Source organism: Symphodus melops (assembly GCF_947650265.1).
Source record: "Symphodus melops genome assembly, chromosome: 5".
Taxonomy (NCBI): Eukaryota; Metazoa; Chordata; class Actinopteri; order Labriformes; family Labridae; genus Symphodus; species Symphodus melops.
The window spans coordinates 29,512,996-29,575,128 of NC_136695.1; the positions used below are offsets into that span (position 1 = coordinate 29,512,996).

A 62,133-nucleotide genomic window follows, 5' to 3' on the forward strand; every position below is an offset into this window, starting at 1 on the left:
ACCGACTCTGCCTCATTTGTCGTCTGGATTTATTCTGTGCCCGACTCGATGGGGCGGCGGCAGTTTTTCACAATCAAAGGAAAATGTAGAGAAGACTGACTGACAATTTGGAGCGCTGTCCGTCAGACTGAGAGCTTAACGCTTTGCTCTGGTCACACGGGGTCATAGATTATACTTTAACGTCACTCTTGTCAGGATGATAAAAACACATTTTGTGTTTAATTATTTATGAAATAAAGAGAAACTGTTTTTATCAGACTTTTCAGACGTTATATGAATGTTGTCATCAGAGCGCTTAGATAAAAGGACGCATGGTCCTTTTGTGCCTCCGTGTCTGCTGACCACGCCCCCTCTCTCACCCTCCTGGGGGAGGGGCTACTGCCCTTTGTGATGTCATGAAGGGAGAATCTCCAAACGGCCTGTTTGAGCACAGGCTGTGTGGAGAATATGTGACCAAAAAAAATAATAATCACAGCTGCTTTGAAACATCTGAAACAGCCGTCTGCTGCAGCTGCAGACTGTAAATGTGCCGCTGTCGAGTGGCAGAATGGGGTGGTTATTCTCTAAGGGTTTATCACAACAAAGAAATGAGACATGCATGTTTGATGGATTCCTTATAGAAAAAGATGAACTCACTGTTGAAGGATGAAGAAGCTCACTCAGGATGCAGAACTCTCCCTCGATGCTCTGGGGAGAGCCGACCGTGCTGCATGTGCAGAGCGTGATCACACATTCATGAAGGTGGCATGTTTTCAGCCACATGACTCACATGATGCATGTCTGTTGATTCATCCAGCGTGAAACGAATGGGTGCATGGACAAGAGAGAAATCAATGAGGTGAGGCTTTCAGATCAATCCTGTGGTCGCCACACACACACACACACACACACACACACACACACACACACACACACTCGCACAAGCTCAACCCGACCCCAAACTCATTAAGGGTGACACAGACTGAACATGTTTCCGCCCGCACACAGAAATCTGCATTTCTCAAAGCCGTCAGCTCGTCAATCTCACGGCGACAGTAATGATCCCGAGACGCGGCCATTTTGAGACGTGCAATTTAAAGAAAAACTGAGTTAGAGTAGAAGAAGAAGAGTCTCAGTGTGAGGGTGTGTGTGTGTGTGTGTGTGTGTGTGTGGGGCGGGGGGGGGGGGGGGGGGGGGGGGGGTTGCTGCTGCTCCAGGACTAACTGAGTAGCAGCGAGAGCCGTGAGCTGGTCGGCATCAAAGCTGCGGTGATGGTGAGCAGCAGCAGGTGGGCGGCCTGGAGAGGTGAAGTCAATCTTCTTTGTACTTCCAGAAGACGTCACTTTGAAAGCGTCAGCGGACGAGGAAGTCAACATCTGGATCTGGATGCACCATCACCTGAGGAGATCAGTTTTTACACCTGCAGAAGCTCGGCTGCTCTGGAGTCACAGAGAGACACATGGAAGCTGCAGCACACAGTCGTCCTTTTGTATCCCTCAGCCTCTATAACAGCACCATACCAACAGTGTGTCATTATATTCATTAGTCACTGTGCTGCAGAGGCTGCACTCTTCTGATCTTTCAAAAACACAGAACAGCAAAAACTCCACAGACTTTATGATTAAATAAAGTTTAGTGGTGTCTGTGGCTCATTTGGTAAAGTCGCCTCTAAACCGGAGGGTTGGGGGTTCGATCCCCAGTTCCTGCAGCCACATTGAGATGTGTCCTTGGGCACTTAACCCCTTGACGCCTGAATTTGTTTGCAAGTATTATTATTATTATATATATATATATATATATATATATATATATATATATATATATATATATGTATTTTTTTTTTTTTTACGTGTTTCTGCTTTCAGATAGATGCTAAATTAAATTAAGTTGTTTATTTGAGAACAGCACATAAACAGATATTAGATAAAAATAGCACATCAAACAGAGGTTCTGTCCCTGACTGGTCCTATGACAAACTAAAACTTGCAAAAGGATCCTCAGTATGTACTGAAAGTGCATCAGACGGCAGTGGAGGAATTTGTATTTTGGCTGCGTTTGGAGCAGAAGGGGTTTGATGCAAATTTGCGACAATAGGCGTCAAGTTAACCTCGATCGTGCTAACAGGACGTGCTGTGTAGCGACAGGTAGGCTAGCTGCAACGCTAAACAGGAAGTCAGCGGTTTCCAAAAAGCTCCAGGAGAGTTACAGCTTCCGGAAAACACCAGCCGATGAATGTGCTGCTTTGTAAGTGTCCATTTCAGTGTTGACATACAAAGTGTTGTTTAAACGAGCAAAACAAATGTTTGTGATCGACTCCAGTGAGGCAAACAACGTTAACACCTTTACTTAGCACCCCGTGTGACCAGCACAGGTCGCCACTCTGTGAATCTATAAACGTTGGTAAAGCAGTAAAATGAAAGTGTCCCCCGACAGGATAACAGGAAGCAGCTGATCTGTGGGTTAATCTCCAACACTTCTGCAACAAGCACCAAACACTAAGTTTGTCACAGACATCCAATTATCTTTTTTTTGTCACTTACTTCTCGGCGTCTCTCCGCTCTCCCAAGTCCACACAGTCAAAGTTTGGATTCCTCTCTCAGGGATGCAGATGACATATTTCCGTCTGACATGCGAGTCACATAAACAATTAACTTCTGACCTGCGGAGTAATCAGCTCGACTGCCACAACTCAGGAGAGGCAGAAAAACTGAAAGAGACAATTTTCGTTCTCCTGCGAGGGAGTCGGCAGAAAGCGGCCCTCTAATCTTCTCTCAGTGATTAGAAAAAGACTCGAGTGGAAAGTGATGAGTTTATGAGAGTTGCTGTAACCTCAATATCGTCAAAAAAAAGTAGGAGTGTAATCACGGTGCCAAAAGATATCAGACTTAATTTAAGGTTGTGACAGTAATTTTTCATGAGATGAAACACAACAGCGACAGGATTTAGACGTCAGTGAGGGGGGGGGGGCAGTGAGACCCCATGCTGTCACATGGGGGTCCTCTTAGGGGGGTTTCCGACTGTCATTGAAAAATTTGCACATCATGGGTCGCTGCTTTAGTTTCAATTTTGTCAGCCCTCTGGGGCCCCCTACTGGTCTGGGGCCCCGAGCAGTCCCTCACTCTGACATCTCTCCATGAGTGCATGATCCTGTTTGTGCATGTGCACGGTTCATATATCAGCCTGTGTGTTTTGCATGATTTACAGATTATAATTTCCTTTCAGGGATCAATAAAGTTTTTCTTTGTTTGCAACATGTACTTACTCATCCGTGTCTTTGTTGTTTCTCATCAGGAAGCTTTGACATGTTACTACACGAAATGGGGATGTTTGAGCTCGCTATGCTGAGCCGGATGTCACAGAATTATTTTATTTTTTTTGCTGAATGAGGATGAATTTATCAGTTCACTTTCTTCAGGTTTAAAATGTTCCTTCTGAAAAAAAAAGAATCTCCCCTCAGGACGGAGCTTTTCTCAGAGCAGCGATAAATGAAAATCCAAAGACACACAATCAGCGTCTCATCGATTCAGAGTCAACAATCCATTCAAAGTGACTTTGGAAGTGGAACAACCTTCAGCGTGCTGTTTGTTTAGCTCAAAGTCAAACTTCATTGCTTTATATATTTCTGAAGTGGGCTGAAGTTCGCACAAAGATTGATTTAAACTTTGTTTTAAACGGGTCAAACTGATTCTAAATGCAGCGTCCGTCGCTCCGGCTAAGCATGATGGACTCGTCTTTCCCCTTTGACTCCTTTTAAAAGGATTTGAGAAATGTGCTCCCTGGCCCCTAAAAGGAGCAATTTCACCTCCTCTTGGCTCCGTGTCTCCCGTCAGTTCAGTTCTTGTTACGCTCAGCTTTCCAAGACGGAGAAAAAGCAAGCTATCAGAGGCCAACATCTGCCTCCTCGTACCCATAAACCCTGGAGTTTTGGGTCGTTTTCAGTATTTGTTCAGGATTATCCGCTCGCTCTTTTGACTGCCTCTACACGCCACACAGCCGTCATGCTGTTTAGCAGATACTGTACTTAAAGTGGGACTCTCTGTGCGGCTCCACCGTGTCGCCACCGAGCTAAAGGGAATACTCGAATGTGCACATTATGAGATGAGTAAAGTGTCAGAATGGAGGATCGTATGATGCTAGTCTGCTGGTTCTCTTGAGCTCCACATGTACAGAGGCAAACGCCTGGGTTTGAATCCGGCCTCGTCCCTTTGCTGCTCGATGCATCTTTCTTCTTGTTGATCGACGATGAGGCAGCATTAATGTCTCCTGAATGATTATCACTCCTTCACCCATCAGGAGAGGAAACCTGAGAGCACACAGTTTAGTTCTCTTAATATGGTGCTTGTGAATGATTGATTTACCTGCAGGACGTTAAACACGGTTCACCAAGGACAGTCCTCATCTCTGTTTTCAAACGGGCCGAGGTGGCGTGGCAGATTCGTGCAGACTGAGCTGTTTGTTGATGAGCGAGGGAGCGCCCAGGACCGGTTTGACCAGGAGGGGATTTCCAGCTGGCCTTATCAGGACAGTGATGCAGCCCTGCAGACTGAGAGGAGGGGTAAAGTGGGGCAAGATGTCCCAGCGAGGACAGGTGCGAGGGGTGAACAGGTTTCGGCAGGCTGCGAGGGTGTGAGCTCGCGTGTGAAATCAGAGTCCTCGTGAAACGGACAGGCACAGGTGGGTCCTTGTCTCTGGGTGGAAGTGTCGAGTCAAGACCTCTGCTTTGCCAGATTGTACTGGATTAAACCGGTAATACCGACACAGACCGACCACTGCGGCACGGGGGCCTGGGGGGGGGGGGGGGGGTCAAGCATTGGACCATGCGTGCCAGGCATACCAACCATACTCTATAACCGCACATACTGACCTCAGCTCTTCTCCTGCCACTGAATAAACAAGCAGTTCACACATTAGATCACAACACACCTCCAAGTAGGATTTCCTGATGCAGGTGTGATCACATGTTCATGTTCTCAGTGGGTTTACAAAAAGTTGCTTGTTTAAAATATGGAGGACAGACTGGCGGCTGCATTGTTGTAGCGTGTTACCTGAAAGTCTGATCACAGAGGAAGGTCAGTATCATTTTATTCACATGCTGACAAAGAGGCGTTAAACCTAACGACGGCGTGGGCAAACTCTGCAGCACTGAGATGTAGGTCAGCTGAAGCTCGCCGCTGAAGTCCAGCATGACTTGCTGTGTGAAATAACAAGCAGGGCGCTTTGATCACTCCTGCTGCAGCCAGGAGCTTTTCGACTGTTTAACCAGCGTGCTGCGGTCGGCTCCATTCGATCAGTTAGGAAGGGTTTCATGAGGAGGTCTGAACCCTGTGATGTCCCTGGCACAGCAGACGTCACATAACTACTGTAATTTCTTCTCTGGTTCGCCTCGGCATAAAAGACTCTTTCATGGAAATACTCATGAAAAGGCGGATCAGATTGAGAAATGTAATAGTTTGCACTGAAGCCATTTTCGGGGAAAAAGAGTTGGTTATTTTGCTCGGCAGGGGGGCCGGGGAGAGACGAGGCAGTGGACTTGTCACTGTGTGTGCTGTGTGTTTCTCCACCACTGTTTATGGGCCGTTTAAATGCCTTCAAATGTGCTGCGGTTTGCGGCCTTCAAGTCCTCCCCAAAGCCCACGGGCGAGCCGCCAGCGAGGCTTACAGTGATAATAAACAGCACATGCACACTGAGGAGAGTTATGGAGCTTTTTACAGGAGAGAGAGAGTCTTACTGAATCTTCTCCCAACTTGTAAAATAACTCCATCGTTACATCGTAGCTCGGTCTGACTGAATGGCTCTTAGTGCTTTCATTTGCACCCACATGTAAACACCATTTTCTAACAATGTTTCAAGTCTTACAAATCTTTGTTTAGCCTCCAATTACTGAGTCGAATAAGCAAAATTAAAAGGCATCAGAAGGATGGTCCTTTAATTTCCCGTCCGTGTGTTTGCACGTGGTTGAAAAGAGGCCAGATATTGTTACTGTCTTTAAGAATGTGAAGGATCTCAGCATCACGCTAGGATGACGTATCAGAAGGTTTTTGTTCAGGTCTTAAAGACAAACACACACAAAATAATTAATGACCAAATAACGAGGGATCATAAAAATCAATTTGTCTGAAAAATCTCAATAACATCTGGTTAAAGGTCGAGGTGACCACCACGCCCCGGCAGGCTGTGCGGATGGAGCTAACGGTGCATTCATGTGCCCCTCGGATGGTCGTAAATTTCTGAGCTGAGAATTCGTTCTTTCAACTTCAGTGCGTTCACGTGACTTCAGTGAAAGTGGGAACTAAAACAAACTGAAGATGTGTAAACGTTACATTTGAGCAAAAAGTTTAAGGTGCAATATGTGAACTAATAAAAAGTATTTTACTAAAAGTATTTAGTATTAACTAAATGTAGTTTTTTCGCATTCAATCATTGAACTGTATCCGCTCCTAAACTCCTCTGCTGCGCTCTCATTGGCTGGAGGAAACACGCTAGCTCCGCCCAGAAACGTCCCGAGTCAACCAGAACCAATCAGAACAGTGAAGTCCAGTCAGAGTCTCTGCAGACACAGTCACACATGTACGGAGGCCCAGAAGGGACAAGTCTGGACTGACTCTGTCTTTAAGTTCATTGCTGTCTGACCACAGTTTGTCCCAACATGGTGACTTTTTAAAGCTCTGATGGTCTGAGCCTCATAACTTAAATGCATTCGGGCTCATTATAAAAAATCATTTTGGTCACGTTAAAACGTTTTTTTGTTTTTTTTTACTGGATGGATTTGAAGGCAGAGCACTCACAGAGCTCGGCCACGACTTTCCGTTGGCTTCAGCTTCTCTAATTGAAAGAAGGAAACCTGCTGAATGGACAGTCTGCACATCAAACACTGGAAACTGTCCTGATGAGACACATTTCTGCATCCTGATGGCACCGAGCGATGATGCAAAAACTGGACAGTTTGCAGTAAGACAGCTGGTTCAGGGCAGAGGGAGTTTAAAGAAGAACTTTTTCTTAAAAGGGGGACTGAAATAATCTCTGTGTTTTTACTTTAACAAATCCTTTTGACCTCAAACTGAAACTTTATCGACTTACAAAAAAAACATGCTGATCACTCAGCCTGGTTCCTCCATTGTTGTTTCTGAAACCGTCAAACACAAATCAATGAGCATTGTTTCTGAACAAGGTGACATTTTCCTTTCATTAGCATGAACACACTCTGAGATGGACTTTGAGTTAACGCCACATCGGAGCGCTAACGGATGAATAAGCTAATTACTGTGCACACTTGACTCTCCTGGAATCCATTAACAGTGCTGCAATCAGCACATTACACGGGTGCTCATTGTTACGTCTAAGTGAACTCTTTTCTGCATTAACAGAAAGAGTTTACTCACCAAATGGCGTCGAGACAAAGTTAGCAGCTAGAAGCTAAACAGAGTGCAGCACGTGTCTGCCAACAGCTGTTCCTGATTGGTTGAAACGAAACACAACAAGGCGCTCGCGGCAGGAAGTTAGTGTCAGGCCGTAGTCAGACGAAATGGAAATCATGTCTGATTATCGGGTAATTTAAACTTGTCAGGTGATCAGACTGAATGCTGGTGTTGCTCTTTGTCTGCTCCGTGTGTAAATAAATCATTGATGCTAATACGGTCACCACGGCAACCCAGAGAGTTGATCACACAGTACGTCACGCTGTGTTTTCAGCTTATTCTGCTTCCTGGAAGGACGCTATTGGAATGTTTTTTTGGAAAGCTTTATTCGTAGAATGCACGCCATCTTTTAACGCTAACCCAGCGTCTGTGTGAAGCAACGCTGAACTCTCCAGTCTGTAAATTATCCACCGTAAAAACAGCTCATCTGTCAGTTTGGATGTATTCTTTCTCTCTTTGGATGCCCATAGCGCCAAAAACAAGTTTTGTCACTTCAATGATATATTAAAATAAAACAACCATATATAGGAATTTGGTTTGGTGCCCTTTGGCGCCCACCAAAGGTCTCAGAGTGAAACTGCACTTTTGTACGACACACAGAGTGTTGTTCCATCCACCCGCCCTTCGACAACGTGCACTTGTTTCCAATCAGACAGTGGACAAGCCGAGATGTTACGAGAAGGTTCAGCACGTTGCTATGTTAGCATGTGGAGTATTTGTATTTAACTGTTACCATGACGACTACAGGCCGTTGCTAAACATCTACACAGGAGGGAGTCATTTATTCCATGCTAGTTGAGATAGGTTTGTGAATTTCAAAAGATAACTTGAAGATTGAAGAGGAAACAATTTTTTGGGGATTTATTGATTTATTCGTATCAAACCTGAGACATGACTCGGGTTAGACGACTTCCTGCAGCCGGTGAAGCTGCTCAACACGAGATAAAGATGAGACAGATGACATTCAGCCGAATGTTAAGTCTCAATCTGTTCTGAATAATCTCTACATGGATGACCACTCTGCTTCTCGCTCCCTCACTCTCTCTCCGAGCCTCAGCCGTTGTATCAAACAGGACAGAGACGGATAACTGGCTGCTCTTTATAACTGAAGGCTGCTGTGTGAACTCGTACTGTAACAGACGCTAGAATCACCACTGCCAGGTCGGCAATAAAGGGACCGACCCCGACCGTCATCTCCGGCGTTTAATTCACTTTAAATACCTCGTACAACCTCCCTTAAAAAACAGAACTGTCCCTTTAAGTGGAGATGATGATAATCATTATAACATGAGCACGCCCTCATGGTACCTGTCTCCCAGCGGAGCCTTTAACACCCTCCTCCTCTCAGACATGGCTGCACATTTCACTCACATCACTTCAAAGCCTCCAAAAGTTAATTAGAAAAAAAAAGGTTTCTGAAAAATGTCCTTCACGATCCATCCACACCGGGAAAGATGCAGCTGCTGACTTTTAACGGAAAACTTCCTTTAACTGTCAACTTCAGCAAGATGAGATGAAAGCAAGCGACGCCGGTCTGTTTAACTAACTTCAATTAGTGCCCGCTTTAATGAGGAGCGCGCTCAGATCTTTGCAATTGAGTCTTGGGGGCCGAGCAGAAATGCAGCCTTTGCATTTGATCTGAAGGAGGAGACACCGAGGTAGACTTCACTCCCTCAGCTAAAAGTCCAAATTATAAAAACACAAAAACTGCCCTCTAATCCTGAAGACGAGTTGGCTGATAATGACGGAGCTCGCACTCAGAGAGAGCCAAAGATTTAAACCTGAGCGGGCAATCTTTACATCTAACGTTACACAAACATTCACACGCGTGTGCGTTGCGTGTCAGCTCCGCTCTGGTGCGGCTTCACGCTCCCTCGTCCATCGTCACCATGTATGTGCTATCAAACTGTGTAAAACCAGGGATCACGCCAGGATTCTTTCCTCCTGCTAAAAAGTGGGAGTTTAACTATGTTGGGGTGCATTATGCCATGTAGCATGCCTTTGAAAAATTCTATGCAAATTTGAATTTGAATGAGGAAGAAAAAGCTCTCAGGGAAAGTTGTCAGTGACATGATTCCAGCGTTGGGGATAATTTCTGTGACAGCTGTGGATAGGTAAATACAGTGAGACTTCCTCCCTGGCCTTCTGCAGCGTGTACCTGCTCAGACATAATGAAGTGTGAAGGCAGCTGTCAGCGTGCTGCTGTCAGGCTGCAGACATGGGGAATAGATGTGATGTTATAGGTACATACCGTGATTTTACTGTGGATGCTTTTTTTTCTTCCTGAAGGCCGGAGGGGTGTGAGGAAGGTGTGGGAGGCAACGCTGACAACACAGAAACCCATTTAATCTTGAAAAAAAATCCAGAGTCACCGGTCAGACAGATTAAGGAGGCAGGAGGAGAGTGTGTACTGTAATTGGAAAATGTTTTTTTTTTTTTGCCCTCTCTGTCGGTCTCTCTGATGTTTTCCTGCACTGTGTTTCTTTTTCCTGCACAGACGAAGTCAGAGCCAATAAACTGGATAACTGATCAAGATATTTCTCTGTGAGGAGCTCGACCACATTAATCTGCACAGACTCAGGTAGCGCTTACGTAAAGGACGCTAATGTAGCTTCAGACGAGACGAGGCTCTGTTTGAAGTGTCGAGGTGTCAGCTGATATTTATTACAAAAACCGTCTTTAACCGACATGTAACTAGACACATTTAACTTGAGTTTAAATCAGTCACTTAATTGGAAATGTCAATCAGCTCAGCTACACGCCTTATTGTGAATAACTCTGATCCTTCATCCAATCAAAACTGCTGAGTCATCAAAACATTCCCCCCCGTACAGTGTGTGTGGATGGAGACATGAGCTAATCACACCTATTTGTTTTTTTGAAGCAGGCTGTAAACATGTTCATGTCTGCTGTAAAAACAGGCTGTTTGAATGGGTGTGTATGTGACTTCCTGTGCTGCTGCAGCCAGCCTCTAGTGGACACTCCAGGAACTGCAGGAGGTTACCCTTCAGCACTAGCTTCATCACTTTGGCCCTTCCTACTTTTCCAGGTTCTTTTTAATAAGATGCACGAAGCGGTGCAGGTGGCGATATGTTGTTGAGTGCTGGTTTGGAGTGAAAAGACAAATCACCAGTGCAGGCTCTGGGTCCGAGCTTTACAACGTCACCGAAGGCTGAATGCTAAACGGCCATATTGGCAGCAGGATTTCAAACTTGTCATGGAGACTCAGACGCTCGGAGAACAAAGCGCCACAGCTTTTGGACTTTGCTGAAAACAGAGTGTGATCATGTGAGAGGGACATTTAATCTTTGCATTTTAGATTTCGTGGTCGTTCAGTCCGGGACGACTGTTCAGAAAATAAAAGCCAATAGAATGCTTTAAAGCAAATTAGATGTCCATCAGCTGAGGGGGGGGTTTGCATGAGATCAGCTGATGTGAGTCCATAGACTGCTCGAGCTGAACTCTTACTATCTTCAGACCAACATAAAAAAGTTCAGATCTTTGAATTATGTCCTTGAAATACGAGAGAAGCCCGGGGAAATAAAAGGCGCACAAGTTTACTCGGAGGCCTTTTTATGCTTCACTGCTTCAAGATTGAAAGAGTCAAAGATTCACCAAGCAGCAAACATGAGACGATGCTACGAGCTGCTTCTACAGCGTGAATCACATTCTGCAGAGGCCTTTCACTCCAGGTTGAATACATCTGAAAATACCTCCCGTCACCTTCACGTTGTTCGGGAGCAGTCGAGAGTCCTTCCCTTCACACACGGACTCAATGCACGGGATGTGTTGAAGAAAGCGTCTTTTCTGCTTCTGCTTTGAGAGAATCGTCGTCCTCCGTCGTGTCGCACCTGACCACGTTCAAGTGTCAACACTGCGAGCCAAACACGTCAGTGAAAGGACGTTTTCTGTGAGGAGCGATCGGGGCTTATTGAGGAGGAGTGAAGTAATGACTTAAACGGAGGCTTATTTCCATCAGCTCTCATTCAGCAGCAGCAGACGGGTGAAAACATCCTTACCTCCCAGCGACTGGAGGAATCAGAGCATTATGTTAATCGTTATCCAGCCTGGGTTCAATCTGAGCCAGCAACACACACCTACGTCTCCCAGTCACCTCTGCACCATGTGATGCACACACACACACACACACACACACACACACACACACACAGTGGTCTAACTGACTGCAGGGAGGATAATTGCATGAACTAATCAATAGCACCTCATTGGGAGAACTATTTCAGCTGAAAGCTCGGTGTCAGCCCCCCCCGCTCAGTCCTTCCACTGGAGGTGTTTTAAATACCAGACAGGTCACACATTAACAGGAGAACTATGCACAGTGCAGCCAGCTCATGTCCTTGAATTGGCAGTAATGCTGCTCTGACGGCCGCGTGTTACGTCGCTGCAGCGAGCAACATGGAGTACGCAGGAACCCACAGAGAGTTGTGTCTGCACTGATACAAATAAAGTCTCCGCTGGTTTATTTCCCTGAAATGAGTTTGTGACGGGGAAGGCTCCACTGACCTAGAAATTACAAAAACACCAACACTTTCCAGTGTTGGTGTTTTTCCAGATCTTTACTTGTTTATTCTCTTGATACTCGTTGAGGGTCATCTCATGGAGGACCGACAGGGTGGGAGGTGGTTCTGTCTGTGTTGTGACCCAGTCGTTTCTTCTCAAATCCACAGATTTGCATCAGCACACATTAACCCGGCGGATCTGACTCCCAACAGGACTGTGAGCCTGCAGGCTGTTTACTCACTGTAGGTGTTCCTTCACAACAGGCCTGTTTATTATCTCTTATGTAAGAGCCTGCAGGGAGTCTATTAGTCAGCACAACACTGAACTCACATCCACACCCAGAGATAAGTCTGCACAGACGGAAAACTCTTCTTTTCTCTGGGTTTTATAAAAAGGATGATGAATTTGGATGCATCAGCAAAAAGTCCCGTCAGAGGATTTTCTGGGTCTTTCTCTGAAACCAGGTCAAACCCGTCAGAGCTCTTTGAACTTGAGTCCATTTTGGGGTCGACTCGTGACGTGCTCCTGGGGTCAAAGGGCAGCGTTTAGCGCCTCTTATAACACACCGTTAAGATTCTCCCTGCATGCATGGACATCCCATCACTCATTTACTCAGAGATCTTTAATTGAGACATCAGGTGACTCGAACTTCAAGCAATTTGATCATTAATACAAAAAATGTGGACAGCAATGCGTCCAAACATCCACATCCGTTCAGACTCTTTTCGAGGACGAAGCAACGTGTTGCTGCAGGAGCTGGAGATCGAAGCCTCGACCTTCCAGTTCAGGAACAGACAACTCCACTGAGCCACAGCCGGCCAAACAGTCAGGAGTCGAGCTTGTGAATGAGAATTCAAGAAACCTCTCCAATAATCCTTTCAATAATCTAAACTCATTTAAATCTCTTTTTTCACCTCCTGCTGCTCGATCAAACTGGAACGGGCTCACTGCTGCCCCCTGTGGATCAGGACAATGCATTTCAAACCTGTTGTAGGTCCCCTGTTGTATTCGGAGTGACACTGGATACACTCCTCTGGGATCGACTGATCAAACACAGTGAATTGATTCTGATCTTTTCTTGCAGCTCCCACTGAGACAGGACGCTTTCCTTTTGTCTCTCCCTCTCTGTCCCTTCAGGATATTCTTTTGCCAATTCATGGATGCACATCATAAAAAAAGAAAAAAAAAAGAAATCTTTGTTCCTTGGCTGATGGCTGATCTTTCCACCCTCTGCCTGTTTTTTTCTTTTTCTTTTTAAGACTTCCTGACAGATGAAAAAGTGTGCCTGAAAGCACTGCATCCTCGGAGGAGATAATGCAATCCAATGTAACGCTCAGACAACTGACCACGGAGTCTCAGCACCATGTGTACACAACCATCTTCAGAGATCTGTGTGTTTGCATTCACCCTTGATGAATCAGCCATGCATGTGGAGTGTTTCAACATATTCACCAGTGAGACGCTTGCATCATATTCTCATTTTATTCCTAGTATAAGAGACATACAATGGGATTTCTGTGAGACCAAATTCATAGTAATTCAAAAGACGAAGCCTGGAAATTTTGAAAATAAAAATAAAAACATAATACTGAATCAATGAGACCCCGCCCAGATAGAATGTATTTACACCAAATCAAATACTGATTGAGCCGACAGAGGCGAGACCGCTGCACTCCGATACAATCTGTCACCGGCAGATACAAAAAAAAAAAAAAAAAAAAGTACTGACGCTGTAGCTGCCACACTTCCCCTTATGAAACATTACGGTCACAAACTTTAATCAAGTCGGGTGTTTTATATTTGTAGCTCAAAAGCTATTTAACGCTCGGCTGCTTGTTAAAATCCAAATCAACTCCTTTTTTTCTCCCTTCCCATTCAACGACATCACGTCGGCCCGGTTTTCATTTATGTACGAGAGCTGGAGTTTGAATAGCAAACTTCATACAGGGTCAGCGGAGCTCTGGGGAATTTAGATCAATTCACAAACACCACTTTCTGACACAGTAAATAGTGTAGAGCTGGGTTTTTTTCTTTTCTACACAATTGATCGCGGTCCCAGTCGACCGAGAAGTGCTGAATGTTTGTGAGGCGGAGGCCGACTGCACACAGTCACCATCCCTGAGGGAAATACCACAGCAGATGTTTGGCAGCGACGGGAGCCCCGATTCCCCGATTGGATTGATCCAACAGACAATCTCGACTCCTCGTAAAAATCACGAGTTCACTGCACATCTCAAATGTCTCAACTCGCTGCCTCCTCACAAACTTTCTCCTCACACCTGTCGCCTCCTATTTGGTTCGACACCTGGTGACACAGGTAAAATAAACTCTACAGCGTAACCTTTGTACAAGTCCAACTCTTAGACTGCATGGAGAAGAAGTGGACAAAGACCCACTGGTTTGTAGACAGATATTTTGAAGTCTCAGGTTTGGCTTCATCCTGTTCAACAGGAGGAGGCTGAGGCACGCTGTCCATTTGTATATACAGTCTGGGCTTGAACCTGGTTAACAGGTTGCCTTGGTAACAACTGGTCAATCCTGGCCTAAATCATACCACACACAAAGTCGTAACTCCTTAATTCATCATGATAATGTTCACTGCTAATGAAAACACTAAAAAGAGGGGTCGTCCTCACTTTGCTCCGATACGTTAAGTATTATACTGTATGTGTGTAAACAGTGGAGTCGCCCCCTGCTGGTCACTGAAAATGAAATATTTCAGCCCACCCATGTGACACGAGACTACGTCCACTTCTAATGTAGTCGAACGTCCAGGTCCGTAGTTTCATTCTGCTGACTTTTCAGTAAAACTATATCAAAACGTTGGGAAATGTTTTCCTCTGATTCAGGATAAATAAGAATAACATTTGTACTGTGTGGACTTCTACAAAGGCTACAAGTCTGGAGGTCGTAACATATGAGGAGAGATGCTGAAGCTACGGCGAAAAACAATAAAAACACAGTTAATATTGGCACCTATAGGGAAAGTGACACCCAGTGGAAAGTGACGTCAAACTGGAGGCATCAAACCTGAATGTCTGCAGTCTCAGGCTGTGTGTGTCTGCAGGCTCACGCTGTGTGTGTCTGCAGGCTCAGGCTGTGTGTGTCTGCAGTCTCAGACTGCGTGTGTCTGCAGTCTCAGACTGCGTGTGTCTGCAGTCTCAGACTGCGTGTGTCTGCAGTCTCAGACTGCGTGTGTCTGCAGTCTCAGACTGCGTGTGTCTGCAGTCTCAGGCTGTGTGTGTCTGCAGTCTCAGGCTGTGTGTGTCTGCAGGCTCAGACTGTGTGTGTCTGCAGGCTCAGGCTGTGTGTGTCTGCAGGCTCAGACTGTGTGTGTCTGCAGTCTCAGGCTGTGTGTGTCTGCAGGCTCAGGCTGCGTGTGTCTGCAGGCTCACGCTGTGTGTGTCTGCAGTCTCAGGCTGTGTGTGTCTGCAGGCTCAGGCTGCGTGTGTCTGCAGGCTCAGGCTGTGTGTGTCTGCAGGCTCAGACTGTGTGTGTCTGCAGGCTCACGCTGTGTGTGTCTGCAGGCTCAGGCTGCGTGTGTCTGCAGGCTCAGACTGTGTGTGTCTGCAGGCTCACGCTGTGTGTGTCTGCAGGCTCAGACTGTGTGTGTCTGCAGGCTCAGACTGTGTGTGTCTGCAGGCTCAGGCTGTGTGTGTCTGCAGGCTCAGACTGTGTGTGTCTGCAGTCTCAGGCTGTGTGTGTCTGCAGGCTCAGGCTGTGTGTGTCTGCAGGCTCACGCTGTGTGTGTCTGCAGGCTCAGGCTGTGTGTGTCTGCAGGCTCAGACTGTGTGTGTCTGCAGGCTCAGACTGTGTGTGTCTGCAGGCTCAGACTGTGTGTGTCTGCAGGCTCAGGCTGTGTGTGTCTGCAGGCTCAGGCTGTGTGTGTCTGCAGTCTCAGGCTGTGTGTGTCTGCAGGCTCACGCTGTGTGTGTCTGCAGGCTCAGGCTGTGTGTCTGCAGGCTCAGGCTGTGTGTGTCTGCAGGCTCACGCTGTGTGTGTCTGCAGGCTCAGGCTGTGTGTGTCTGCAGTCTCAGGCTGTGTGTGTCTGCAGGCTCAGGCTGTGTGTGTCTGCAGTCTCAGGCTGTGTGTGTCTGCAGGCTCAGGCTGTGTGTGTCTGCAGGCTCAGGCTGTGTGTGTCTGCAGGCTCAGGCTGTGTGTGTCTGCAGTCTCAGGCTGCGTGTGTCTGCAGGCTCAGGCTGTGTGTGTCTGCAGGCTCACGCTGTGTGTGTCTGCAGGCTCAGGCTGTGTGTGTCTGCAGGCTCAGGCTGTGTGTGTCTGCAGGCTCAGGCTGTGTGTGTCTGCAGGCTCAGGCTGTGTGTGTCTGCAGGCTCACGCTGTGTGTGTCTGCAGGCTCAGGCTGTGTGTGTCTGCAGGCTCAGGCTGTGTGTGTCTGCAGGCTCAGGCTGTGTGTGTCTGCAGGCTCAGGCTGTGTGTGTCTGCAGGCTCACGCTGTGTGTGTCTGCAGGCTCAGGCTGTGTGTGTCTGCAGGCTCAGACTGTGTGTGTCTGCAGGCTCAGACTGTGTGTGTCTGCAGGCTCACGCTGTGTGTGTCTGCAGGCTCACGCTGTGTGTGTCTGCAGGCTCACGCTGTGTGTGTCTGCAGGCTCACGCTGTGTGTGTCTGCAGGCTCAGGCTGTGTGTGTCTGCAGGCTCAGACTGTGTGTGTCTGCAGTCTCAGGCTGTGTGTGTCTGCAGTCTCACACTTTCAGGGGGGAAAGCAAAAAACAAAGAAGAGAAATGAAGGGTTTCATTCCAAAACACAGGATCCATCCTGAAAGACTAAATACACGTACGTCAAAATCTTTTTCAAGGCTCAATGAAGTCAGAGGTTGAACTCAAAGTTTGATTCATTAGTGAAGGTTACAATAACAACCGCAGTTTTCAAAATGACAAATATCTCATTCTGGAATGAAACTCTTCAGATGTCCAGTACGATACCGTATGACACACGAACGACCATAAAAAATTAAACACCTACAATATACTGTAGCTTAGTCGCCATCAGAGCCCCTTGCATTGACCCCTACTCCATGTCACACACTATTATTAAATAAGGCACACATTTACACATACAGTTAAAATTTGGCTAGTAATTTTTCCTTTATTTACACCCAACAGCCACAAAGTTAATCCTTATTATCACCAAGGTCTTTTCTGTGTTTTCTGTTCATTCCCACGAAGCCAGACGGCGCGGCGTGCATCCTCTCTGGGTGCAAAATATTTACGAGAATACCTTCTTTTGATGTTGTTGTTTTTTTGTTTTGTTAGGACTATCCCACTACGGATTTGTAGAGCACCAATCTGAAGAGAAACATTCTCGAGGAATTGAAATGGACTGCGTCTCTTTGAACCTGACGTCTCCCGGGACGAGATAAAGAAAGAGAGAGAGGAGACGAGGATAGCTGCTTTGTTGAAGAATTTTTCTCCCTCTCTCTCTCTGTCTTGACAACATGAACAGATTTCATTCACTGTTTTAGCCATCTGGCGACGAGCGTTAACCGATGAAGTGCGTGATGTGGTGACCTTGAGATACTTCTCAGGGTGTTCAGGGGATCATTTGATATGCCCAAAGATGAAAGAGTATAGTAAGGCAAAGACATAACTACTTTCAGGGGAATCTGCTGACTTTTCACCACAGGTTACATATACTGCATATGTATATGTATACATATACGGTGTGAATATAAACACACATATATATACACACACATGCATAATATAAACACATTCGAGGGTGGGGCGGGTGGGGACTGGTTACCAACACTACATCAGAAAAGGTTAAGCAAAAAGCATAAATTTAAGCGTTGCAGGAGTCTCCGGCTTTAAAGTCTTCAAGATGACTGATGTGTTCAGTTTTTTGTTTGTATTTTTTCCAACATCAATGTGCCCAAAAACTAAGTTGCATCGTAAATCCACACTGAGGACATTGGCAGCCTAATATAAGGAGGTGGCTTCACGTCACCCAAGTCAACAGTTCTATAATAAGCAAGTAGCTGAGCAATACCAATATGGTACAAAGATATCCGTTGGACAAAAAGAAGAGGGAAATAAGTTTGGTTGAGGCTTTCGTCCACAGTGACGCTGGCTGCCACCCAATCGGTAGTGTTTACTTGGGAGGGTCTGCATCCTCTAACCCAATGCATGTCTTTGAAGGACAGTTCCTTCATGAAGACACATGAGGGAGACCCCCCTCTCTAGGTCCAGGAGTGTACCTCCTCAGTAGTTGAACTTTCCCTGTTGGTTGACTGGGGATGTGGCGGGTATGAACAGGGGTTTGGGAGGGACGTCGGGTTTAAGAGAGGAGGCCCGGCGGACGATTGCTCCCCGATGTTGGACCTCTTGCTGGTCTCCGTTGTAACTTTGCTGCCGTGCCAGGTATCCGTTGGGGATGAGGGGGTAGTGAACCTCGCAGGCGCTGCCTGTTGAGTTCATTCGTGCTAGAAGGGGAGGCGGTTGGTGTGCCCCACCGTTTCGTTGGCTAAAGCTGTGTTGGCGAGGTACCATTCCTCCTCCTGTGCTACCATTGGGCATCTTGTTGGCTGCAGCGATCAGGGAGTGCCTCTGGGATGAGTGCCTCCTCTCCAGGGTGGACTGGTGATGCGGGGGAATGTCTGGAGGAACATCCATGCGTCGGGTGAGGCTGTCTCTGGGTAAGGTGGACGAGCTGTAGTAGGGAGCTGATTCTGTCTCAGGAATCTGAGGTTGGATGCGATTGGAGAATGCTAGTTGGCCTACACCCCCGCTGGCCATCAGACCTGATGGACTCATTAACTGGGCGTTCTTGCTGCTGCTCGCCTCGTGGATGTGCTTCAGGAGCTCATCCAGCGAGGTCACCTCCATCACCTTCTGAGAGTAACCAGGATAAGGTTGCTGAGATAAAACACGCTCTACATTGTGGATTTTGCGTTCGTCTGGATGAAGGTGACCTCCGACTAGTGGCTGCCCATTGGACAGGCCGTGGGAGTAGGGAAAGACCTGCTGGTGAAGCAGGGCTGAGCTGGGCCTGGATCCTATGTTGTGAGACTTTGGCTCCTTGGCGTTGTTACAATTCTGGTTCTTCTCCCACTGGTTTTTGAAAGCTTTCATGCTCTTTATGGGCAGTTCTGGGGTGGAATCGGGTGTAGGCAGACCAGACAGCTCTGAGGAATGGTGGAGGTGGTGGTGGTGGTGATGCTGGTAGACCAGGTCCTCCATCGTCATTCCGTGATGGCCATTTCTCCTGGGTTGATGATGCTCCTTGCTGTTTGCAAAGAAAGAGTTGTAAATCTTTGGAGATGAAACCTCCAGCTTGTCGTCCTTGCTCTGGCTGTCCAGGAGGCCGTTGAGCTTGGCCAGGCTGCGGAGAGACAGGGCATGCGGGATCGGTGCCTCGGGATCTTTTGACAATTTCTTGGTCTTGTGTCCAGTGTGGTTGCAGTAGCAGGAGACCAGGAAGCCGGACAGGAAGGCGCCAAGAATGAAGGCCACCAAGACACAAGCGATCAGGAGAGTGTAATGGACACTGTGGTTGGTCTTCTCCAGATCTGGCGGACGCCTCACACCTTCAAAAAAGAAAGACTTTGGTTAGATCTTTTCTGCCTTCACCAAAATGAAAGAAAAGCAGATTTACAGGAGCTAATATAGGTTAGCTAGCAGCTGGGAGAGGCAGGTTGTATTCGCAGGGGCTTCTCTATGTGGGAAACAGCCCGAAAGGTGTTTCAAACAAGCTTTCTTCTTTCTGTTAATAGAGCAGTACAGCCTTTCCCTGTCATACCTGAGCTTTCCCATCAGACTGGCAGAGGCCAAAGTATCCCCAGTCAGTGAGAAATAAGCTCTGAAATGAGTTAGGGCTTTAAATATTGATGGGAGCACAGCAGCAGGAACCTGATGTCATTTTCACAGACTTTGCTTTCCAATGTGAGGATCAGGGGCGAAAGCACCTGGTGTGATGAACGAGCCAAAAATAACAGGTCTACCCGATAGCTCACAGGCTGTGGCGCCTCAGCCAACACAGACTCCAATGAGGTTGTCAGGTTCTTTGGAAATGAAGCTGAGGGAACAGTCTGTGCACCAGCGAGTCGGAAAAAAAAAAAAAACCCCACACAAGGTTACTCAGCTGAGGTAAATGTACCATGCAAATGTCCCGGAGAGATGCGACCCCTAGCACTGCGTTGCCTTAATAGCGTGAAAGGCAAGGCTGATAAGAGGAGTGAGACCTGCCACCTCTTATAATCAGAGCTCGTTTGCAAGATGCCGCCGCCATCTGTGGTGTCAGACCCTTCCCTCCGCCCTTAATGACAGTTTCTGTGAAACTGATTAGTGTGCGGAGGAGGGGGATGGCGAACCGCATCACGGAGGGAGAGAAATGCAGGTGTTCCAAGCAAAGTTCAATTTGACAGCTAATGAAAGCTTCATCGAGGAATGGAAATGGAAATGAAGACTAAATAAGGCTTGATGATGGTTTATAAGGAGGTCAGAATGACGGCGAGGAAGATGATTGGTGGATGTGTATGGGGAAGATCAGAAATCAAATCAATAATGAAGCCTGGATAGGATTCAATTTGAACCCCAAGCCGCACTATGGTAACCACGCAACATAATGTATGGACTTCTCTTTGGCCTCTTGTCGGATTATTTGTTGGATTATAATTTGATCACAAATGGTCAGATTATAATCCAACAAATTGGTCGGGAGCAGTTTTAAAACAGGTTGATTATTAATGTCATGAAGTTACCGTGAAACTTTGGGACTTCTATTTTCACTCTTCATTATCCGGACGTGGATTATTATCTCATCTTCATCTAACTCGACGCTCATTTTCAAGTCGTGCTTTCCTTCCAATTTTCGAAACAGAGAGTAACAGCACGATCATCTTTCTGGAAATAAAACTTTTTATAGAGCGCGCAATTAAAAATGCTCGATTTAGGAGTCGTTTATTCTTCTGATTGCCTTGACTTATGACCACATTAAAAGTCACAAATCATAATTGTGTCCCACTGGGAGAGGCAATCAAAAGTGATGCAGCAGAGAGTCTGGTAATATCGCTTCTTTTAATCGTCATTTTTCTTTTGCTCTCGTTACACAGTCCACTAATCAAATGCACAACAACGTCAAGGTTACAAATGTGAGGTTTTAAGTGACGATAGATCAGGACGACAGAGAGCTGAAGATTCACAGATAGAATAGAAGAAAACCTAAAGAGGACTAGTGGTTAAAATGAGTACTGCAGTCTAAGCTCTAATCATCACAGAGAGCTGTCTCCCCCCCTCCTCTCACACAGGTCAGCATGTAGTGGACACTGTAGCTTCAGTGTTTAGCCAGCTCTGCATGTGGTGGGCACTGTAGCTTCAGTTTTTAGCCAGCTCTGCATGTAGAGACACTGTAGCTTCAGTGTTTAGCCAGCTCTGCATGTGGTGGGCACTGTAGCTTCAGTTTTTAGCCAGCTCTGCATGTAGAGACACTGTAGCTTCAGTGTTTAGCCAGCTCTGCATGTGGTGGACACTGTAGCTTCAGTGTTTAGCCAGCTCTGCATGTGGTGGACACTGTAGCTTCAGTGTTTAGCCAGCTCTGCATGTGGTGGACACTGTAGCTTCAGTGTTTAGCCAGCTCTGCATGTGGTGGACACTGTAGCTTCAGTGTTTAGCCAGCTCTGCATGGGTCTGTAAAGCTTTCTGCGTTCTAACCTCTCTCCATGTTTCAAAAGCATCTCCAACATTGATCCTAGTTTGAGCAGCTTTCTGCTGCTGGAGCTTATTAGAAACATGCAGAGGCTTTTTAGCTCGGGTACAATCACTTCTATCTGAAGCAGTTCGACCCCGTAGGGTCCTACCTTCTCTGGTCTAAACAAATCCAGAGCATTCAGGAGCAGAATCTAAAGATAGAAGGAGGACATACTGGCTGTAACCTCATTTCAGAGAAGAGAAGAAATATTGTCTGTGAAGCTGTCGTGGTGTCATGACATTGTCTGATACCTCTCTATTCCTTTGTGTTACCTGTGAAGCAGGTAGAGAGACACTTGTGTCCCATGTGGGAGGAGTGGAAAGAGACTGCCCACTAGTTTATTAGACATTAAAAATGCTGAAATGTTCGGAGACTAGACGTCAGCAGGCCGCTCAGATGTTAATGTGTTTAGAGCAGTACTCCATTGTCTGCCACATTATCTGTACGCCTCTATGTAAAGACATCAAAGGAGAGGCAGACAACATCCTGTGCTGCTAAGATGAGAAAGTCACAATCCTTGTTTTATCTCGACTGTATGAATCATCACTTATGTGTCCTGATTTTAAACCGTCTGTCTGAGGAGCTGTATCTTCCCCGTCAGCTTGCTCAGCTCTGACGCTCTGCTACATTTTCTGCTGACAGTGTTGTAAATTAGGGGAGTGAGCACAAAGATCATGATTGCACCATATCTAAAAAAAAAAAAAAAAAACCCCAACCCTTTCTTGCATCTAATGTTGAGTGAATAAAAGTTTCCACTGATAAGGGCCTCTGCGACAGCGATGGCAACGCAGGCCGCTCTGACATCACGCTGCCTTCTGTCACCTCTGTGGCTTCCTGCTACCTGTGACTCATCTGCTCCCTCTGGACCGTGCCCCCCCACCCTCCCTGTCCGTGGCTGCAGGCCTACAGAAGGGTCCCTCCCGGGTCAGGGAGTGTGAGTCAAGTGCCTCGACGGGGGGTGAATCGCACAGCTGAGGTAAACAAATTCAGAGCGTACGGACGACCTGTCACAACATGTTTAGCGGACAGTGGAGATGACTCAATCACAGCTACGTGGGACATACGGAGCCACCGGTCACAGAGGAATGAATACCTTGTGACTCACACCGACAGCCTGGCAAGCTGCGAGGTGGAGCCCAGGAGGTGCTGCACAGACTGACCTGGCTTTCTGTCTATTCTGTTTCAATCAGGGTTTAAAACTATTTTAATAATACAACCTGTTATTTACAGCAGAGTTGGTAATCAATGCCACCTCGGCCTTCGTTTTCCAAAGAGGCTTCAATGTTTACGTTCGCAGCAGAGTCGGCGTTCCTATCTTTCGTTGTCAGTTTATATTTCTGTGTCAATTCAACTTGGTCTCGGCTCACAGAAGTCCTAATATAGAGACACCAAAGTCTGCCAAAAGTGAAAAGACAGATGGGCAGCGGGAGTGAAAGCAAGGGAGGCGAGAGGAGAAAGACAGGGATGGTGACAGCCATCGGGCGAAGATGAAGAGAAAGATGAAGGGCTAGAATTCAACCTTGGTGACAAACTGTTGATGAAGAGGGCAGTGAATGTTTGGGAGGATCCGAGAGACAGGGGAGCAAGAAGAGACGAGATGAAAGCCAGAGGAAGGTTTTTTAAAAAAAGAAGAAGAAGAGGGTGCGAATGAGTGTGCGTGAAGCAGATTTGAAGGAGGAGGATGAGGAGCGAGGCAGAGTGACAGACAGACGTGACGGGTAGAGTGACAGAGCATCACTCAGCCAGGCTTTTGAAGCCCGGTGCTCTGCAGCAGCTGTGCTACAGTAGGAGCACAACCCTCACGCTCCTCCACAGCGCTGTCGGAAGAAACGCTATCCACGCTTGCATCCATAGTGTTCAAAATAACTAATTGGAGATGTGAAATTAAAGATGCTGTGAGGTGCGGAGCTTTTCCTTCTGCAGGTGATGAAGTCGTGTCCGAAAACAAATTAAAATGGAGGAGACAATTTGAGTAAAGAATGTGAGTGATTAGAAAAACGGATTGCTTTCTTTGTAAGATCCTGCAGACATCTTAAATCCCAAACCACGAAGCACCCACGAGCTTTCCCAGGGCACCAAAAATACTGCTAATCTGAACACTCTGAAGTTTCACACTTTAGATTTAGAAAGTTTCTTTTTGCAGGACATTAAAGCATCACAACTCGTGGACTAAACGTGGAGCTCTAATGTTGGCAGGAAGAAGCGACTACATTTATTTCAGGAAGCATTTTCAAGGTCAGACACGAAATAATTAAAACATGGAAACTTTTTGCGCTTGGCGTAGATCTTTCCGTCGAATCAGGCTTTTTCTCAAGGGTGAGAAAAAAAAATAAAACGTTTGTTCTATTTGTGTGCATCAAGTGAAAACGTTCCAAAATAGCCCTAATTAGTTTCTGCTTCTGCAAGCTCACAAGTGCATGTAATTGTTCCCTTAATGGCTACTTCATTCCAATGAGACGCCAGCCAGACAAAATGGCCTCTGGCTAAAGAGGCGAGCATTAACCTCCCCCGTCATTCATCCAGCTAAAGCTGGAGATTTATTTTTCTACCACTCAAGAAATAACACTCCAACTCTTGAAAGGCAAACAAATTAATTACAACCCCATTTTATTCAATCTACACAAAAAGCCAGCAGCTCTGATTTCTTCATGTCAGACTTTTAAAACTGGACGTCTTGTGGCGCTATCGGACCTGGTTAGCATCAGAGCCTGAGTGTGTGTACATGTACACACACACACACTGGGTATATGTGCAGGGGTCTGCCTGTTGACTGAGTGAATTCAATCATGTACACTTGTTATTAGGAATTTGCATAATATTCCACCTCAGTGCTCAGCCAGTTGGATGAGTTTTAATGTATGCACAGGAGCTAAGGTGATACGGTGTAATGTAACAGATTCATTCCAATTGAAAAGTAGTGGTAATGAGCGCTGCATTTCATTCCAGGCGCGCTGATGCATAGAGAGCATAGATTTCATTACAGTTTCTGATTGAATACGGGGAAATAAGGCGTGCCGAGGCATCTGGCAATCAGAGCCGTACTGTCTGTATGAAGTCCTCCGATATTTACACCTGCGCCTCGAAAGGGAAGTCAAGTTTTTAAGCAGCAGCAAACATTTGGTTCAAAACACTCAGAGTGCAGAGAGTCACTGATTAAAGAGGTGGTTCACTTCAATCATCAAATAACATATTTTTCTAACTGATCAAATCTCCGCTGCAGGAGAGTTTGGATTGATTAAAGATGACAGCAGTGTGACTGTCGACAGGAGATCCACAGCACCTCTGTGGCTGGAGATTTACAGACCGTTTCACATTCACTTACGTACGCACGCAACTGTTTCACGAACATACTTGGATATATACCTGACTGTATGCGGCGCGTGGTACTGGAGGGTGACTGTAGAGGGCACCACAGAGCGCTTGGCGGCGCGTCGTACAGATGTGGATAATTGTGAACTTGGTTTATCAGCTCGTCTCTAAAACTTTCTGCCGTTGTTGACCCTACACTGCCCCCTACTGTTCATGTGCATACTGCATCTCAAGCCCACGTTACAATAATTTTTCTTAGACACGTGCACGGCCGACGTTCCCTGGAAACATGCAGAATGTAAGCAAGTATATCTCCACCTTAAAGGCAGGGTTGGTACTTTTTGAAAACTAGCATGATTTTAAAAGTAGCATCCTCTCCGTTCTCCGTCTTCACCCACCTCCTCCCCTCTGTGCTCCCTCTAAAGCCCCGCCCCTCAATTACATGCACTAAAGCCATTGGTCCAGAAGCGGATTTCTCATGCTTTGAGTGTGGGCTCGTGCATGCATGGAGTAGAGAGGCTTGATTGGTTTAGTAAAACGTGTGCACAGTGCAGACATTAGTCAAAGTTTTTACTTGTTTAAAACTGATACACATGATGGATTTTTTTGTTTCTTTTTCAGAGCACCTGAGTTATTAATTTATGTCAGGACCTAAACACAAATTCAACCAAAATCTTAAAAAGTGGATCTGGAGAAAATGAGCTCCCAGCCTTTAAGGATTCTTATTTTCTATGTCTTAAAATGCAGAATTGTACAAATTCACTCTTCTAACATAGAGCCACCTGATTAAAAATCTTCCTGCATGGACACAAAAATACTTTCAATGAAAACAAAATGTTATTGTTTAATTCAGGTGAACCAACCCTTTAATGTGGCATCAGAAGCTGTTAAACCAGGCAGCTCACATGCATCAAGAGTTGTCCTTTTCTTCCTTTGTTTTCATCAACATGCATTCACATCAGGAACAGAAAGAAGAGCTGTGTGTGCCATTCAGCAGCTGGTAAAGCAAACTGGATCCAGTGCAGACTTCCTGAAGTTGCAGAGGAGGGAACATCTGCACTGGAACATCTGTCGGCTTTACCGACCGACTTAAAGAAACAGTCCACAATAAAGCCAGTTTTGGCAGATTTGATGAAACCTTAAAAGTCGTCTTGGTGCGTTTTCTCTCATTCAAGTCATCTGTAAAGGATACGCACCAAACATAACCCTTCATAAAAGGAGCCAATTATCTTAAGTAGCTCGTAAATTTTCCATATTAGCGTTATTTTACTGCACCGACTGTCTGCCAAAACTCACATCGTGCCTTTGGAGTGTACTGTTGCTTTAAGAGATGGAGAAACTGCTTGCAGGTCACTCGGACGACCTGCGCACAGTTTTTTTACCGGCGGCTGTAAAAGTGGAGAGGCAGATCATAAAAAAAAAAAAACAGGAGAGAGAGAGAGAGAGAGAGAGAGAGAGAGAGAGAGAGAGAGAGAGAGAGAGACACAAACAAAGGAGGCAGGTACAGCTAAAGGGTTAGTCCAACTCAAGGTTCAAAATAAGAAAGAAACACAGGCAGGTAGAGTGGGAGAAAAACTCCCCAGAGGTCAATGAGTCAGATTCAAGGGTAAGGGAGGTCAGGGCTGCGAGCCGGGACGGCTGCGTGGGTGGATCACTGCGGGCCCCTTGTGTGGATCGTTGTGACGCTCGTGACTGATGCTCTCTTCATCCTGACACCGAGCGGAGCCCTAACAGCCGCCGTGGAACAAAGAGCCATTAAATGTGCCGTTATGGAAAGTTAAGTGTTGGCTGTGTGTAATGCCTTTAAGGTTATTTTTTACGGCACGTTGCAGAGTGTGTTTTTGTAGTGAAACATGATGTCATGAATAATCGCCGTAAAGTGCTGCTCAGCTGCGCACAGGGGGAAAAATGGTCTAGTTCTGTGCGACCTTTAATGGGTGCCATTACGCCATAACTAGGACTCAGGGAGAACGGATTGGCAGTAACCTAAAATATATGTGTGTGTGTGTTCTCATCACGGCCTGACTCATGAAAGGGGAGCGAGGAGGGTCAGAACACGCTGAATGAAATTTGACAGCCTGCGGTTCTATTAAAGCAGAATAATTAATGTGTTCTGGATACGTTGGCCTCAGTCTGACCCTTAAAGATCTCAAACTGTATTAAATATTTTAATATCCAACTTTAAAAGCCTTCGAACGAAAAAAAGTAAAAGCTCGTTTAAAAATGAAAGGACGCTCGTCATCGTATTGACGCCGCTGTCAGCATTTAAAGCGTTAAACCGGAGGATGTAAACATGTTCATGTCTGCTGTAAAAACAGGCTGTTTGAATGGGTGTGTATGTGACTTCCTGTGCTTCTGCAGCCAGCCTCTAGTGGACACTCCAGGAACTGCAGGATGTTACACTTCAGCATCGGCTTCTTTTTTTTGAAGCTTGCTGCTTGGCATCAAGGTCTGAAATGAACACTTCCATTTTTCTAAATCTGCTTTTTTGACCCTTTTGGTGCACCGTAGTTAAGCTTCTCCCACCTGATGGTAAAACAACAACACTGCTGCACCTGACTCCAAGAATCAGAGAAAGGTTGTATACACCTTCTTATTCCATATTCCATTTTCCTTCAGCTATTTTCATGTCATTTTGATCTCTTCCTCTTTCTGTTGTTAAGACAGAGTCGTAACATTCACGCTCTCCTTAATCCTTAAATCCTGAACGACTGCTATCAAGAGTCAAGCCCTCCCTTCACTCTGCATTTATTCACACAATTCCTGCCCCACTTCCTTTTTAAGTCTTCTCTTTCTTTCGGTTGGACTTTACATGAATCTCTGTTTTTCTCCTTTTGCTTGTTTTTTATAACTAAATCAAACAATAAATACGAAGAGCAGGATTCAAAACCTGACACTGAAGCCGCTCCTGGAGGAGCAGACCGTGTGGTCAGAGCTGCCTCCAGGTCAGAGCCCTATCAGTGAGTGGATGATGAAGGCGCTGTCTGTTGCCATGCTCTTCAGATGTATTAATAACTCTTTGGAAAACGAGCTGGCGTCGATGTCTGGCCCCCCGAGGACGGCAGCCCCCCCCCCCCCCCATCACAGAGAGGTTCAGACCAAGTTCAAACTGTGCTCTACGGTTTTAATGAGTTTCAAACCGCCTGCTTCACTTGTTTCTATTATCACGCCATCTCCCTCCGGTGTCAGCTAAATTAGCTGCTAGCTTAGCTTTCGGTCCGACACGCACTCTGGCTCATTTAAAAGTGCCGAAGTGTCAAAGAAAAGGTCAAAATAAAGCAGAAGGAGAGAAACACATAGAGCAGACCTGGCCTCTTCTTAAAATACACTTTTCTTTGTGCTCAGACACAATGGAGAGGTGGGCGCTCTCGAGCCAGTCGCACGCTGATGCTAGCTAAAGAGGAGCGGGTCAACAGCTTCCTGCTACACTGCCTTTTAGTCCTTCCTGCTGTTTACATGATGTAATGCAGTTTCCCACATCTTACCCCACGCTGTGCGGGTTCAATGACTGACCACCTTTCTCCTTCTTACAGAGTTTCACTTCGGCTCATATGACTCTGACAGGAAGTGTGTGCTGACGCAGGAAGTTTGGGAACTTGGGGAAACTTTTCAGAGCTGTCACATCTGCCTCAGCCGTCACACACACAGTAAGAACGCTGAACATTTCTCCCACAGCCTCGAATAAAAGTGCTGAAAGTAAACAGTCCCTGCCTTTGCCAAATTCCTTGTTTTATGGGACAATATTAATAAATTTGTGAACATGGAAAATGTGTATTTGTTTGTTATAGTTGGCCTATTTGTGGTTCAGACAGACATTTTCTACAAATGACTGTTGATAAACACAGGAAGTCAAGCAGACATTTTTGGTGTTGAAAATTGAAGTCCTGCAGTTCCTGGAGTGTCCACTAGAGGCTGGCTGCAGCAGCACAGGAAGTCACATACACACCCATTCAAACAGCCTGTTTTTACAGCAGACATGAACATGTTTACAGCCTGCTTCAACACATATCAATCAGTGCACACTGTACGAGGACTCACACATGATTTAGGAGTTATGCATAATTAGGGGTGTGGCTCTACAGATCCTATCCAATCCTTTTGAGAGGAGAGTGGGCCGAGCAGTAATTTGGGAGAAAGAGAGAGAGTGAGGAATGAGACACGGGGAAAAGGAGCTGTAGGCCGGGCTTGAACCCGGGCTGCCTGCTTGGAGGACTTCAGCCTTCAGCCTTCTTCACATGGGCCGCCATCCTAACCGCCAGGCTATAAGAAATTGTCATCATCAACATCATTTTCTTGCCATTTGTGGCAGCGTGCAGATAACGGATTAGTCTGACATCGACCTCGTTGGCAGCAGTCTGAGACGCTCCGGATGAATAGATAAACTCTGATGGTTTTTGTTTGCTTTTGCAGCTCTCATGAAGCTCATGTTTTTTAGACTAAAGATTAAACATGTTCCCCCCAGTTCTGTTTAAAATACAGATTAGTCTCTGGGTCCTGCGTGTACCCGCGGCGTGTACCCTGGCCGCTGGCACACAGCCGCAGACGTTTGACAGAGAGGCAGACAACCCGGTGAGAGAAGGACAGACAGTGAGAGGAGATTGGAGGCCCTCTTGTAGCTGTGATGCTGTTACTTCCACACCAGCTCTTCTTCCTGCCTTATCACGCCGCCCGCCCAGCGCTTCTGATTGAACCGGCTGCGTCACAGTCTCTGGCTGGAATAGATTGCGTTGCCGTTTCTATCACACCGAACCCCTCCGCTTCCCTTCCTCCTCTTGTTGTCCGACTCCCCGGCTCAGGCTCCCCCGCTGCTTATTTATTTGTTACGGGCTTTTCTCATTTGAGCCTGAGTAGCTCATCATGGCAGCCGGGGAGTCTGTCTGCGTGAATGGAAGTTTCTTTCACGAGCTGAGGATTTATAGACTTCTGACACTGAGCCTGTGCAAGCAAGCAGGCAAGCAGCAAGCAGAGGACAAAAACTGCCTCATCCCAGCTGAGTCCCGTCCAAATGAGCTGTATCTTATTACTAAAGTTGCAGTCTTTAAAAAAAAAGGGGAAAAACCAAACCATTCTCTGTTCTGCTCCCTCGCTTTTGTTTCTTGACATGAACATTTGAAGGCCGGTGGAGACATTTCGCCGCACTCTCTGCCAATAGTTTTGTGACTGTTCGACTTGTTTTTCCTACTTTTCCAAGGCGAGGATGTTAATCAGTATGAGTGCAGAGTGTCACATTAAAAATGTAAGAAACAATGAGTGTGAAGCCTATAAAGATGAAGATCTAATTAAATATTCAAGAACTGGTTGGAGTTTTATAGGTCACGTCATTTATTGAGGTGGCCGGATGGCGTGGCGTAATTGTAAAAGAGTCTGCAGGAATACTGGCCTCAACGTTTCCGACGTTTGAATGAAAAGCTGAAGAGAATTTAGAGTTTAAACTCAAAACGTTTTTGAACCCGTGTTTAAATCTGCTGTGAAAATGAACATTTTAATATGGAACCTAATGGAGGGATTTTTCAGCTTTTGCTGCCAGCCCCAAGTGGACACTTTAGGAACTGCAGTTTATTCGCACTTCCAAAATCGGCGTCATTCTCTCGACCTCGGTCCTCTACACCCGAGCTCTGCATCCTGACATGAACCTTGAATATCTCAAAGTGCTTCAAAACGAATGAAGGAATAATTCGTTTGATGAACGATGAGCTCAGGCCGTGTGGGAGCAGCGTTGTTTACACTCAGGTTTTCCCTCCTTGGTTTCGGGAGGTAATTAGAGCGAATGCAGGATTTATTTGAAGTCGTTAAATCTCCCGCACTCGTGTTCGCTGCGTTGGGCAGTTTGGCTGAAAATAACAGGAAGAGAAGCTCCTCCAGCCGTTTATGTGTAAATTAAGAGAACATGTCCACCGTGGTGTTGAGAGATATGAAAGAATTATCATTCAGCGGTGGGATCGTTTAATAAAGCCGCCCGTGAAAAATTGAGCATCACGTTGTCATACTGGGACTAATGAAGTGTAAAGATCAGAGAAAATCGATGGGCGATGCTTCGGCCTTTACTGCGAGATTGGTTAAGAGTTAGTGAGCTAATGAAAGCCGTATTTCACCCTGGAGGAACATTCACACATATCAGCATGCCGAGCGTCACGTCATGACGGCTTCAGCCCGAACATGTGAGCTGCTTCGACTTCTCAGGAAGTCAGCAACGAAAAAACAGCTGATCTTTCCTCTGATGTCATGTTTGGGCGGGAAGCTCACATGCTGTTGTGATGTTGTTCTACTGTTTTCCAGTTTGTCATTAAATAATAAAAAAAATCATTTCATCTCTTCACAAAAAGATACAGACTGATGAAAATCCATGAAGCCATCCGGCCACACAGCTAACATGAGCTAACGGCTAACATGACAATGTCATTGAATTTTATCAACATAAACTATTTTTAAGAACTGAAAACAGCATCATTTCATCTCCTTTGTGTCGGACTGAACGCGCAGAAGAAGCTTGTTCTATAACGAGGAGGAAACTGAAGAAACTGAAGTTACCTCCTCGGCCGTTAGCTTGCGCTAGCGTGCACAGGGCTACAAGCAGTAAACATACAGACGACCTCCTGCAGGGAGTGAGAGCTTCTGTTGGCGATGACCTGAGGAGGAGGGGCCATGTTTGAAGCTACTGATGCTAACTGCAGCTAATTTTAGTGAATCCCACACAGATGATGTTTTACCTTGTGATACAGCTGTTTCCATATATAAGATTCTGAGTTTAAACCTTACAGCAGTCTGGAGATCAGCAGAACGATGTCATAGCAGCAATAAAGCTTCCCATTGTAAGTGCAATGTGCCCCGTGTGAACGTTACAGACGGAGAAGCGGCTTCATGAACGCGAGAGAAAAGAATTCAGTTCAACCAGAGTGAAACAGATTTGTGTTAATTGGTTTTGTTAGTCATCAGTTTTGTTAGACGTGTCTGTCGAGGCGGTCGGGGCCCAGCAGTGCAATCCCCTTGCAGATTCACTGAGGACTGACAGATCCCTCCCCCTTACCCTCAATCTCCACACTGATTGGCTCCGAGTCAGGTGACCCTTGTTCCCCCACGGAGGGAGGGCCATCAGGACCTGTACCTCTTTCAGGGTCACCTGCCTCCTTTGGGAATGCCGCCCCATGAAAGGTTGTGCTGGCGCTTGTGGGTGTGGTCTTCCCTGTGGTTGTAACGAGGAGGGAGGAAGGAGGTGGAGGAGGTGAAGAAGGAGGAGGAGGAGGAGGAGGAGGAAGGGGGGGGGAAGGGGGGCAACAGAGTGAGTGATTAGTGAAATGTGAATCAGCCGGGAGAATCAACTTCAGAGAAATGAGGGTGAGTTCCTGAGTGGGAAGAAAACCGTCACCCTGTTAACACACAGACTCAGTGATGATGGTGAGAAACACGATGAGCACACAGAGCAGAATATAAATCAGCCATCGCTTCCCTGCAGACACACACACACACACACACACACACACACACACACACCACACACACATACACACACACAGTGAAGCGGAGGGCTGCTTCATCGCCTGCACGAGTTAAAGCCTCAGGTCGGACACGCCCAGTCAGTAAAGTCTGGACACGCCCCTGTTGTTTCTCTCTTCTTATCACCTCACCAAATAAACGATTTGTGACTCAGAGATTTTGCAGATCGTCAAAGACAAAACCAATAACTTGTATAAATGTCACGGGGCTGCTTTTTAGCCAAGTGTTGTGCAGATTTAGTGCATGTAACTACATTGGAGGAGAACTTGATGCTCTTAAATCACTCTTCAATTCTGGTTCTGCACCCCCCCCCCCCCCCCCCCCCCCTTTAACTCGAAGCCCAGTGAGGACTCCTCCGCGTCCACTCTGCTAAGTGTTTTCACAGATAACTCGAAATAGATGCGTTCAGCTGATGTCTTTTTTTTTTTTTTTTTTAATCGCAGCTCTTTTTCCACTACCTCACACGAGTCGATGTGTTTCGCAGGAAACTTTGTCACCTTGAGGCGGCCGAGCAGCGAACGTTCTGACGACCACATTTGGAAACGTTTCAAACATATGCCCAGAAACACGCTGGGCGTGAGCAGCCGCAGGCCTCGTATTATCAGGCATTTAACTGGATGACAAACTCCTCATCTTGATTGCATTATTAGCTCTCTGTTCTGTCCTTGAGGTCCAGCGAGCAGCATGTTGCTGTTGGCTTTGGCTCCTGCACTAATAAGCCAGCCATAATGTTAGCATTCTGCAGATCTCACACCCAGACATTTGGAGGAAAAGGGGGCTTGTTCTCTCTCTCTCTCTCTCTCACTGCGAGCCAGTTGACTGTGTTCACTCTGAATGAGGTGCCCCGTCAGTTCACCATCTGCGCCCAGCAAATTAAAACCGGACTCCAGGGGGTGTTTGGCCCTGGCAGCTCGGATGAAGAGCTCCAGGACTTCATCAGTACTTCAATTTATCACGATTTGGTTTGTCAGAGAGCAGGATCACATTGTTCCCTGTTACTGTTGATAGAGTGCAGAATAAAGCATTTGTCTCACAGCCTTCCCTCGTCTGGCTGCGATTGTTCGGGGAAGTGGAAGAGAGAGAGAGCTGCCTTTGGAGCTCCTGTGTGTAACAGCTTTGTTCGGCATATGGACAGTTTTATTGTCGAGGAAAGCTGATAATTGATCTTCAGTGCGGGGACTTAAAAGGCTTTTTGTGCGAGAAAAAACAAACAAACAAACACACACACACACACGCACACACACACACTGGAAAAAAACAACAGAGACAGAATCTGACTGCGTGCTGAGAACTTCAAACAGTGCAGCGAAGCATCATGGGTGTGCAGAGAGCCCCTGCAGGATTAAACAGGAGCGCTGCTGCAGACTGAGGGGGGGGTTCGTCCAGCAGGGGGGCTCTGTGGAGGTCCAGGGCCGAAGCCTTCAGCAGACAGAGCTGCCTCTGTTCTGGGTGCAGGATGGATGGTTCTGCTTAGCAGTAATGGCCGACTTTGTCCAGCGTGATGGACTCAGTTCTGGTTCTAATCACCGCGTCGGATCAACCAGTGCCATTAGCTCCCCCTGCGTCCCGATGACGGAGGGCTCTGAGGACTCTTACTAACTTCTCATGAAGTGAGGGAGCGGCCTTTAGTTGTGTAGATAAAAGCAACTTTGTGTGGCCAGCAGCCATCTTCTCGAAAATGACCGGTTTGTGTTTGAGAATATATCTGAACACCCGCTCTTCAATCTTATCGGAGCGCCGACCAGCGAGGCAGCGTTTCTATTTCTATTCCAGCCATGCCAGGGGCCGAGCAGTGTGGCCAGCGGGGAGTAATGGGACGTGACAGGGATGATGATCCGTCTTGATACAGGGCATTAGGCAGTATAGCCAGCGGAGCTCCTGGTCCATCAAAGGACTGACGCTTCAGACAATGGCTTCAATGTTTTAGCTGTCAGGCCGGCCGAGAGGGAGAGGCGGCTCCGGCCATTCAGCTGCCTCCATGAAATATTCTGCAACCTCCTACGTCGTGAAGTGCAAAAACATTTACCTTGGAGGCACACGACTGAATAAATCTCTTCTCCCCTCGACACAACCCAGAACATCAAGAACTAGCATGTCGTCTAAATGCATTCACGAACGTAACATGATGTTTAAAATAACACTGCTCAGGCAACGTTTTAATCTCTCATAAGACATCTGAGTCAGGCTGTTTAACAGAATTCAAAAAGAATAAAAGCTGCAGAAGCTGAGGATCAAATATTGAAATCTGGTAGCTGGAGTTGTTTATCAGAGGAGGTCAGGTACGCTGAATCCTGGTATCCAATCAAAGCCTCCAGTTTGTGCTGCTTCAAACCTGTGAGGAGGATTATGTTTACTTTGATCAGGATTATCCAGACCCAAGAGCGGACTGGAGTCAGACCAGATCTGTTGGGATGTAGAGTAATGTAGTGTAATTATGGTGCCAACTTCACCAGCTCAGCCGGCTTATCGCTCACATCACAGGACTCCAACTGAACTGATGCAAACACGAGCTAAACACCCTGGGTACAAAAACACAGACCTTAAAGGTCACAGCTCCTCCTCCTCTTCATCCAGAGTAAATGTTGTTGTAAATCCACTCTGATCCTGTATTTGATCATGTCTATAAACCCCTTATTTCAGCCCTGCTCAGAACAGGCTGTTTCTGTGTCTGTAGCTTTAAATATGTTAATGAGCTGTCTGGCCACGCCCCCTCTCTGGAAGGGCTCGGGTGTACTCGCTGCTTTCTGGCTCCATGTCCTATTGTTTACGGTGAGAAGGCAGACTCAGAGGGCAGAACAAACACCTAGCTGTGGGAGGGGCTACTGCCCTTTGTGATGTCATGAAGGGAACATCAGAAGACGGAGAGGATGGACTTTTCACATCACTGGGAACCTTTAAATCTATATGTGACCTTTAAAGCTCCTCCTTTAATCAACACAAACCATATAAGTGTGTTGTTTATTCTTCTCCTGTTCCCTCATTGGTCAGTTTGCTCTCGCTCAGAGGTTCCCTCAAAGACGCTGATAGATAAAACAAGAAAAGATATCAACACGATCACTGACCATACGCTGAATCGAGCGGCGTGTTCTGCCTGCGGGTGGTCGCCAGCACGTCTGGAGAAAAAACAAAGAGATTCAAGCCGACATCAGTGTGTTTCAGAACATATCTTAAACATGCAAAAAAAACAAAAACAAACAAGAGCTATAAAAACCTTTCATGTCAAAACTTTATGTGACATGAAAACGCGTCTGTGAGCGAACGCTTAATGAGCACAGATAGATTGAGAGCAGTATTTCAGCAGGGAGACAGACAGCTCTTCAAGTTTTCTTCAGCGTGAACTGAACGCTGCCCTCGCTGAAATAAATACATGGTACTGCTCCAGATGTGCCTTCGCTCGCTCTCACATTGAGATCTGATAACAGCCAATAGGCTGTTTCTCTTCTCCGGTTCTTTATTGCTTATGCAAATGAGCGAGAAGAAATGAATGTTTAAATCTCACCGTGGCAGGTATCAGGGTGCTGATGGTAGCCGTTCTCCACATCCTGTTCAAACCCGCCTCTAAAGAGAGAAACACACACACACACACACACACACACAAAAACAAAGAGACACATCAGCACATTTGCATAAATCATTTCCACGACTGTTTGTTTCCTAACAAAGCACCTCGCCCAGTCGGCCCTGAATTGCTCCTGTAGATGAGGCCCGCTCAGAGACGGGGGAAGTAAAAGTGATGCGGCAGAATGTAATTTGTTCAGTGTCAGGCCGAGGTCACAAACTCTGTGTCCTTCAGTTTTTTTACCAGACTGGAGCCGTGAGGAGAGAAAACCCACCCTTGGATCGCCTCTCAAGGTCGCACATCATCAGTGTGGAGGCGTTTAGCAGAGTCCTGGAGTTCGTTTGTGTCCTCACATCCCCCTCGTCCTGTCTCCTATACTTCCTCATCTTCTCTTATTCTTACTGCACCCAGCTCATTCAGGCTACCCTGGGTCAAATTGGCACCTTTAGTTTGTCTGCTCCGCCTCGAACGCCTTGCCGTGTGATTGTAAGAACAGTCCCAAGGTGGAGTCGACTAAACCTGTTATTTACCACCGATACTTCCCCTGATGAAGCACCTGCAGAGCTAATGGCACGGGGGCGATTCAGCCATCAGGCGTCTATGAGGACAGATTCACCACTAAACTGGAGAGTGTTGGATTAAAAAATGATTTATGCTTCTGTTACAACCCAGCTTGATTACTGTAATGAACTTTCTACGAGGTCTGCAGTAAAAAAAAGAGACCGGAGCTCGTTAAAACGGAGAGCATTAGTCAAGCATTAGCTGCTCCGCTCTGGATTCATGGTACCTTTAGAATCACTGTGAGGACCTGCTGTTTATGTACCACACTGTAAGAATAGATATAATGTGTGTGTGTGTGTGTGTGTGTGTGTGTGTGTGTGTGTGTGTGTGTGTGTGTGTGTGTGTGTGTGTGCAAATTAGAGATTTTGGTGGGAAAGTCGAGGTTTGCAGATTCACGTTGATGTGAACATGGAAGCTGCAGCAATCAACTAATTTCACTATTAAGCTCTCCTGAGCTGGTGGGGGGTTCAGTGCTTTGCTCAAGAGCACCTCAGCACTGCTCAGGAAGGGAACCAATTTCCCGACTTGGTCCGTAATGCGACTTGTCCCTGCAGCGTTCAGCGCCTTCAGCAGGGCGTCAGCTGTGATGTTTCTGTCACCATGACGACCAGAGTAGCTCAGTAACAAGAACAGATTGATATTGATTAGATGGACAGTTTGGATGGTCGCCCCGTCTCCATCCTCTTCGTGCATTCATCACGCTTGACAACCTTTGGCACATTTGTGTAGCGCAGAAAGATCGCTTGAAGAAAACAGAAACTTCTCCTCGGAGTATCCCGCCATTTCAAACTCGCTCTTTTGCAACCCGAGTCGTCGGCGTTCTCCCGTCGAAGCGCTCTTCCAAAATCGCCAAGAAAGAAACCCAATCTGACAAACATTGATTTTCTGCTGCTCTGAAGAAAATGTGCCAACGATTGATACACTCTTATCCCGCCAATATGCGCTCCATCTTTCACCTTCGAGTCAATCAGAAATCAAAGTCTCATCCAGCAGCGCGCCTTCCAACGGGCCGAGTAATTGATTGAGATCGAGCCGGCGCACGGTGGAGCGGAAACCTTTTCGAACCGCGTCGAGCTTCACATCGATGCCAACAATCTTCCCACACTTAGCGAGTAGCGCGCAGCGAGCTAAAACAGACTCGGGCTCGTGCAGCTCATAAAAATACCAGCGTGGCGATCCAGCGTGCACACACGCCTACTCCATCACAAACCAATTAGTTCCTTATATAACCTAAACACAAACCTACAGCTCACACAGACTTCAAGCACGCAGTCTTCCAGCAAACGTCTTTAATTAGCAAAAAACAACTTCTCACATCCCACACAGACACGAGGAAAACACACACCATCTCTTACACCCATTTTTAGATTCCTCTCCACACAAACACACTTTGAAGCTTCAGAGTAAAAACAGAGACGTTCAAATTGGCCAGAAAACCAGATAACGGCTCTCAGCTCGCAGAACTCATCTCCTCAGTATCTTCAGTGTTCGTTAGAGCGGCGTGTCTGCTTTTGAGCCGTGTGTGTGTGTGTGTGTGTGTGTGTGTGTGTGAAACCTGCACAAACACGCAGCAGGTGAACTAAGGACTCGCTGTCTTACTCTAAACCACGGATGTCTTGTTTACTGTACGGTCCTTGGTGTTTCAAAGGAGGGGAGAAAATGATCAAAAACCAACACGCCAGGCTGCTGCTCGTCGATGCTGCGCACGGATTCATACAGGATGCTTTTTTTTTTTATATATGCAACATTTTAAATATCAAAGGGATACATCTGGGATAAATGTGTTTTTTCTTCAGGTGCAGGAAAGAAAGACCACGTGGGGCTGAGTAGCGTCACACCCGTCATAGTCCATGACAACACGGGGAAGTTAAAGGAGACGGTCGAGTGGGGCTAAAACAAAGTAGCTTGTAGCTTCAGTGTTTAGCCTAGCTCTCAGACTGTAGCTTCAGTGTTTAGCCTAGCTCTCAGACTGTAGCTTCAGTGTTTAGCCTAGCTCTGCATGGGTCTGTAAACCTCTCTCCATGTTTCAAAAGCATCTCCAAAATGTTTTAAAAAAGGGAAAATGGAATCTCAGGAAAGTTCAGCAGAGATGGAGAAAAGTATTGAAAAAGACTCGACGTGACAGCTTGACAGTGCAGCTCACTCCTCTGCTTCATTTTCATCACGCTGCCACTCGGCTCCTCTTCACCAGGAAAAATAAATAAATACCAACGAATAAAAAAAAAAAAAAAAAAGGAAGTTTCAGGATGTCAGTACTGACAAAAAAAAAAACTAACTAATTAAAAGAGAGAAACAAAGCAGCGATGAGTGCGTGTTAATATCATCATTTTAATACAGGTGTTGTATTACTAACACACGTTAGTAATGTGTGTGACGGGGTGTTAGCTCATCACCTGGCCCGGGCGCCAGTGATATTTCTTTGTTCAATATTTCAGTATTTTCAGGGTTATTTTGCATCATTGTTATTCCTGTAGTTACTTGTTTGTATGTTTAATGATTTAAAGGCTCTACAGGGTCACGTCTGGTCCGGTCCACATCCTCCCTCTCTACGCCGTCACCTCTCCTGTTCTGCCTTCATGCATTTAACAACACTGGGTTAAAAAAAAAAAAAAAAAAAAAAAGGTAACAAATACACAAATTCATCGGCAACATTTTTGTACTGAGAACATTTCTCAGCTTGCGGTGCTGAAGAGTTTTATTTTCGTTGCCATGGTAACGAAACGGATTACCACGTGACGGTCTGGTGACATCCCTAACTGGAGGACTGCTTCCCCTCGTGTACTGAAGGGAATTAGAGCTTGTCAGAGTTTGTTAACTAGCATGATGACAGGTCACCTTTAAGTCTGAAAAAAAAAAAAAAAAAGACTTGTCGCCCCTCTTCACCATAATTGACCTTCACTGCCGCTTCATGAATAAACAGTCAAAAACGTCACCGTCGGGAAAATAATTCACTTTGTACTGCTTAGCTTTCCAAACACAAAGAGCCGCCTGCTGTCACAAATCAACATCTGTCGGCTTTTCGGGGGTTGGTTCCCATCATGCATCTGGCTCAGTCACACTAACACAGTCTGGACAAACTGCACCAACAAAAATGATTCACAAGTTGGATTCCCAGCTGCTGTTTAAGGCTCTTTCCATCTGCTGTGGAAGTTTTAGCTGTGATCATTATTTGTAAATTGGCATTGATAACAAGCGACTGTGCTGCGAGTGGCACCGTGTTCATTTCACTCAGCGACTCAGAGGATGAAGCGTTCTGGCTGGAAGGCCTTCCATGTAAATGAGAGATGTGTTGGCTCGACTTGAAATAACATGCAACATCCATGTATTTAGTGAAAATGAGAATCTGCAGAGCAAATGAACACCTGCAGATGGAAATCCACCAACAGGAGAAAAAAGACTGGAGTTGCATGAAAACACATTTGTTTCCTATGAAAAGTTTTGCAGTCTGGCTCCTTTAAAAGTCACTTTAAAGGACCGGGGATGGGAGCGGGTCATGTGTGCAGCCAGCCTCTAGTGGACACTCCAGGAACTGCAGCAACTAGATTTTTTTCACGCTCGTACCAAAAACATTTTATTTTTCTTGACGTTACATTTGAACACATCATGAATCCATCCTGGCTAACCTTCAACTTTAAGGTGCTTCAAACTGCACACCTCAGCTGATCCTGATCAGGACTCTCCTCTCTCGTCCCTCTCTCTCTCTCTCTCTCTCTCTCGCTGTCTTTTGTTTTGGCAACAGTAATCATGTCAAATGCACTCCAGATGACACCTAATCCAAAGTATGAGGAAGACAGAAAGAGTGAAAGAGAAGAGGTGTGTGTGACTCCTCTCTTATCCCCTGGATCAGTCACAAATTCAAATGTATGCCAGGACTGAAGGAACAAAAGAGAGACAGGCGGACGATGAAGAGGAGAGAGAGAGAGAGAGAGAGAGAGAGAGAGAGAGAAGCTGCTTCATCTCAAACTCTGGTCCGAGTCTCTGTGTTGCAAGATTCATGTCATCTCTCCTCTTTCACCATTCTGGACTCACCTCCTTTCAATTAAACAGAAATCCTGCGTATAAAGATATCTCTCCTGATTTAAAGGCCACACAGACGTTCTCAGCCTGAAGTTTCTTCTCCTGCCTTTTAAAAGACCTAAATGTAAAACAGATGTGGAATCACTCCGATAAAATCCACTCTCCGTTTCCTCCCACTTTTTTCCCCTCAGCTCAACCCTCGTTGGTCCTCTAATCCATCTCTCTTAACATCTTTTTCTTGTTCTTTAGATTCCTCTTCTCTCCAAGTTTCCATCTCATCCCTCCTTCCTTCGTTCACCCTCCTCTCCTCTTGTTTCCTTTTGTTCCCTTCCTCTGTTTTCACGTCTCTCTCTCTCTCTCTCTCTGGTCGGGGGGGATTTATGGTCGAGAGTGGACGGGATATTTTGGCCGATCGCTCCTGCACGCTAAACATCGACTCATAAATCAAACCTCAGCGAGCAGCTTGGAGCGCTCTGCCTGCGTGAAACCACATCGGCACTTCCTCTTTCTCTCTCTCTCTCTCTCTGACGTGAAAAAGGACCTCTGGAAAACAGCCACGAAGCCTCGACCTCCAACCATAAACCTTAGCCGAACTGAAAGACGACCTCAAACGTTTTTAAATCCTCAAACCCACAAGAGGAGTTTTTAACTGCTTAAGATGCACACTCATATACATATTATAATAAAGGCTGACCGTGTCTTAGATGTTATTTTCATGTGAGGAGGTGTCACATAGAGTCTGACTGAGAGCACAAACACACTTTTATTGTTTGTCGTAAACAGGAAGCAGGTTGAGATTTACTGGACCGGACAAAATCAGCGTAGTGCTTTGTCCACAGGGGGGCGCCAGAATCCACACAAACCAAACGATTCTCACAGTAGCTTTAAAATGATCGTAAAATAATCACATATTTAATAAACAAAAACATATCTTCATCCTTTATCGATACAGCTTTTCCTGTTCGGATCGCTGGAGCCAATCCCAGCTGTCAATGAACGAGAGGCGGGGCAACACACCAATCACAGGGCTGACATGCAGAGACAGACAACCAGCCCAACTCACACCTACGGACACGTTAGAGTCAGCAGGTAACCAGCGTGTGATTGGACTGTGGGAGGAAGCCGGAGAGAAGCCACGCCATGCACGGGGAGAACACGCTGACTCAATGCTACCTGCTAAAACACAGCACATATTCATGGGTCCTAAACCTCCACTGACAAACATTATAAGTTGCATGTGTGCATGTGCTTCTCTTTAATACATAAGACAGGAGCGAGCTGCGGAGCTGCAGACCAGAGCATGAGTCAGCAGGTTTTAAAGGTTGACTCCAGAGAGAGTGTGACATTAGCTGTTTTGATGCTAATTCTATTAGCTAGATGAAGGTATTTTCCATTCTGTGTTAGCATAAAGCTAATGAACGGAGATGTGCATTCAGTCTGAAAGTCCTCGTCTCTGGTTCTTCTTATCTTTACAAAAATCAAACTGTAAAAACTGCATGTTGTGGTTTGTCTGCTTGCTACATGTTTGGACGGGCACGGAGACGTCAAGGAGTCGTGTAGTCACTGTCAGATCGCCAGACGACCAGCTGCTTCCAGTTTTATGAAGCTGTCTGGCTGCTGGTTCGTCCGGCCAGATGAAACTCCAGGAAAACACATCGACTGGCCGAGGAACTGGAGAGAAGGGAAGACAGCCAACACTCGCCTTCAAAGAAAACACCTGAACGCACCGCAAAAGACCAGAAGCATTTAAGAACCAGGAAACGTGCACGCCACATGCACGACCACAAGAGGCAAAAAAGAAACGTGCATCTGAAAAGAAACAGACATCCCATTAGCCTCTGTGTGTGCAGGGCAGGTGAGTAATACGACCGGGTGGTCAAGCAGGAGATATGCAATAACTCCAGGTCTGCACATTCACAGAACAGTCGAGTGTGTGTGTGTGTGTGTGTGTGTGTGTGTGTGTGTGTGTGTGTGGGAACACTCCACACTCACTGTAAACAACCAATGTACATACAAAGGTGGGAGGGTAAAAACCCCCTGTGAGGTGATTTAGAAACAGGCTGTTCATCACGCACAGACCTTGGCTCTCAGACACACGGGACCCCTCTAACTGCCTCCTCCCCCTCCCGTCTCTCCGTCTACCTATTCATGCATCCAAACATCCGTCCATCCCTCCGAGCCCTCATCCATCTCTCGGCTGTGCGCCGCAGTGTGATTGAAACACACGCGGCTGAGCATCGCGTCGATTTTCACGGCGCGGAGAGAAAAACAATGTAAGAGGAGCAATTTATAGAACGAATGACTCATCTGTGGCCGCCGCGTACGTCAACCTGAGACGCTGTTACGATTTAGCCTCTGCAGCGCAGGGACGGATTTGAGTTTTTGTTGAATAATTCACAGCTCTGCTTTCAATGTGTACATGGAGACACCTGTACAGGACAGGCACGGAAAACTGACCACTTTTACAGTCAAAGTCAAGGGGGGGTCAGGAGCCGGTTATCCAGCTGTTATTGGGTGAGAGGACGGGTACGCTCTGATCACCAGCCAATCACAGGGCTGACATACAGAGACAAGTACATTGGCACCAATCTATCAAAGAGCAGCTAGCTTTAGCTTTAGCTCGTCCAGTAGTAATCATGTATGCATGCTGTATGCAGCAGGTCATTGACTCCAGGCTGCCGTTTTAGGTCCTGCTTGAATGTGAATGTAGACGGAGGAAAAGTTCCCATGATGCAGTTCTCTTCATGAAGGTCGATCGTGTCCAAACGCTCTCCTCCAGTTTACACAAATGAGTTCGTAACTTATCTTCTACTTTCCTCATCGACTCGTCTCTCTCACCGCTCCAGCTCCGACCTCCTGCCCCCCCTCCCCCCCCCCCCAATGTAAAAACCGATAACATAGAGTTTTTAATTTGTGGACATTCAACACGTTCCAGTGAGAAAACAAGATGGATGCATGCTGCGGCTGAGCTTTTATGAAACGGTGCAGATATTCATCATGTCGACGTTGTCCACTCGTCTGATTCTAGATTAGCTATTGATTAAATTAGTGTGTCGCCCGTCGCAGCAGTGCGTGCACAGCCGGCTCGAACCTTACGAGAGGGAGCAGATATGAAAATGATTGCGTCTGCTACAGGTTATTGACTGTGTTGAGAATGTGTCCGCTGTGACTGTGAGTTAGAGAACTAATAAAGTCTTAATAAAGCCGTGTCCACCCCAAGTCAACAGCAGCGCAGCTCAGTAATTAGTGCAACTTCATCCAGAGAAGAGTTACCGGATAAATCCTCCCGCTGAAGTGTTTCATTAAAAAAACAGAAACGTGCACGCCTGCGTCCCTCGTTGGGTCACGATTGGAGAGCTGTTTGTTAAACGAGGCATCAACAACCAATCAGGAATCAGACGAGACAGGAAACAGCTGCTACGATGAGCAGAGACGAGTCCGTCGACTGGCTGCCATCTTTTCCCCGAGGGGGGGGGGATTCTGGTTTTAATCATGTTTCTCGTTCACGGACATGAAAACACCCGCATGCACAATCACTTCAGTTCCACTGCCCGCTTCCATCGCTGCCCTAACCCTAACCTGATAACTGCTCTCATATCTGGCAAACCCAGGGGCGTCCAAAACGGCCTTCAAAGCCCCGCCTACCTTCTCTGGTCCAATCAGATCCAGAGCATTCAGGAGCAGAATCTAAAGTTAGAAGGAGGACATACTGCATAAAAACATCTACAAAATGCCACCGAATCAGACATTTTAAAGCCGCAAAAATCCCCCGAAAAAGTCGTGAAAAAGCTCGTGGAGGGAGCCGAGGAAGAATCTCAGCTGTCTAACTTTATTTGGTTTTCACTTCCTTCCACTGAGCCTTTAAACCCACTCACAGCGTCGTTCCAGCAGCTCCACACAGTGTGTTTTATTATTTAAAGAAGAGCAGCACAAACAGCCTCGCTGAAACATTGTTATCGTCCCCAAAATGTACACAAATGTAAACAGTGAGCGTGCGGCGCCCGGAGCTGCAGACACCACAACACTTCCACGTCTGCTTATTCAAAGACACATCATGATGTTTGTAAGCGAGAGAGAAACCAGGAAGTGTCTTCTAATAACGTGTCAGAGCGTCCGAGCTGCACGCCACGATGAACGTCTGAGTCCGGCAATGTCAAGTCAGCAGTCACATGACCTCCACTCAGCGCTGATGTGTGTAATGGCGGCTGCTGCGGTGTCATGATGTGCGCCCTCTGGCCTGTGTGCGACAACGCACGTTTTAAATTGATTCAATCTCCGCAGACAACGAGGACCGAGAGCAAGACCGAGACATTTAGAGACCAGGACAAGACCAAGACCAAGACCAAGACCAAGGATAGAATAAATACGTCAGCGACTTTTCAGACTGGAATCATGAAATGTGTGTTGAATTAAAAGAAGAGACACAGGGCTGGATGCAGAGGACTTCCATTTTTGTTGCCGCGGTAACAAAACAGGAATCAATACTGTTTGACTTTTTCTAAATGTCGTATCAAAGTTTTCAATTCCTGTGTGTGTGTGTGTGTGTGTGTGTGTGTGTGTGTGTGTGTGTGACTTACTTGAAGCCGGGTAAGACGGTGGCACACGTTCCCGACTTGATCCATATGCAGTAAGGGTCGCGTGAGGACAGACAGCTCCTGCACAGAGAGAGAGAGAGAGAGGTCAGTGATGGAGCGACTCCAGTGTGTGTGTGTGTGTGTGTGTGTGTGTGTGTGTGTGTGTGTGAGGAACAGCGAGCCCGTTGTTACACTACACTGCAACCAACCAATGACTGACAGCAGTGTTGACCAATGGCGGTTCAGACAGAGGCTGTCAGATCAAACAGATGCAGAGGACCGACACCACGCCGGTCCTCGACAGACAGGACTCCTGGGATTAGAGGGAGTTAGGGATGGCGTGCAGGAGTTAGGGATGGCGTGCAGCAAAGAGCTGAGGTCGGATTTGAACCCTGGGCCACCGTGCCGAGGGACGACTGTCTCTGATCGTGGTGCACGCCTCGCGTCTAAAACTGAAAAGTGCTTAACTTGCTGTGTGCTTTTATTTTGAAATAAAATCAGGCCCTTCCTGTGGATGGCAGGTTAAGACAGGAAGTTAAGCACAGAAACAGGAAGTGGTTAGCTATCCCAAAGTGAGCTCACAGGAACGGCAACAAAGGTCAATGTGTGATGTCATCAGGCTCATGAGCTTCCTGCGTCGCCTGGTGTGAACCAATCAGAGACTCTCTCTCATTGAGACGCAGGCTCATGATCACGTTCCCCGTTACAGCTCTGATGTCAGTCGACCGATGAGTCCACGCCGTCAGCTGATACACGACCGTTCTTTTTTACGACCGCACGATGACGCGCGCTCGTCGTTTTTTACAATCTCATCTGCAACGCTTTAATGAAAGTCATAAAATATGTCACGATCCTCGTTTGCTTCACTCAGCGCCGCACACCGACTCGTAAACATCCGAATGTTACAGCGAGCTCCCGAGCAGAGACGGACGCAGACGCTGTGACAAAAAGAAGGTCGTGATCAGTTTTCATCAGACGACATGTTTGTTTGTTTGTTTGTTTGTTTGTTTGTTTTACTAAATTGAAAGTAATTAAAAGAGAGTTTGTTTTGCTCTCGTCATCCATAATTATTTTCACCTTATAAATTAATGGGCTTAAATTGGCATTCATAATGTTGACATTTAAGTCGGAGATGGAAATTATGCAGATTCTGTTTCTCATCTGATCGTAATTAGAACAAAACGCCCGACTCTTTGAAATTTCATTTAAAGAAAAACAACATCTGAATGAATCAAATAATGCAAACGATGATGTCGGAGGAGACGTCTCATTAATCATCTGAGCTACGAGTCTTTGTAAACACTCAGATTAAAGAGGAGATTAAAGGAGAGAAGCACGTTGATGTTTTCCGAGGTGAGCGGCGTCAGAACGAGCGAGGAGAAACGACCTGCTGCACTCAGAGGTGAACGTGTTAAAACGCTGTTAATGAGCCCTTTGAAACATGTGCAACATTTAACAGAGAGGAAACACCACATGACACAAACTCAATCCCTGCCCTCTGATTGGGGGATTTTTTTAAACATGGTGGTGGCAACAAGCTCCGCCCCCAACAGTTGGTTCTTTCTTTTAGAAGAGAGCGGAGTTGATGCTAAGCTGGACCGTCAGAGTTCGCTCTTCGGTGGTCGACGCGGGGAAGGTGAACACGTCCAGCTGCATGGCTGAAGGCGGCGTTTTAAAGATGGAGGATGTTGTAATGTTGCATCAGCTGCTCGTGTTCCTGATGCTTCACATGAAGCCGAGACAGAAAAACAACGTGGCGTCAGCGTGCAGTTTTAAAAACACGTCTGGCTTGGGATCGAGCGCGCGTGTTTCAAAGAGCAGCACAAACGCGTGGCGTGCTCGTGAAGCTCCTGGACGAGATGAAACATCCTGTCGAGCTCGGACGATTTCATGATTTCTTCTTCTACTCGTCTCTGCCTCCTCAGCAGAGCTCGGACCGATACGTTAGCATGTGCTTAACGCTGATCCTTTCTGTCACCTAGCAACCTGTTAGCTCCCTCAGTGCACAGCACATCCTCTCTGAGATCCTCCTTCACTTCACTGTGACCTTTAGCAACAACAGCTCGCTGTGACGTGAAATAAACACATCTGTCTTTATTTCTTCACCAAAAAAACAACTTCCTGTCCAGAACAATCCAGAATGATCCCCCCCCCTTCTGCTCCCCGACATCCTCTCACACTGACAGACGAGCTGCAGGTCCCTGAATGCCTCTCGCCTCTGTGTGATACTGCATAATGCAGCTTGAATAAATTATTCATTCCCTCGCCATAAGGTACGTATGCATCTCTCTCCGTCTCCCCACGCTGCCTCTCTCCTCGCTCCCTTCATCCTTCTGCAGTGACGTGGCGTGAAAGGCCCGCTGTGTCCGTCTGCGCTTCTCGCCCAAAGACACAAAGCGGACTCATATTCTCTTTGTCTGCTGCTGTTTTTACAGGACACGTCTGCGTGTGTCCCTCGCCACTCTTTAAACCTTCAGACTGCTCGTCCTCCCCCGTGCTCGCATGCTGTCGTGCGATGATGAACGCGCAGGTGTGTGCGTGCTCGCCTGCAGCCACAGCGTGCGAGGAACATCCATTAGCTGCCGAGAGGAGAGGGGATTTATCAAACTTCTGAGGCCGACACTCATAACTTCCAGCTGTCATTTGTCCAATATCCTGGGAACAACACAGGCCTGACTTACTGGAGATGGTTTCAGCTAACACGGAGCTGCTGCAGAACAAGTGAAGACGCAGAAATATGAAATACATGTCTGAACTTTAATTAAAGCAGATAAGTGAATAATCACTGCGGTTATGTAACATTCGCCGCACAGCTTTCAGGATTCATGAGTGTTTTTTTCCCAGAATATAAAGAAGAACCGGTCTTCAGTCATCCTGGATTTAAAAATGACACTCGGCTGAGGCGTGAAGCGTTAAAGGAGCAGTGCGGTTTGTAAGGACTCTGATCTTACACTTAAGAGTCTGATGGGTAACATGTGAGCGGACAGAAGCACGAGGGCCCGACCCATGTGGGTGTTTTTTTTTTGGGGGGGGGGGGTGTAGATCTCGATATCAGGGAGGGAAAAAACCCCAATAAATCTCTGTTCGATCTATAGAGACAAATAAAGTTATTAACATTTAGTTACTGAGCATGCTCAGTCAGTCACTCTGCAGAGCGATGATGGTCCATACAGCGCCCTCTGCTGGTGACAGAGGACTGCTGGCGTAAAACTGTGAAACTCAAAACAAATCAAAAGAAACCAAAAAATGTCGACGCGTATCTGAGATAAAATGTGCCGATAATCATACGCTGATAGGTGACCGCCGCGCCTCGCTCTGATTGGTATTAACAGACGAGGAGGTAAACAAACGCTTTCCCTCGCTCTGATTGGTCGGCTTAGTAATGATGCTAAAGAAAGCACTGATGTGATGTACAGTATGTGACAGAGAAAATCACTTCTCCTCTCAGAGAATCACAAAGACGAAAGCGTTCATATGGAAGAGGAAATTTGGACTGCGGCTGAAAATCCCCGGATCTGCAGATTGTCGGGATCGGGGCCTCTTTTGGCCTTTTATTGTATTTCTTTTTATTAAAACTCCCATTTCATACAGCCTCTGTTGAAAGCAGAACATTTTCTGAAACCTAATATTGGCAGCAGGGCCTGGAGTGAAGAAAAAAAAAAAAAACAGGAGAGAGACCTGACGATGCAGGCTCACAGTGAGAGAGAGAGAGAGAGAGAGAGAGAGAGAGAGAGAGAGAGAGAGAGAGAGAGAGAGAGAGAGAGAGAGAGAGAGAGAGAGAGAGAGAGAGAGAGAGAGAGAGATGTGCCAAGAGAGCGAGAGAAAATGGAGGCAGCAAAACGGAGGATTGGGTAAATCTCATCTGGAGGGAGGCAGATTCATTGGTGTGGTAAAGGAGGATACGGCGGCTGAAACCTGACCTCCTGCCCAGTGCTGATGAGGCTTACGGGGCCCCTAATCCCAGGATGAGGTGTGCTGCAGGACCAGTCTCTAAAAAGGATCTGTGGGATGAAAGCTTGAGACAGGCGTGATCCATTTTCTCTCCGCACATTCTTGTTCCCCCCCCCCTCCACATTTAAAAAAAAAGAAAAGAAGAAGAAGCATGGAGGCCACCATCGCTGGCTCCTGGCCAATCAGCTGGATCCAATTCATGACTAAACAATGCTGAGAGCTTCTCCAGGCCTCCACAACCAGGGGTTAGCATGCTATGGGGGCTTGTGTATTCCCTGGTGGAGCTGAGGAGAAAACCTTCCTCTGAGTAGGGAGAGAAAAAAAAGAGTGGGGGAATATTTGCGGGGGGGCTAACATTCCTCACGACACCAAAAATAGCCGTGGAAGCTGAGGAGTGGGAACGCTGAAACACGGGCTAACAAAACAAAAGGCTGCAGACAAAGAGAGACGCTTGAAGGCTCTGCTGCGCTCAGCTCATAAACTTGTTGGAAATGCGATGTCAGCTTCTGACAGCAGCACTTTCAGACTTCCACCAACACACCTTTTAGAGTATTTCCACATGACAGTGATGTATGGCGGCGGCGGCGGCGTTTAGGAGAGCGATACGTTGACGATCATAAAGAACGTCATTTTTTTAAAACGCCATGTTGAAGCGTCAGAAAGTGGAGAAAAAATTCAAAACGATGTCTCAGATATGAAACACTTTCAAAGTCATGTCTCCACATTTTTGTTTCATTCGGACTAAAATCAAACGCTTAGATTTTAAATCAGTGCGTTTCTATAAAGTCAAAGACGTCGTTTCCGATGAGAATCTTTAACCTGCTGGGAGTCCCGTAAAATCGGCTTCAAAATTTTGAAGCAATCTAAGAACCGACAAACGTGTTTTAGAGTTAAGTGTGTCCCTGCAGGGGGCGCTGGAGTCCCCCCTGTGTCCCTGCAGGGGGCGCTGGAGTCCCCCCTGTGTTCCTGCAGGGGGCGCTGGAGTCCCTGTGTGTTCCTGCAGGGGGCGCTGGAGTCCCCTGTGTGTCCCTGCAGGGGGCGCTGGAGTCCCCCGTGTGTCCCTGCAGGGGGCGCTGGAGTCCCCCGTGTGTTCCTGCAGGGGGCGCTGGAGTCCCCCCTGTGTTCCTGCAGGGGGCGCTGGAGTCCCCTGTGTGTCCCTGCAGGGGGCGCTGGAGTCCCCCGTGTGTCCCTGCAGGGGGCGCTGGAGTCCCCCGTGTGTTCCTGCAGGGGGCGCTGGAGTCCCCCCTGTGTTCCTGCAGGGGGCACAGGAGTCCCCCCTGTGTCCCTGCAGGGAGCGCTGACTTCCTGTGCTTCTGCAGCCAGCCTCTAGTGGACACTCCAGGAACTGCAGGATGTCACACTTCATCGTTTTTCAACACTAACAGTAAGTTTTGGTGGTTTGTGTGTCGTTGGTCTGACAGATGTGTAGATTGCGGCTCGTGTCGGCGTTGGACTTTAAAATGGTTTACATGGCAGTGACGTGACGCCACGTGTCATGTCTGGCATGAGTCAAACACACACAGATGTTGTGTATTCAATCATGCCTTTTAAGCACGGCACAAGATGATCTCTAAAGGGACCTGAATTTAAAAAAAACAGAAAATGTTGACGTTGGAAAAGATGCTCCACTCAGAGAAGACGAGACTATTTCTCTAAAAGACGGCACTTCTAGAAGCTGTTCATGTAGATCAGATCACACAGATTCAAACAGGAAGCTCAGGCAGGGATCAGCATCGCCGTCTCTCACCGCAGCACGCCTTACATGGCGGCCGCCATATCCCCACTGCTCAGTTCAATCTTACTCTCACGTCGTGCCAACACCACAAATAAGTGCTTTTAGGGGAAAGTGGGCTCCGAGCAGCTCCGGGCAGCAGGCGGATAATAGCATAGCATCTGTCATTTGGAGCAGGCTTTTGTCCAAAAGCATCAGGACTGGACACGATGTCTCAAATTGGTAGTTGCAAAGGAAATTGATCCGGCTTTCCTTGAGTTACCTGGCAGCGTGAGTGCCAGCTCCTCCCGGAGCAGCGGGCAGGAAAGCCTGATCTCATGCAGCAGCAGCAGCAGCTCTCTCTGAGGTCTCAGTCTTCAGGCCGGTCCAAGAACTTGACCTTTTTCTGTTTTTTGTGGCTTTCGACCAAACGCCTTCTTTTTCTCCCTCACACATGCTTTTTACATTTCACATGTTGTTGCATTCTTACCGCGAGGGATGTAAAGATTAATCATCAGGCAGTTAAAAATCAGTAAAATGAATCACAGTAACAACACGATCATGACGTGCGTCGGTGTTTTCATGAAAATCATCTTTTTACTTTTGTAAAATAAATCGAGTGAAAGGTTACATCCCCACTTAATGCAAACTCTGTTCATGTCTTGGTGACGGCTGGTGACCATCGTTGGCTGTATAAAAAAAGGACGTCGTGTAAGTGACGGATTCTGAAGCCAAAACAGTCTCGGTCAAACTCTCATCTCCATCCGTCTACTTTTAGATGAATCTAGAAAAAGGCGGGCGTGACGCCTCATATCCAACCGCTACAAAGCTCCCACACATCAGTCAACTTAACCACGCCCCCTGATGACTTCACGAATAACCTTTTAATGCTCTCTGATGAATCACTCGCTGCACGCTTTGGACCAATAAAGAAATGATCCAGACTGTAAACATGATTACCAGCTGTACTGATCGGCACTTTAACATAATGGGGAGTCCTTGACTTCTGTAGGCAGCCTCAAGTGGACAATAGAGGAACTGCACCCCGAGAACTGAAAACCTCCTCATCTGAGGGTCCAAAGCTCGACAACCAGAGACCTAAAGTCTCACGCTGACACGTCACACGTGCTCCTGTTTATGCAGCTGTACAGGAACCAGAGGATCACGGGTTCAAGTCCCGAAACGCACCAAGTCTGTTCATTGATTTGGTACGAGCTCAGGCATGAGCTGTGTGTGTGTGTGTGTGTGTGTGTGTGTGTATTTCAGCCAATGAGTGTGCAACATGTCAGAGTAATTCCCCCCTGCTGGGATAAATAAAGTACTTCTTCTTCTTAAATGACTCACTGGTGGCGGTGGCTCAGGCTCGTCCTGACAGAGCCAATCATTTTGATTCGGACTAGACTTTACTTAAAGGGGTTCAGCTGTTGATCAAGTCATTGATTGCTCATCTAATTGTTACATCAGAGCTCCGACAGAGCTGAACCTTGGATCTGCAGGTGACTCACTTCTTGCAGGAGCTGTAGTCAGAGCAGCGGCTCAGCGGCACACGGATGACGCAGCTGGAGAACGCCACGAACAACGCGTGATGGTCCCGGTCCAACTCGAGGCCCAGCACCCTCCTGTCCTCGCCCTGCACGTTGCATCTATGAACACACACACGCCGGCAAGATCAGACACTTTCCTTTTTTTAATCAGCCCTGCAGACGGAAAGCACAGTCTGAGAATTAAACAGGAAGCCGGCTGTGATTCAAACGCCATGCAGATACACTTCACAAGCTGTGCAGGCTGAAAAACAAAAGGAGACACAGGAAGAAAAAAAACACACATCCCCTCGAGCAGTACAGGGTGATGCAAAGAGTTACAATAGAACCAGACGTGGGTGGGCAGAACACGGGGGGGGGGGGGACAAAGAAGAGATAAGACAAAGTAAAAGAGAGACACAAAGGAAAGAGACAAAAGCAGCCGATTCACACAAAGAGCAGGAGCAGATGAGACGTTTAAAACCAGGCTCTCTGACTTGTTGGGGTTGTAGACGTCGATGTCCTCCAGGACTTGGGTGTTGAAGGACGCGTTCGCTCCCTCGGTGCTGGCCAGGATCTTCAGCACGTGGCCGTTATCGGAGCCCAGGAAGACCACCGTGTAGTTCTTGTACGGCCCTGCAGACGTGTCCACGGCTATCTGAGTCAGCTTGAATCTGTGGACGGAGACGAAGGAAAAACTTCTTCATGTCTGAAAACATCTGAGCTCCAGATATAACATAACTCAAGCACCAGGTTTGAGACCCTGTAGAAACCAGCTCCCCCAGAATCCCACTGTGACATCACAAGGGGAGCACAGGAGAAAGGGAGCATTTTTCTCTGTGTTGTCAGACAAAGGACCGGATGGATTCTGCAGACTGTCAGGTTACCCAAATAAACGTTCGACACTCCTTTGGCGTGAAGGAGAAACAGGAGGCCACGGGTGCAGAAGTCTCAGGTATTAAACAAAGACACGTTCTCTACCTGCAAGAATCGATCCCGGTCAGGAGATCGGGACTGAAGCTGTCTCTTCTCTAAAGTGACAGTGATGTAAGAGAATGTGGCGGTTAGCGTTGTTTTGTTTCTCATGCTAAACGACAGTGGGCGAAAACTGAGCTCATTGTATGAAACAGAAGAGTGATCAATCACGTCTTCCACCGACACATCCTCCGTCGCCTACATCCTTTAATCCCTCCATCCTCCACCTACACGCGCTCAGTCCATCCGCCCGCCCGCCCTGATGTGGCGCCGCTCCCCCCCCCCCTCCGACACTCAGCCTGTGTGACCTGCTTCTTCATGTGGAGCGCTCCCGTCCTACACGGCGTCGCCCAGGAGCCGCCCAGTATCAGCGCCGCAGTCTAAAGCTGGATCCAGTGGAGCCCGCCTTGAAGGTCACCTTGAGTCTGCAGGATAAGCTTATCTCGCTGCACTTCCTCTCGCAGGAGGATTGGATCAAACAAACCCCCCCACTAATAAACCCGCTAATGTATTTGGCATCACATCCCGCCTTCGATTCTTCAGCGGAGCGTCCTGCGCCCTCACCTCGCCCCCGTCCCCACGGCGGGCGGGCGTGTGTGTGTAGCCACGTGGACCTGACGTGATGTGCTCTGCTCAGATTTCATTCATCTCGCTCGTCTCCGGGGAGAGTCGAGGCAGATGTGATGTTTTTGGCGCCAGATGCGAAGCGGCGCGTGTTTCCCCAGCGTGGAGCCGCAGCGGTGCCTGGCTGGCTGTCAGGCTGGCTGTGCTTCAGGAGTCACAGAGGAGCCCGTGTGTGTGTGTGTGTGTGTGTGTGTGTGTGTGTGTGTGTGTGTGTGTGAGTAAACCTGTGATGTGTTCAGGTTTAGATGTTCTTGTCTGTGACACTTGTGACATGATTCACAATTCAGCGTGCTTCACGTGATATGAGTGGATCTTCAAATGTCAAAATGTCACAGCACACACACACACACACACACACACTCGACTCCCCCCCCCCCCCCCCCTGCAGCACGTCTTGATATCGTTCAAAGACATCGTGAGGACGGCTTCCTCGTTTTCTCCGAACATTAAATAAATTAAATTCAGCTCAATGACTGATGACTTTTCTGTTTCTTAATGAAGCGTCTGAGCCGTTAATCAACTCTGTAATTAAATGTCTGTTTAATGAGTCAGCAGCCTACAAGATGTAGGTGACTTCTAATGAGGGATGAGTCCACACAGTCTCTAAACCAACCTGCTGGTGGTGCGGGTGAAGTAGGGTCTGTCGTTGACCGAGGGGACAGACTCGTCCATGAGCGGGTAGGACTTGATGAAAGTCAGCGTGTCGTCGGGGAACGTCGTGGACGACTTGTAGGTGGCGGCTGAGCCCTCGCCGGCGCAGCACCCCGGCCTGCAGAGACGGAACAACAAGAAGCACACGTGTACAAACCGGTGGCAGCTGGTTGTTGTTGGGGACGGGCAGGACGGTGTCTCACCTGGGCTTGGGGACCTGCTCCTCGGGGACAGGCGTCCAGGCCGACTCGCTGTTCCTCTGCTCTTTGAACTTGCCGCTGAACGCCTTCTCGATGTCGTCCATGTAGAAGGCGCACACTGCCGAGCCGGTGATGCTGCGTGGGGGGGGGGGGGGGGGGGGGGGGCGAAGTGAACGAGAGGAAAAACAAATCAGCGCCTTGTCAGCCTGCGCTTTCACACATGCACTCCCAGCAGACACACGTGTCGTCTCAACCTCGGACGGCGAGGTCACACGGGTCCTCACCTGTTGGACTGCGTGGTGAAGACTCCGAGCACGGCCGGCCGGTGGTTGATCTGCAGCACGTTCGTCAGCGACTGCAGCACGTCGAAGTAGAAGAAGGAGTCGCCGGGGACGGAGCAGTTCAGCCGAGCTTTGAGGAACGACGTCCAGTAGCGTTCCAGCACCCTCGGCGAACCGCCGTTGTCGTTCTTGCAAACACGTGCCACTCTGGAGAAAACGACCTGAGCGCACGAGAGGGGTGAACAAAGTGAGCAAGACGGGAAATATTAAAGAGGACCAGGAGTATGAGGAGCGCGCTGCTCCCTATCGAGTCCCTCACCTTGCCAAGAGTCGTGTACTCCACTGCGATCTCGCTGAAGAAGAAGTACACGTAGTTCCCGTACTCAATGGCGTGGAGGAAATGAGGCTCTGCGGAACACAAGAAGGGAAAATAGTCGGCAAACAGGCTGGCAGCGAGGCCTTATTTCCAACACGACAGAGCAGAGTGAGCCGGCTGGAAGGGGAGCCGGTAAACACAGATGCTCAATTTGGAGAGCGTGTCCAAGAGAGCGTGTGTCTTTACACCAAATATCTGAGTGTAAAAAAAAAACGAGGAGGAAACAAACTTCAAACAGCCGGAGGATCTGGACCTGTGCTAATAAAAACACTCTGAAAGGCAGACACTCAAAAGCTTCTTCTGGTGTCTAATTTAAGACTCACGTCCTCGCTGCGTGAGAACACACAGATCTGTTTAAGATGTGACATCGGCTCCAGTCCAGGACGGAAAAATGAAAGAGAAACGCAAAACATGAGACGATGATTCAAAAGCACAAATATCATGTTTGTGACTCAAACACTGAGAGCGTCTGCTCAGGTAACGTGTGCTGCTTTAATAAGTGAAGTGCTGCAACAGCTGTGAGAGTCAGTGAGGATCCATCGGCAGCATCATGTGATAATCTGACGCCGTTCCTCGATTCTTCTGGGGAAGAAACGAACCTTCATTGTTCGCCTGAGCTGAAAACTAAAAGTCTCGGATTCACAAACAAGAAGGATTTTCTTCTGTTTGTCTGACAGAGAAATTAAAAACATCGTGAAAAAGGACAAAAGATCTGGACCCGTTATCAGAGACGACTCACTCCAGCAGCCAGTATGTCCTCCTTCTAACTTTAGATTCTGCTCCTGAATGCTCTGGATCTGATTGGACCAGAGAAGGTAGGCGGGGCTTTGAAGGCCGTTTTGGACGCCCCTGGGTTTGTCAGATATGAGAGCAGTTATCAGGTCAACAGGTGTTGCAGCGATGGAAGCGGGCAGTGGAACTGCTTCAGATAGAAGTGACTGCAGTACCCATTTCAAACACTAGGGGTCAGAGTGACGTGTTGCTCCTTTAATGTATTTTAACCACAGGAGAATGAAGATTTATCTATGTGAAGGCGTATCCCGTGTTTAATCATCGCTCTGAATGCATCAGCGTGTGCTCGTATTTATCAGCTCTGATCTGACAGGAAATGTTTCCACGACTCATCAAAAGGCCAAAGAGAGCGTTGATGTGGTGGCCACGCCGCGTGCTCACCTCGCAGCCATTTGGAGTCGTACTTTACTGTACGCAGAACCGGGCTGCTTTCTCCCAGACTCCTGTAAATCACCGCGTCGCTCGCCAGGAAGTCCGTCATGGTGGCTGAGTAGAAATCCCCACCTGAGAGGAAAAAAAACACAAAACAGTGATTTATCAGGGATCAAAATCCCCCTGAATTACTTTTATCAAGCGTCTCTTTCAGTCACAGGCGACCTTAATTACCCTTTTAAAAAAAATAAATAAATGTGGACGGTAACAGATACAGGAAGCGTGTGGCTGTCAGGAACACCTGTGTGAACTTTGCATAAATGTCAGTGGAAAGCTGGCCGGTTTGAGGTCTGGCTCTCGTCTCTGAAGCTGACCCCTTCATGTTCACAGAGTATCAGCTTCCATCACGGCTATGATTAGCAAAGCAACGTTAGCACAGACCACAACACAACCCGTCTCAGATAAAACCCCCCGTGATCATCAGCGCCAGCTCACAAGTCGCCAGACGTTAGATTTAATTTGTTGTTTGGTTTCAACTTCATCATTTTTACTTCTTTACGTTTTGAAGCGAGTTACAGTCGTGTGTCACCTCAGAGCTGCGTCAACCTTTGAAATCATCAAGATCATTAAACATCAGAATAATGTCCAACAGACAAACTTTGATGCAGATGTTCTGACTTCTTGTCTCAAATGTCTTTAATTTAAACTGTCAAAGCATCACGGAGCATGGCCCGACTTTTTATTTTAAACAATACATTAACAATATCTTTATTTATATATTTATTTATTTAAGTTTTAAACATTTTAAATCACATACAATAGCAACTAAATAAATTACAAGGGGAAAATAATAATAATGATATATGTATACTCACACATAATAAAATAAAATTAATAATAATAATATATATATAAAGAACATTAAAAAAATTAATAATAATAATTATATATAGAAATTAAAAAAAGAAATAAAATAAAAGTAGAAATAAAATTAAGAAAAACTGAAAAACTTCAAGTACGAAACGTAACAATAGTATTATAAATATAGTATTAATAGTATTATGTTCCATATTAAATCAAAATAACCAAAGTGAGTACATTGCCACCTGATCTGACTTTTCATATTTAGAGAATTAACCCATATTTGCACATTAGCGCCGCACGCTACGCTACGCTGCGCTACGCTACGCTGCGCTACGCTACGCTGTGCTACGCTACGCTGCCACCCTCGTTAATGACTGAGTTTCCACAGCGATAAAAATGCTAAATAAAATTATATTTAGCATTAAATCAGATTCTGACTCGGATTCAGTTTAACTCAATAAACTCTTAAAATGCATCCGAGCGTGTGAGACTGAAGCGTCGTCACATCTTCAACATTCACAGCCAGGTTTAGAGATAGTTTCACTTCAGTGAGCTCAGGTTTAATTAGAGAGGAGAGACAGTGTAATGTTTGTGACATCTAAAACGATGAATAATGACGGGACTGAGAGGACGCCGTGTGTGGGAGTTGAACCTGTGACATCCCGCCTCACTCACCTGCGAAAAGGCCGACGTTGGACTGGCGGGACTCGAAGGGACATCGAGCCTGACCCACCACCTCCTCCCCCTCCTGCTCCAGCGTCGCCATCTAGGTCAGAGAGGACACGGGACAAAAGAAGGCTTTACGGAGGCCGTTTACGAGCTGCGATAGAGAGAGAGAGAGGAGGAACAGCCGGGCGGTCTCTGACTGCACAATCACTCCGCAAACAAAAGCCTTGAACGCTGGGAAAGGTAACTGCTGCATCATAAAGATTGGTTTTATAAGAGGACTTGTTTGTGGGTCGACTCCATAAAAGATGTGAGTGAAGTTTGACGTCCCGCCGTCAGCAGCGCAGAGGACAGTTTATCTCTGAGCCGCAGATATTTAGCCGCGACTTCCTGAACCGCTGTTAACAAGATTGTAAACCACAGGTGAAAGCACACGCACACACCCCTGCAGGGCACGCACACACCTGCAGGGCACGCACACACCCCTGCAGGGCACGCACACACCTGCAGGGCACGCACACACCCCTGCAGCACACGCACACACACCTGCAGCACACGCACACACCCCTGCAGGGCACACGCACACACACACACACACACGCACACACCCCTGCAGCACACGCACACACCCCTGCAGGGCACGCACACACCCCTGCAGCACACGCACACACACACACACACACACACCCCTGCAGGGCACACGCACACACCCCTGCAGCACACGCACACACACACACACACACACACACACACACACACACACACACACACACACACACGCACACACACACACACACACACCCCTGCAGGGCACGCACACACACACACACACACACCCCCCTGCAGCACACACACACCCCCCTGCAGCACACGCACACACCCCTGTAGCACACGCACACACCCCTGCAGGGCACGCACACACCCCTGTAGCACACGCACACACCCCTGCAGGGCACGCACACACCCCTGCAGCACACACACACACACACACACACACACACACACACACACACACCCCTGCAGCACACACACACACACCTGCAGCACACGCACACACCCCTGCAGTGCACGCGCACACACCCTGTTCAACACCACGTCTCGCAGCAAGGTGACACACACACACACACACACACACACACACACACACACACAGACTCGTTAACAGTCCATTAACACGTGGTCGGGTTTATATGGAGTGTCTCATCTCACACAATCAGTGAAGGCAGCTGCAGCTCCATCATTAGTCCAACACGGGACGACCTGCAGCTTAACCTCTGTTAGAAGATCGCAGACACACGGCGAGGTGTGAACAACAACAACAACAACAACAACAACAACAACAACAACAACGACGGCGGGAAAAAGAAAGATGGAGTGAATGCATCATCCTCTAAAACGCTGGCAGAAAGTTGAACCAAAAACGATGACATTCAGCGTGCACATCTATCATAACCACACCTTCAAAAAAGCCTCTTTGACCCTGTTCAGTAACGACAAAGGGTCGGGGGGGCATTACCTCGGATTTAACTCTAAAAAGGGATCAACATGAAACTTGATCAGTGTTTTGAAAGGAAAGGGTTAATGGCGATCAATTTCAAAGGAAGTGACCTCGATGTCACTTCATGAAACAGGAAGTGGCCGAGCTCAAACAGAGTCAAACTCGACCATGCTGTCAAAGCTCCTCCGGCGACTTGAGAGACAACGCTCAGAGTGACTGAAGCTAACGCCCTGCTGCCGCCGGCCGCCGCACCCCGAGCCGAGTGTGTGTGTGTGTGTGTGTGTGTGTGTGTGTGTTTTAAATATAGTGTGCTGAGAAGCTTCAGATGACGATTAGCTTGAAGCTAACTCAACAACAGAGCTATTCAGGGAGAAAATGAGTCTCAGGAGGTTTCACATCTCAAACAAGAAGAAGAAACTAAATCACGAAGCCTCGATAATGCACTCGTCTGTGTTTGATATTCATTAAGTGCAGAAGAAGAAGAAGATGCTGGTTTCCACCTCAGACCTGCGGGCTTCTGGGGAAACGGCTGTACGTGTGATGACATCATCACCCGCTGGAGGAGAAAGTGATTCAAAGTCTGGCAACAGGACAAAAACTAACTCCAAGAGTCTGTGTTGACACGTCTGAACCTGACGCAACGCAGCACAACAGCTCTGCCCTAAATATCACTGCTGAAGGTTCATGAAGGGTTCACACACAGTTTCATCATTTCACACAGGTCGACCTCCTGCACAGCACAAAGCTCCTCCCACCATCTCCAGGCTCTCTCTGTGGTCCAGAGGGGACGTGATCCGAAGTGAAACAACAGTTTGTTTATCCAGAGAAGAAGAAGTCAGGACGGCGAGCGCAGCGGGACGACGGCGAGCACAGATGGATTTGACGCTTCGAGGTTTTGTCGCGTCTCTTAAAGCGCGCATGTTGAAGACAGCCGTCTCTGTTGTCGCCCGACCAGCTGTCTCAGCAGTGAAGCTGTGTGTGTGCATGACGGCGAAACATCCCTCCCTTTGACCAGCACACACACACACACACACACACACACACACACAGATCCTCTGATATGATTTATACCCCCCCCCCCTCTCTCTCCCCAGCTGTGTGTGTGCTGTAAATCAGCCGCTCCGTACTATTGGGAGTGTGTGGCAGGAAGACGTTACACATCCATCTCTCCCTGTGAGCTCACCTCTGGAAACCCTCGGCAGCTGACTGATGACACGGTGCAGGTTTTTTCTCCGACACCTGAGACAGGATCTGATCCTGGACAGGATTCAGGTTCTGATCTACAGACAGGCTTCACTGTGTCAGCTGACCCGACGCACACCGGCCTGTTATAGGAGGGTTGAACATCTCTTAAAGGTTCCATATCTCATCGACGCGTTCAGCTTTATTCTCAGATAAGTCCGCCCCCCTTTTTTTACCGTATTGGGATGCTACAGCCAGGAGGGGAGCTTATGCTCGCTGCAACGAGCCAATGGGCTCGGATCAGTGACATCATGGGTTTGTGATGTCACAAACCCACTTTCAACAAGCTGCGTTTCATGCAGCTAATGCTACCGCTAACAGGAGGACGTTTCTGTGACTTTGTGACTGAGCATGATCAAGAAACCTGGAGAACAAACTGAAGAAGGGAGCTTTAAGGGTCTGCTGAGCAATGACAAAGCAGTAGATTAAGAACAACATTAGCATGCTGGTTTTGCTAGCACAGATTGCAGCTCTCTGATCTTAGCGTCTCAGGCTCTGCGCTCTGCCGGGTCATGCTCCATATACACCATCTCACGTGGTGGCAACAACCTGCTCTCATCACCGCTGCTATCTGACGATAAGGCTCTGCTCTGCTCACGCCACAACGCTCACTAACCACACGGTGAGAGCGCTCATGTATCAGATCAGACAGATGCAGAGCAGCTGGGCCCATTGCTCGCTCTCTCGCTCTCTCTCTCTCTCTCTCTCAGCCTGAACAACACATGCAATGTGTTGCTTTAGTTCTTTATGTTAGCGCACACTTCAACACCCTACATCAGAATCAGAATCAGGTTCTTATCACCAAGCACATTTACATATACGATGCTGAAAAAAAAAAAAAGGACTAAAATAACTGAAGTACTTAAATAAAATAAAACATGAGAAGCCGTGACCAACATATAAAACACTAAATGTTTTCACCCACACCTTCACAACCGAGGTCACAGATTAAACACACCTCATGACTCTTGTTATGGATGCATGTTTCTACTTGTTTAACTCGATAACTCTCGACTTCTGTCATGACCCAGATCCAGTGTTACGCAGAGAGCTGCGTGCACGCCGCAGGATGAAGAATCCTCACATTTCCTCTGCAGACACGTCTGAGTCAAACACAGTTTGCAGGTCACATTCACGCAGGAGTCTACAGATCAATGAGGACAAACCTCACAGACTCATCACTGCTGGCATGGATGCATTCTCAGCATAACACCGGGTCATGACTGTGAGCTTCTCCTCAGAGACAGTCCTCTGCTTTTACTCAGAAGTCTGCACTATGG

General features: G+C 47.2%; 1 protein-coding gene across 3 annotated transcripts; it reads right to left on the minus strand.

The window, feature by feature from the left end:
* Nucleotides 1-16,980: 16,980 nt before the first annotated feature.
* On the minus strand, nucleotides 16,981-58,577 carry sema6cb (semaphorin 6Cb). Of its 3 annotated transcripts, none has more exons than XM_079344500.1 (13): nucleotides 58,123-58,577; nucleotides 56,593-56,715; nucleotides 55,363-55,451; nucleotides 55,047-55,264; nucleotides 54,766-54,897; nucleotides 54,525-54,680; nucleotides 52,810-52,986; nucleotides 52,298-52,435; nucleotides 45,134-45,211; nucleotides 35,919-35,977; nucleotides 35,482-35,532; nucleotides 32,031-32,108; nucleotides 16,981-19,460 (listed from the first exon to the last, which is right to left on the minus strand). In XM_079344500.1, exons 1-13 carry the CDS (start codon nucleotides 58,211-58,213, stop codon nucleotides 18,136-18,138), a joined length of 2,715 nt encoding a protein of 904 aa, XP_079200626.1. In that variant the 5' UTR covers nucleotides 58,214-58,577; the 3' UTR covers nucleotides 16,981-18,135. The 3 variants fall into 3 exon arrangements, with proteins under 3 accessions (XP_079200626.1, XP_079200625.1, XP_079200627.1); XM_079344499.1 differs by having other exon boundaries at nucleotides 31,953-32,108; XM_079344501.1 differs by lacking the exon at nucleotides 32,031-32,108.
* Nucleotides 58,578-62,133: the final 3,556 nt, after the last annotated feature.

Coding starts and splice junctions, on each gene's coding strand:
- sema6cb (XM_079344499.1), bottom strand. CDS start 58,213: ATGGCGACGCTGGAGCAGGAGGGGGAGGAGGTGGTGGGTCAGGCTCGA. Junction 54,681..54,765: donor GAGCAGGTCCCCAAGCCCAG/GTGAGACACCGT, acceptor CCGTCTCTGCAG/GCCGGGGTGCTGCGCCGGCG. Junction 35,978..45,133: donor ACCGTCTTACCCGGCTTCAA/GTAAGTCACACA, acceptor TTCTCTCTTTAG/AGGCGGGTTTGAACAGGATG.